The sequence below is a fragment of the Saccostrea cucullata genome, unplaced genomic scaffold (genome assembly GCF_032062105.1).
Source record: "Saccostrea cucullata isolate Sc308-1 unplaced genomic scaffold, CSIRO_AGI_Scuc_v1 ctg507, whole genome shotgun sequence".
Taxonomy (NCBI): Eukaryota; Metazoa; Mollusca; class Bivalvia; order Ostreida; family Ostreidae; genus Saccostrea; species Saccostrea cuccullata.
In genome coordinates this window covers 24,428-96,516 of record NW_026930525.1, presented here as the reverse complement: position 1 = coordinate 96,516, position 72,089 = coordinate 24,428, and the positions used below count along the sequence as shown (strand labels likewise).

The window sequence follows — 72,089 nt, the reverse complement described above, 5'->3', positions numbered from 1 at the left end:
TGTTGATTATAAATGTGAATGAAGCCATGGTAGAACGAATTTTTCCCGGAATGTATTATATACGTTTCGATTTTCAAAACAATTAGACCGCTAAAATGTTGTTTATGACTTAGTTACACCATATGATCAAATTAAAGAAAAACCTTGTAAAGCTTGAATGCAATTGAGCAAATATTCATTGAGTTTAGAATAAATTCCGGGGAAAATTTGTCCCGTCGTTCCCGCTTTACAATTAGTGAAGGCCCAAGCTGACGTCGAGTAAAAAAATTATTGTCAATTTGTGAATTTATTTCCGAATATCTCGAGAAGTATAAGGAATTACGGAATGAACTTTGGTAGAAATTATATTTGAATAGATATGGATAGAAAGTAAAATTGTAAAGCATTTGATTTAAAAGAATTTTATTGGCGAAAGTAGGTACCCCATGAAAAGAGTTCTATACCTTTATTTTTTTTTTACACACACAATTTTTTTTAAGCGATCCAAAGGCCTGTGTTACACACTAAATTAAAAGAATGATTCTAAAGGGTCAAGACACGCTGATTGTGTCGTCTTTCATTCCCTATGCTTAATATTCTAATAATTTGTTATTTTAAGGTAACTTGCACGAACATAAAGAGTTTTCAAGGGTTTAAGACATTTTTGTAGTCCTCTTTTCGATGTTTGCTTGTCATGATGTCGCATTGTAATCAATGTCCGTCACAGAGATGTAATTTACATGTATTAGTTAGGACAAGATAAATGAAGACGAATGAAAATGTCGATGACTTCCGATGGAACACACTTCGTCTGTCAAGAGTTTATTAACCCCTTAAATTCTAACTCAAGTAAAATGGATTGATTTGTTTTAACAGATGTGAATTATCATCTATGTCAATATAACGATATAACCTATTCAAACGGATATAATTTTACTCTCCGACAAGGGAGAAAAGTTTCCGTCACGCATTTACCTAATGTTTAATGCTTAACAAACGAGAATTTTAATGTTAAAATTTGTTTTAAAAAAAATATTCAATAAAATAAAGTGAAAATGAGTAACCAAAGACCATATATACTAGGATAACGTTATCTTTCTTTCATAAATAATTCGTTTAGTTAAAATCAAGAGATAAATAATGTTTCTACTTAAATATTCTTTCAAAACAGAGATAAATAAAGATAATCTACACTGCCCGCATCTAATATTGTATCGAGTCCTATGGGGCACAAAACCTATAGATCTACTACTTTTTTTTTAAGTCCACACTCTGTTGACTGGACGAGGATCCTTAGCAGAGTGAAAATTGAACGTGTTGCCATTATGTCGATTTAATTAGAATCGATCGTTATTACAGTATTCAGGTAGAGTCAGTTTTGTATGCAAATGATAATAAGCATTTCATAAATTTAACAAAAAGTGACATTTGTGAAAAAAGAAAGTCTGCTATCACTCGAATATGGTGTTTTTGTCTCTTACCTTTTTTGCTACTCAAGATGATCAATGTTTAAAGTGCTTAGACACAGATTTGATGTTAATATTTTTTTAATCATAACATATGCTTTAATGGCGTTTCACATAGAAATATTTTTTTAAACTTTTTTCATCTTGAATTTATTTAAATTACGATTTTCGGGACGCATTTAATCGACACATCTATGCACTTTCAAGAAAATAAACTTTATCCTTAATAGGTAAAACAGTTAAAATTTCATGTATTAATTAAAAATATTTAACTATTATTCAGAAATTAAAGAGTAGAAATGTTATAAAAGCAAAACCAACTCAACAATTTTGTCAGTCCGTGCTCAGTGATGTGTGCAGAGTTAAAAAATTGAACACACCCTTGAAACATGCGAGTTGCTGAGTTGGTTTTTGCTTTCTCGCATTCACGGCGGGTCTGTCTGTTTGTCCGTCTATCAACTTTTCATATTTTGGACTACTTCTCCTGAACCAGCGGGCCGATTCTCCTGAACCATCAGGCCGATTTCAACTAATCTTACCACAAAGCATCTCTGTAAAGGTGGTTCATTTTTGTCCAAATCAAAGACACTGCCCTCATTCAAGGGGAGATAATTAGAAAATAGTGAAAATATGGTGGAATGTTTTAAAAATTTTCTCCTCAAGAACCACTGTACCAAAAAAGTTGAAACTTGTGTGGAAACTTCCTCAGGTAGTGTAAATTCAAACGTTCAAATCATGGACCCCGAGGTTAGGATAGAGGCACAAAAGATAAGGATATGGAGATAACGAACAGCATTCAATATCAAAGTCCTTAAAACAATACAAAATAGAAGCAGAGCAAACACGGACCTCCAAAACATCACAGGTGGGATCAGATGCCTTGGAGGACTGAGCATCCCTTGCCGACCGGTCACATTCACCGTGTGCTCCTTGTCATGATCGAGAAATAACGAAAAAATCCGTCGTCAATGCAGTGTATAAATAATGGACTAATAATTAGTATGAAAAACGTCACTCAGCATTTGACTCAATGATAAATTGTATTTGCTGATAGAAAAGTTGAAATTATCACGTTTATCATAGAGCTTGGTTGTTAGATTACCATATTCATGTAAAATATCCAAGTATGAAATAGATGTGTCAGACTCTGTGGTATCTTTTATTTCAAGCTCACCAGGATATATCGTATCGACGACTGCTTTCGGTACGATCTAGCTATTTTTGACAGAATTATGCTCCTTCGACTTGGAAAAATTTCATTTATTTGCAGTTTCCGTTCATTTTCTTGGCAGAGGTTGCATAAACTGAAGTGAAATTTAGTATACAGATTTATCAAATAAATATCAAGGTCAAGTTCTGTTTTGGGTACGATCAAGCCGTTTTTGAGTTATGTCCCTTGTACATGGAAAAATTCCAATTATTTGCAGTTTAACTTCATTTTCTTGGCAGAGCTGCACATCTGAAATGAAATTTGATATACAGAATCTAGGTCAAGTTCTGTTTTGGGTACGATCGTGCCATTTTAGACAGAGGTATGTTCTTTTGACTTAGAAAAGTTGCAATTTTAGGGGAGGGGGGAATGAGTGTTTTACAAACATGTGTTGTTTGTACAAAGGTATTTTTACAAACATCTGTTGTTTGTACAAAGGTATTATTCCAACTAGCTCCTTTTGATTCTCTCTCAATAAGTGACTCAGGAAAATTCAAGTTTCTATATCAAAATTAATGAAAAGTAATCAATTTGATTAGCACCTGCTTCTGCCACCTTTAACGCAGGAGTGTCTATGAAAGACTTGTTAGAGACAGCAATGGACACCTTCGACCATTTTCAAGTTTAATTCTCTCAACTCCCTTGCAATTGAAGTGCAGTATTGACGAGCCGTCATCTCATCAAAAGAGAATATTAAAAAAACAAAACAAATTTTAATGCATTTTGAAACGTTTTACGCACTTTGAAAAGGTAAAATAGCGATGAACCACACAAGCGCTTTTAGAATAACAAAATAAACACGTTTTTGGCACTGTGCAAACTATGTAAAAAAAATATATAAACGATTATGCGTTTTAAATAGTATTTATTCTCTACAATTTAAATATGACAGAAAATACATTTTAAATATGACAGAAAAAATATATCCATATCAAGTGTGTGTGAATTTCCTTAAGATGCATTGATGAACGTCGATGGAACGTCGACATCAAAATTGTCATGAATTAATGTACTTAAATTGAGGAAAGTACGTCTTTATTCTAGTCCCTAACGAGAGACACGTAGTAACTATCAACTGGTTGCCTGACTCGGCACCCATCATTCTCTCCACTTATAGAAACCCTACAATTATCTCTGGAGTCTAATCAAGATTTCTTTTTAATGACAATTCCTTAAATCTTCTTCATCTCTTTGAAGCTTCAAATGAAGAAAAACTACTTAAAGATGATCAGAGGTTTTTGTAAAGTGTAGTCATTCACAATGACTTTTATGTATATATATATCAATTATTATAACGGACCTGTTTCAGTCGTTTTTTAGACTCAACGTAAAGGACAATGAGAGTGTACATGTATATATTTCTAGGTGTCAAAGACAGTTTTACGTGTGCATCAAAATAAGGATGCTATAGAAGAATATGTCCGAGAAGTGATGTTAATCAGAAGTCGGTACTTGTACTTAGAACCTCCACACAGAACTCTTAGAAAAATATTAAAGCATAAAATCATATTAAAATTAATATCATAAAACATACGACTTTTAAAATTCTTACAATCATTTTAAAACAACTTTTGATTAAGACCGAAAACTTGTGTTGATTGCAAATGAATGGGCATCTAAGACAACGATTTTTTTTTTAAAGTAATCGGTGTATTTGCTTATCTTCATATAAATGACAATATTAAGACAAAGCATATTTTGGTAAAGTAATCTTTAAGGATTACAAAGAAGGGTCCAATATTTAAAATTTGAGTGTCCCAAGGAGTGCATGTGTCGCCTGCTTTTAGCTACGTCAAAGATGACAATCATGTTACATGTACGTGTTGGGATTTTGCTGGAGATACATGTTAAATGATTTGAAAAGCTTCGTTTAAACGTAAACATTTAAATTTTGTAACAATCACTTTGCTTTCAATTATAATTTGTCATATTATTAAATGTTCACAGTTTTTTTTTTCCAACCAAATAGTTATGCTAAGATTATTAAATTGCTGTGTTATCGAAGTTTTTTCCCCGTTACCTAATGATGGTGACAAAGAGCACACGAAGTAAGTGACCGGTCGGTAAGGATGATTTCTCCTTTATGGCACCCGATCCCACCAGATTTCAGAGCTTATTGCTGACGGTGATCACAATTTGAATTGTTCAAATGACCTTTCGAAAATAAACATGTTTTGCCTTTGTGTATTTCACACGCTTTGATGTTGTCTTATTTACTAATAATTTTGATGATCACATCATATACAAGGTGGGTGTGACAACTGTGAAAAAATTACCCATTATTTAGCTTACCAATTAAAATGCATCAGATTGTTTGAAAAGCTTAAATTAGGAATATTAATACAGTAACTGTTGTTAAAACTTTCTTTTTTTTCCCCCACCTAAACATTTCCTTTTCGGATTAACTTAAAATGCTTATGAACTAAACGCTTGTCTGAATCTTCAGTTAATAACCTTTATAGTATACATGGACAAACACGTGCTAGTACCATTTGAAATCAAGATTCCTATTTTCATGTTGCTTTCCATTATATCATATGTTATAATCGTTACAACTTATAGCTTGAACAATGCGCAACATATTTTATATAAGTAAATCACTTGTTAAAAAATATAGTTTCTGAGCAAGTGATTGAGATTTTTCCAGTAGAAAATTCCAGTGGGCGTCGGGAAAGAATGATTTTTTCGGGAAGCATGCATGAATGTATTAGCGGGAATAAATTTTTTCCGAAGTCGTGTAGTGGGTCCAACACCACCTTAAACAATCATTTAAATCCTTTCTCGTGTGGTGTCCGGGATCGAGGATATTTACTCCCCAAACTCCATGTTCTTAAGTATGCCTACCTCTTGATCCATGGTAACGGTGATGTTTCTAGGTGTGTGTTTTTCTCCAGTTCACGATTGGTTTATAAAATGACCATGGTTTGTTATCTTAACTTACATAAATGTATTTCCCTCACAGGTGTGCCCCCTCCCCCCCAAAAAATGCATTGTAGATATTTTTTTTTCATCATCTCTAATCCCTGTGTTAGTACGTGTATGTTTGATTTTTAGTGGACATATCCAGGATTGATCTTTTTTGTTTTTTTTTAAGTCTGTCTTGTATATAAAACCATTTGGCATGTAGTCTTCTCAAACATATTCATAAAACCTTTCTGTACTACTTTTAACATGCTAATTCAGAGAATCTTTTGTCTCCCGCTTAGGAAGACAAGAGGCCCACGGGCCTTATAGGTCACCTGAGTAACATGTAACAACTTTCCAACAACTGAATTTGGTTTGACTATTTTAAACCAAAAGTCTTGAAATTCACAATTTTGAAAGAGGCACCATTGTTTATCATGACTATACACTTAGCATGCTTATTTTGGTTACTTAATATCCAAAGGCAGCTTAGAGTAACAGAGAGAAAATGCATTTCCACTTTACAACCACCAGTTGCGCACACCAACCCAGAGGAACCACTGACCCTGGGGCCACATACCACAGTATTTCAAAATTTTGGAAATTTTATAAATTTCATTTCATCAGAAATGAGTGATTAATATCACAGAGCAGATTTCAAAGTATTACTTTATTTTCAACTAACCCCCCCCCCCTCTTCCCCGTCACAGTACCCCTACTGCAGGGGCCCTGAAATTAACCATTTTGGAACAGGCACCCTTCTTCATCATAAATATTCACTTAGATCATTGGCATTATACCAGGGAGCAAAGGAAAAGATTTCCACAGAATTCATGCGTTTTCACAATATAATAACCATTATAGAGCCCCAACCTAACACCAGAACCCCTGACCTAGGGGTCATGAAATTCATAAATTGGAAAGAAGCATCCGTCCTCATCATAACTATGTACATAGTTCTTTGGTTTTTTACCTAGGAGCAAAGGAGAAGATTTTTAAAGAATTTATGCATTTTCACTATATAATCAACAGATCCCCTCCCTAACACCAGAACCCCTGACCCTGAGGCCATGTAATTCACAATATTAGAAGAAGCAGACTATTTCAGTATAACCATGTACTTGGTTAGTTTATTTCATACCCAGGAGAAGTGAAGAAGATTTTTTTTAAAGAATTAATGTATTTTCACTATATAAACGATTAAAGAGCCCCGCCCTAACACCAGAACCCCTCACCCATGGGCTATGAAATTCACAATTTTAGAAGAGGCATTCTCGGTAATCATAATTATGTACTTTGTTTGTTTGTATAGTACCCAGGAGTAGATCGAGAAGAAGATTTTCAAGGAATTAATGCATTTTCACTATATAACCAATAGAGACCCGCCCTAGCACCAGAACCCCTGACCCAGGGGCCATGAAATTCACAAATTGGGAAGAAAAATCCTTCTTTATCATAAATGTGTACATAGTTCTTTGGTTAGTTATCCAAACGCAGAGAAGATTTTTAAAGAATTTATGCATTTTCACTACATAATCAATAGAGCCCCGCCCTAACACCAGAACCCCTGACCCTGGAGCCATGAAATTCACAATTTTGGAAGAGGCACTCTTATTCAACATAACTATGTACTTGGTTAGCTTATTTAATGCCCAGGAGCAGAGAAGAAGATTTTCAAAGTAATAATGCATTTTCACTATACAGTCTATTTAGCCCTGCCCTAGCACTAGAACCCCTGACCCTGGGGCCATGAATTTCACAATTTTGGTACAGGACTCAGTGCTGATTACAATCATGCCAACAGTTTGACTGCTTGTTGTCCAGGAGTATAGAAGTAAATTTTTAAAGATTGCACTAATTTTGAGATTTTGGCCCCACCCCTCAGGCTGCAGGGGATCAGGGACCATGAAATTCACAATTTTTGTTCCCCTTCACCCATAGATGCTTTGTGTAAAAATTGGTTGAAATTGGTCGAGCGGTTTCAGAGAAGAAGCTGAAAATGTTCAAATGTTAACGCACGGTGCACGACGGACGACGCACGACGACGGACAACAACAGATAGCAATAGGTTTACTCAGGTGACCTAAAAAGGCGGTTATCGGAGGGGGCACTTTGAGAAGGGTGGGGGGATAAGGAGTTGTGGTGTAAAATTTAATTGCAAAAGCTCAAAAGACTTCAGATAAGACTTGGAGACGAAAGTTTGTACGTATTTACGACCTTGACCTTTTGACTTCAAAATAATTAAGGATCTTCCAAAGGGTATACGGAGTTTTGGTATAAAATGTCATTACAAATAAAAGAATTGAGGCTTCTCGAGATAATGCGCGGAACCAAAAGTTTGAAACAGACTTTCTTTTTATTTATGACCTTTGGACCTAAAAAACAATAAGGATCTTTTTTAGGCTTTATGGAGTTGTGTAAAATTTCATTTTAAACGCGTTAAGTCTCGAAACGAAAGTGTTTCAGACAGACAGAACAACAGACCAAACGGACGAAAAAACAGATCCCGAAATGAATATTAAAACAATATACCATAGATTCAGCGCGGGACAAGAAGTTTTGAGCACCATATTATAAATAACAATCAGTCAAAAACATATTTTATTGTGTCAGCACTAATAAAAGGAGTTCTGTAGATTGCGTCAGTTGCGAGACTTACCACTGCTGAAGAAAGAGTCCCATGCAGTAATTAAAAGTCCCATAATTATGGTTCATTATCTGAATGTTCGATTGATTTTCCAAAGAAATACATTATTATATTGAAGTATGACAAAGTCCAGTATATCATGCAACCCATAATATGAATAAACTTAAGGCACCTAGCTTTTAACTTGAACATTATAAAGGGAATTATAGCCATTAATCCCAGAGAGTATTTTTCTCTTTTCAGAGATTGTTGAACCTCCCAATCGCAATAAGGAGAAAGAATAGAAAGAGGTTCAACAGTTTCTTTATATGTTATAACTGTTGTGATAATCTTTGAGTGAAATATGTGGAGATAAGGAACAGTATTCACGCTTAAAAGACCATTAAACATAAATATTAGGTCAACAAACACGGACCTCTAAAATATCAGAGGTGGGGTCACAGATATCATAGAGGAGTGAGCATCCCCTACCGACCAGTCAAACTCGCTGTGTGCTCATTACCATGATCGGGAAGTAACGGAAAATAATGGCTAAACAATTCAGTATAAAAAAAACGTCAGACAGCATTTGACTTTATAATAGATTGAATTTGCTGACAATGTCATTTTATTGACAATAGACCTTACGAAATTATGACTTTATACGAGACTGATGTTCTGGTTTCTTCAACTTGTTTGTCAATAGCTTATCTTTGCAATTTTCGAAGTTTGCTCAGTTGAAAAACACACCGAATGTAAATATGTGTCTTTAAATTGTTAATTTAATCCTTGGAAAAAATTTCAGTCGATCCCCATGAAGTGTTGGTGTTGGGGGGCCTGTCTGGCTTTAAACAACTTTTCCACAGTTCAGTTGTTGTTCTTTTTAACCTTTTTTCAGGTAAATCCTGAACATGAACACAATTAAGAATTAAATTATATGATATATCTTGTCTATTTTCATTTTTGAATGAATGATGCTGTATTTAGTTTATATTATACTAACTGTTTCATCTAGGAGAGAGCGAGTTCTCTCAACATCATAAGTCCGAGTCCCACTGTTATTATTTTCAATTTCAGTCTTCAGATCATCCAAATCAATAGGCTGAAGAATAAAGTCTTCATACAAAAGGAAATTTATGCTGTCTAATTCTCAAACTTGACACCAGAGTTCCCAAAAGCCATGCTTAAGCAGGAGACGGTTTACAAACGGTAAGAAGTTCCAGTATTCATACGCCAGATAGACTTATATAAGGCTTTTTATCTCATACGTGTGGGTGATACAAGCCGTTGGATAAACTTATGCTTTATCAACGGGTAGATGCTTTATCAATAGCACTTCCGGTTTTGACACGATCCCTCGGCTCGCTTCAAGATTTTTTCTTATTGAAACTTTTATTTGTGAAAATTATTGCCCTTAAAAAATGAATGATAAAGGGCAATAATATCATTAAAAGCAAGAAAAAGACTCGTATATGTCAAATAACTGTCTTATTTTTTCAAGGAACCTGTATTGGCTACTTGAAGACAGATGTTCCCCCCCTTTAAATCGTTTTCGGAGAAGGTAAAGACTAGCAGTTAAGTTGTTGTTATAAGATTCCTTTATCATCTTCAATAATGCTTTCTTGTATAATATTACGTATGCCTACCTAGTACATGTAATGTAGGTGTAACTTACCATGGATCAACAATGAATCTAATGTTACAAGTAGGTCGGCGCGCCTAGCCTTGCCTATAGCAAGTTTTGTACTGCCACCGAACAAAGAGTTCATTTTCACGATCCCATGGTCCTTACAACTTTCAGTCAGAAGTTCGGTCAATGTAAAGCTCCAGCAAATGTCACATAATGTTTTCAAAGACGCAGATAGGAAAAATTTGAACTTTTGAACACGATCAACTTTCTTTCGAGGCATGTAAACAATCAACGGTGCTACGTCATCTAATTTTATCCTGCAACTACCCCTTGCATTGACCTAATAAAGGTAACCTAATAAACCAAAGCTTTATCCGGTCACTTTAATAAAGCCTCGTGTATGTATTCCGACGTTCCAAAAGCATTGTGACGTCATGTATATTGCAATGTTTACGCTATGGCGTCATAGTTTCAACTGCAGAGATGTGCTTAAATCTGTCGGAATTAGCTTGTTTTGGACGTTCAGATGTAAAATCTTGTTGCAGGATAAACAAAATACATGATAACTGTCTTGAAATATAAGCGATATTTGGGCTCGGGTCGAAAACGTAAGAGGGCTCGGCAAGCCTCGCCCTCTATCACGTTTTCTTACCCTCGCCCAAATATCGCTGATATTTCAAGACAGTAACCATGTATTTTATATATACGTCATCAATTTGAATTGGCAATCATTCATGTAGTTTTGCAGGGGAAGTCTCAAAGTTTTGTTAAAACGAGAGTCGTATGAGATAAATAGAAAATCTATAATTGTGTGATTTGATATTGGCTTTATCCAACGAGTTGAAATGGTGTATACTCGCTCGGCAAGCCTCGCGAATATATACACCATTTCAACTCGTTGGATAAAGCCAAAATCAAATCACACAATATAGATATCCTCTATGTATTAAAGGTATTTGGACACAGATTTGAAGTTAATTTTTTCTGTATAATATCACGACTTATATATTTTAATACCATTTCACACAAAAATTAATTAGAAATCTTATTTCATTAAAAAGATATTAAAACTTTAAATTTCTTGGCGGGTTTGATTGACACATCCTTGCACTTTCACAAATTTTAACTTTATTCTTAGGGAAAATGGCAACCTTGTTGTGTATTATTGGGAAATATTAAAACTTAAATCCAGAAAAATAGTTTTATTCGGAGTGGAAATGTTAGAAAGCAAAACTCCTCCACAAGTATCGTCATTCCGTTGTGTACAGAGTTTAGCAAATCGAACACACTCGTGTTATGTACACAGTTTTTGTAAACAAGGCAAGAGCGTGTTATTGTTTGGTGTTTACGATTCACTGGTTGCGTTTAATTGCCAAAGTCTGCTCACCACAACTGCTTGGACTGACAATACATAGTGTGTTTGTTTTGCTGTCGAACATGTCTACTCTTAATTTTCTGGATTATAGTATTAATATTTTTCATTAATACACAACAAGATTGCCATTTTTCCTAAGGATTAAGAATAAAGTTAAAATTTGTGAAAGTGCAAGGACGTGTCAATCAAACCCGCCAAAAAAAAATATAAATTTTAATAACTTATAAATGAAATAAGATTTTTAATTAATTTTTGTGTGAAATGCTATTAAAATATATAAGTCGTAATATTATAGAGAAAAAATTAACTTCAAATCTGTGTCCAAGTACCTTTAAAGCCAAAGTAAATGAAAATATATAAAAATGAATAATAAATTTCCAAACAGGTCTTACTTATTTACCTCGTCAAAATTAAAAATGTAATTATGACGTTTATGTGACGTCATATTACAACGGAACGCTTGTGTTTTTAAAATGGCAGAGTACAAAGACACCGAAATAGTGACGGAATTGGACGATGTCAAGGAAACGCTCCATGTTCCTTTGGAATCATCCTATAGCCGCAATAATGTAGCCCTTTCCGATTTATTTTTAATCTGATGTTTTTAGCTGGAGAGGGCTACAATGCGACAAGATCTTCGTAATGGTGCAATTTTTTTTAATGCGGGCGACTGCAGGCAAAATAAATAGTTTTTACATTCAACTTACTTCGTATAAGACTAAATCTTTATTCACTATCAACAACGTAGCCCTTTAAACACGAAAATCAGGTAGAATAAATCTGCGTGTTTACCAGTCGCTCCAATCAGCAGCCATGACAGTTCACGCGTGACGTACTGAGACTTGCGCGTGAAATTTAGAATAACTAAATAAAGCAAATGTCGGATGTTTATAAATAATTGTGATGAATAATATCAGTAAAAATCGATATAAATAAAACCAGTCCATGTGATATTTTTTCGAAGATCCCCTCATATAGATCCTAAATTCGCATTGGCTGTCCCAAATAAAATAAAAATATGGCGGATAAATTCAAGTTGTGATGTTGACATACACGAAAAATATCCGATATTTGAATCGTGTTTAGCTCTACTGGTCAGAGACCAGAAGAGCTTATGCAATACTGTAGTAATGCGTCCGGCGTCTGTCCGTCTGTCTGTCTGTCTGTAAACAATTTTTCAAAATGCTACTCCTCCTACAGTTTTGGTCTGATTTCAATATAACTTGGCACACAAGTACACTACACTAAGATACATATTAATTCTGTGTATCGGTTTTTGATTTCGATAAACAGTGTTGCCGTTGTAACTGAAAATAGAAATTTCTGTGAAATTCCTTTGAAATGCTACTCCTCCTACAGTTTTGGTTTGATTTCAATATAACTTGGCACACAAGTTGAATACTCTAAGATACATAATTCTGTATATCGGTTTTTGATTTCGATGAACGTTGTTGGCGTGGTTACTAAAAATAGAAATTTCTGTGAAATCCTTTCAAAATGCTACTCCTCCTACAGTTTTGGTCTGATTTCAATATAACTTGCATGGCACACAAGTTGAATACTCTAAGATACATAATTCTGTATATCGGTTTTTGATTTCGATGAACGTTGTTGGCGTGGTTACTAAAAATAGAAATTTCTGTGAAATCCTTTCAAAATGCTACTCCTCCTACAGTTTTGGTCTGATTTCAATATAACTTGGCACACAAGTAGACTGCACTAAGATACATAATTCTGTGTATCGGTTTTTGATTTCGATGAACGTTGTTGGCGTGGTTACTAAAAATAGAAATTTCTGTGAAATTGTTTCAAAATGCTACTCCTCCTACAGTTTTGGTCTGATTTCAATATAACTTGGCGGACAAGTAGACTACACTAAGAACATAAAAGACTTTATCAAGGATCTTTATTCTATTTATTGCTGTTGTTAAGTTTCAATTCCCAACTGCTTAAGTACTTTTCCTTTGCTATAAGTACAAACCAGAAGAGCTCCATTTTCGACAGAGACTTCTGGTTATTTATATCGTGTATATTTTTAGAGCGATTTATGTTTTAAATAACTATAATACTTTTTGGGCCTTCATGTAAGAAATGTTAATAAAATAGCCATTTACTGACAATTTGAACCGAAATCTGTGCAAAAGTGAATCGGTTCCGCAGTTGCACCATTACGGAGATCCTAAGGAGTTGTAGCCCCCCCCCCCCCCAAAAAAAAAGAAGGCTACATTATTGCAGCTAGCATCATCCACACCCATGAAAAGGAAACCAGCATGGTCTAATTTTGAGCAATCAATACTCATTGAAAAAGGTTAAATCAATGAAGAGAAAATCTGGAAAATTCAAGGGAGCCGGGAGGGTTAAATAAGGACGAGAGTACGCATGGGAAGAGGTTGATAAAGCTGTAAATGAGAATGTTTTTTAAATTATTTAAATGTAAGTTTCTCTTTAATTACTCGAGTAAATTTTATTTCCTTTTGTCTCGGCAAATTATGAACCAGAATGAGTTGAAATAAAATCGCTTCAACTTCCAAATTATGCAGGTACCAAATTAAGAAAGAAATTATTATTTATAAAAACGTAATATTGTAAAAACATTTCTTTATTTTGACTTTGTGTATCTGTTGAAAGAAATGGACAAATGTTTTTGTGTATAGAAACTATCCAGTTGATGGTTTGAGTGCTAATTAATTCCTTTTCATCTACCTCTGCTTGTAAATGGCTATTCTTTTTTTTTAGTTTTCATGGTATCTGAAATTTTTTGATGCACTTTTCACACTTTTTTTCTCAATCGTATATTGTGGTGGTGAATTCAGCTCACGTAAGAGAAGGTATTTGCGCCCCGCTCTCCCTAGCAATCCAGAATCTTATACAAAAAGTAATACAAAATTTATTTTGACCCCCTTTCTTCCCCCTTTTCGGAAAACATACACCCCTCACGAAAAAAGAAGGAGCATGCATTTGAAGTAAAGTACAGCTTGTCCAAGAAAAAAAAACTCATTGGTAACGTTTTTTTTTTTTTTAAAAATACGAACTTTGAAAAATTAACAAAATAAAGAAGTCCTGATAATGAATTATCGTTCTTGACATCGAATCCTAGTGGCAGTTGAAAGGTCTACATTATTAAATTGTGTTATGCTTACAGCTGGTTTAGTCTTGGATTATACATGTATGTAGAGCAAGTCCTACTGGGCATCAGAATGATCACGAGAAAATAATTGAACAATTTGATTAGGAATCCTATACATAGACGTGTACGATACTACCTTGGTTTCAGAGAGACAGGAGATTGGATCTAGATTTCATCCTAAGTAATTGTTCTCATTAATACAAAGCAACATAATGCAACAAAACGATACGTTCTTTGACTGATTTTTAAGATCATATTTACGTATGACGTGAATTAAGATAAGCAGTGCTTTGACCCAAATGTAAAGTAACACATAGCAGAAGCCATTGTGTAAGAGTAAAACTTGCCTAATGTATATATTTTTAACCAAAGAAATATACATATATACATTCTGAGAAAAACAAATCTTTTATCTGTGTAAGAGAGACTCTTGTCTTTATTTTACAAATTATTTATTTTAAAAAATGTAACAAAATAGAGAGTTTCCAAAATGGATTTCACATTTAATTTAACGTATATTGGATAACATTAATTTTGTGATTTCTAACGGCAAATATTGACTTGATTGTTAACAGTTCCTTAATATTGTAGACCCCCAAACACACTCTACCAGGAATGATATACACAAGGAATTTACTATCGATTGCAAAATAACGAACGTGATTTATATATATATTATTTAAGATAAATGATTTTATGACAGATAGACGAATGAGAGTTAATGCCCCATCGCGTTTGCAAAAGCAGGAAGGGAAAGTCTTCATAAAAAAATCATGGTACATTTAATTCTGAACACATCTCTAAAGCTAATATTGATATGGAAGCAGATTCCTTCTACTTACATTATGTCTTCCTTATGAATAACCCTTCGATACGCATTCATAATTGAACCGATTTTATATTCCATGCAAAGAAGCATAATCCTTTTGAAATTTCTAATTAAAAAGAACCTGCTGTCGCCTTTAATTCAATAGTTTCAGCAAACATGTCCCGACCTGGCTGTAAGGCAGTATTAATGCGAGAGAATTTTATTATTTTGCAGGAAAATGCACTGTAAAATGCAGATTTACAGTAGTGTTGTAAATATTTTGATATTGTGCTATTGTATGAACATTTTTAGTCGAGATATGTATAATGAAACTCGCTGTATATTAACGACGTTTTATAAATTTTCAAAACATGAAATTCTTGTTGAATCATATTTTGTCAGTAGCCTGTCTTGATTTAAGAATTGGTAAAAAATCGCCCATTCTCTGTAAAATATCGAAATATGACTTAAGGGGGCGGATTGGGGTTTTCATTGCGCATCATAGTAAAATACAGCGTATACATGTATGTATTTACTGTTTTATAGCAACTTTTTCGCTTTATTCATAAAATTAAACAAAATTAGGAAATTACAAGTTTAAAAATGTAATCACAATTTTATATAACTGATTTTTTAACCGATTTTGCAATTGATAGGTAAGTCGACGTCGTAACATGTGTTTTTGACGTTATGATAAACTGAGGCTCTTGAAGAAATGGGTAATAAAAATGTAATTAAAGAAAAAAGTACAAACATACGCTCTTGAAATTTACAACAGAGAAATTTGAGATTATCTCCGTTATTTTTATTATGTTATCTCCGTTATTTTTATTGTTTTCATATAAATCTTTCGTGCCCGTCATATTTTGCAGTACTCTATATAAACAAGAAAATTCGTTAAATTTTTGATATTTTGAGATGCCACCTCTATAACAAGAAGGTAGAATTTGTGTTTCTTACATATAATGTACAGTATTGTATTACTTATCACATATCATAGTTTGAACAAAAAGTCTATTGTAGTATTTGTATAATTTGCTTTAAAGTGCTAAAAACTGGCATTTTCCTATATAATCCTATAGTAAATGTACCTATGTTTTGAAACGGTCTCTTAAAAATACCTGGACGGTAGATCTCCCCCAACCTTGGCATGTACACTGAAGTTAATGCAAGTTATTATATAGTATAACAAGAGGCCCAGGGGCCACATCGCTCACCTGAGCAAATCGGCTTGGAAAAAGCACAAATCAGAGTAGAACTGAAAAGTTTACTGAAAGGGGGGAGGGGTGCTTGAATTTTGATACGACTTGAGATTGCCTTCATATTAATACAGCATATAACTGCTGTTCTTGATAAAAATATTTTTAAAAACATTTTCTTCCTATATATAACGTCATAATAATTTGATTTTGATTCCCCATTGTTTCCCTCCTTACCCCAAAGTTTCATGATTTGAATAAATCTTCGATACATGATTTTACATGTCAATATGACTAAGCATAGCTTTTCTTTTGAAATTTCTTTTTTTATTAAAACTTTGATCCACCATTGTGGCCCCACCCTACCCTTGGGGATTATGATTTGAACAAATTTATTCTACACTACCTAAAAATGCTTGCATATAGATACAGTATCACTAATCATGGCATTGCTATTCTTAAGAATTTTATATATTTTAATGTAATAAAATGCCCACCCAATCCCTGGGGGTAAACCAAACTAGCAATTTACCTGAGGAGTTTCCATATAAATATCACTAATCATGGCTTTGAAGTACTGGATATATATTCATATGTAAAACTTTGATCAGCTGTATATTACCCCGTTTTTGAATAAATTTTCAAAACATGAAATTCTTTCACATGAGTTTTCTTTCCTGGCCCAGTGGTTCATGAATTAAAAATTTTTAAAGATTTTTCCTAGAAATTTCCTATCTAAATCTTTGATCAGCCATTGTGGCCCCACCCTACCCCTGGGGGTCATGATATGAACAAATTAGAATCTACACTACCTAGTAAAATTCAGCGTATATGTATTCCTAGCCCAGTGGTTCTTAAAGAAGATTTTTAAAGATTTTTCCTATATAAATTAAAACAAAATTGTGGAAATTACCCCCGGGGGTCATGTTTAAAAATTTAATCACAATTTTATATAACATGATTTTTTTTCCTGGCCCAGTTTCAATTGATTTTTAAAGATTTTTTCTATATACTCCTATGTAAAACTATGTTTTTGGCCCCACCCTTATGATTTGAATAAATTTGAATCTACACTTACAGATTTAATGAGTTTCATCTTTCCTGAAAAGTGTTCTTGAGAAGAAAAAAGTAAAAACATTCTTCTATATACTAAAATATGTAAAACTTTGATTGGCCATTGTGGCCCCATCCCCGGGGGTTATTTTTTGAATCTACACTACCTGTTTTCATGTAAATCTTTTGTGTCCAGTGGTTCTTGATTTTTAAAGATTTTCCCTATATACTCCTATGAAAAGCTTTAATTTTTGGCATTGTGGCCCCCTCTAACAAGGGGGCCATGATTTTGTGTTTCTTCAATATACACAACTGAGGATGCTTCCATATGAGTTTCACTTTTTTGGCAGTAGTTTGAACAAATTTTTTTAAGCCATTAATTTTTCACTATTTGTATAATTTGCTTTAAAGTGCTAAAAATTGGCATTTTCCTATATAATCCTATAGTAAATTTACCTATATTTTGAAACGGTCACCTGGACGTTAGATCTCCCCCAACCTTGGCATGTACACTGAAGTTAATGCAAGTTATATATAGTATAAAAATGAAAAGTTTCGCTATTGTAGTTTTCATACAACAAAACCCCAGTGGGCCCCTTTAAATGTTGGAGTCTCTTCGGTGCCTTTTGTTTTGGTCGAGTTAACCGATACATATGAAGGCAGGTAACTTTTTCGTGCCTGGGAAGTAGCAATTTTGCCCGGTTATACAGATGAAAACTGATTGCACCTAACCGTGACTAAATGAACAGCTTCCATGTAGGAAGCTCCGATAAAACGCCAAATAAAGAATATGGCGGAAGATTTCTTTTTACAAATTGTGTTCACCTAAAAGGAACAAGTGAGTTAATATTGTTCATATTTTTCAATACCTATCTCTAAGTAAACCTCAGTTCTGCAATTGTTCATAAACTTTTAATACTAGATTTAGCATTAGCCCTTAGAAATAATGCGCTTACAAACCACCTTCACGAAGATGATGGATGGATAAACTGTGCTTATTTGTTACATTACAAATTTTGTAAATCAATTTTGTAGTGTTCATTTTTTAACATTACGTCATTAAAATTATGCGCTGTTGTAATAGGAAAAAAGCCACACGTTGCAAAGTTAACAAGTTTATTGACATCGACTACTTCCGGAACTGCTGACCGGAGTGTAAGACTGATGGCGACAATTCATAGCTAAAAGTAAAGATTTACGAAAATTTTTACTACAACATGCAAACAATATGAATTTGATAGAAAAGTTCGTGTAGTAAACAAATTGTAATACGGCATGAATTAAAATAATTTGCTCTGAAACCTTCAGAGAATCTGGTCCAAATGAAATATATGTTCGCAGAGCATGACTAGGCACACTTAAAATAACAAAGGTCAGAGAGAGAATATACAGCATTTTGGCCACACGTACTTGTGGTATAGACTTGGCTCTGTTATTGTTACTATTCTTCTGATTAAGACAGCGTTTCTTTTTTAGTTGCACAGACTTGATAACGGAGAGTGAAATAGCAATGAGCATGAACATGATTAAAACCAAAGGTATAATAAATGTTATGGCTGTATCTGCATTGACAAAAAGGACGACCAGTTTGGTGAACTTGCTGCCAATTTCACACATTTTGACCAGTCTCTCACCAAAACTGTGAACATTGACGGTCGTTGTCACAATGAACACGGAATAGAAACTCAAAGCGAATCCCAGCAACGACGTGGTTGTAATCACAGCACGGCGAACAGTGCACATCGAGGTTATCCGAGTTGGATGACAAATAGTAATGTAGTTTTCAACCGTTATGCAAACCACAAACCAGATCGACAAAAAGGTACAAATGTAACTCCAATAAACTTGAAACTGGCACATCCCTTCTTCGTGATTGAATCGAAAACCGAGCACCTCCAGCCAGACAAACAAAAGAGAAATCAAAACGCCATTATCTGCCGTGAGGACGGCAATGACGTACACTGTGGAAGATATGCGTCGAAGTTCTTTGACGAGAAATGCACAGGCTGACAAGGTGTTTCCGATAAGGCCGGAGAAAACGATAACAGGGAGAACGTAAACTTGGAGAAAGCGATAGATGGACTGAGTATTGTTCATCGTCCCTCGTGGGAAGCAGTTGGAGGCATTGCAGCTATAATTCGGCTCTGTTTCATTCTCTAGAAATGTCTCATTGTCCATTGCTGTGTGCCACTCCATCTGAAAATAAAATGTTGAAATGTGTTTTAATTCTGTTAATATTCTCACAACAAGACCTCGAGAAGAGGTCTTTGAGTGCACCATGGTGCACTGAGTAGAACCTAGCCCATACTTTGTTCTGATGAGTCTAGGAATCGCTGCAAAGCTCAAACTTACTTATTAATCGAAATTGATCTCGAATAAAGATTGCAGAAAAAATTCTTATCTTTGAATTTTATTCACTTCTTCGTGCATTTAAATTACTCAACTAATTACTTATTCCAACAGCTGTGTTTAAAGGATTAATAAATTGAAATGAGTTTGCAAGCTGGTACTTGGCAATAAGAGACATTAGTTGAATTAATCCATAATATGCAATCTTCTTTTTTTATTTATACAAGCGGGTTTTTTTTCTCAGCACACTTTTCACATGTTAGGTGTAGTTCGACGTATAATGCCCATATTTCTATCAATTTTTACATTTAAGAATTGTTCAATATTTAATTAGAAGATTCTTTGTTCAACAACCACTATGTTTCGTAAAGGAAAGTTTTCGTGTATATTACAATTAATTCGGTAATCCCTTAAGGGCTTTATATCAAAAATAAAACTTGCAATTTAAGCAACGGTATTCAAAACCAAACATATTAATACAACGCAGAAAATCACGAAGTAAAACGTCACTAATAATCTGCATTCTTTGGAATTTTAGTAACAATAAATTACATCATATAATATATTGATTGTATTTAGAAATGAAGATAAATATTCTTTAGAATTACTATCATCTATTATAAGTTATATTATTTGATTTTCAGTTATATTATTTGATTTTAAAAAAAATCGAGCACGAGGTACAAATATACATCGAAATGATTTCTTTCAAAATTCATCTATAACTTCATTTTAAAAAAAAGATTAAGAATAAGTGCTGAAATGGGCGAAGATAATAAAACTTGGTGGAACTAAAAAAAAATAAATATATGTCAGTAAACAGGTCTCAGAACAAATTAATGTATTATAAATATGTTTACCGATCTAAAAACAAATAAATATTTCTTTCTTTTAAAAAACCGGTTCTCAAGAACATTGAATTAAATGTCACTACATATAATAAATTCAACGTTTAACATTAGTTGTTTTCGCTTTCATTTTTGAAAATGCAAAGAACTAAATATACATTAATGTATCTTGGTGATTTATATTTTATGCAAAAATTAAAAGTTGAAACTCAATGAAAAACTTACTTAAACTATTATTTCTTGTAAGAAAAAAAACCATAATGAATAAAGACCTACCATCAGCTCAGCACAGAGACATAGCTTGGAATGAGTAGAAGTGGAAAGATCGATTTATATATTCCGCGAAATTAACAGCCGTAGGCTGATTAGTTATTATCACCGCAATAAATACCTGCTAATATAGACCTCGCTCAGTTACCTCAAATATGCCAAACGGATCACATCATATGTTCTACATATTAAGATATAAATAGTTTTACTGATTACACTTAGTTTTATTCCATTGAAAAAAAGATAAAAATATACATTTCTATACATTGGAAATCCAATCGAATTATACACGTAAAAGTCTATGTGATAAAAGCAGTTGTAGGATTGGAGTCTGTGTGATAAAAGCAGTTGTAGGATTGGAGCTGAGGTGTGTATGGGTATTTGCATAAAACTAATTATTTTTACTAAATTGATTGCAGAGAAATAACGGAAACTGAACCTGCAACTGTTGCCAGCGAATTGAAACGGATGTCAACTGCAGGACTGCCAAATGAAATTTACATGTGAAATTAAGGTATTGGGGCATCGCAAATGTTTAAAAACCATTTTCATAACAAGAATGGGGGTAAACCTACTTCAGTACATGACTCGCGTGGCGCAGTAGTTAGAGCGTCGACTGCTCTAAGTTCGCCAAGTAAGGAGTTGGTCTTTCTGTCGCGGGTTCGAATCCCACTGTGGGACGTGGAGACCGGTCTTCGGAAGTGACCGTATCAAGTGAGGTCCCGTATCGCAGTATAACAAAATTTGCAGCTCTCCATTGGCAAGTGGTGGCTTCTCCATATAAGTGACTAATTCTCGAGAGGGACGTTCAACAACATTCAATCAGATAAATTTGGCCCTTGGTAAATTATAACAACAAGTTATATATACATGTTTTGTGTTTGTGTGTGCGTTTTTTAAAATTATTATTTTATACATATATTTCTGAAAGAAGTAAAAACATTTTTTTTATTTTTCGATTCTCGTATATATTATACAAGGAAGTTACAAAATAGGCTGAAAGAGGCAGGTCAAAAAGCGCGCAAACCGTACGTACAAAGGAATGTCATTAATGCGCGGCCGTCGTGATACTCGCTCGTCAACTTTCACATTTTTTGTTAAAGACAACTCATAAATACTCATAGATCGCCAAAATTTACACATATTCACTGGAGAAATGTGCCATTGACTGAAAAGTGTAGTAGATTCACTCTTTTTCGAGCAGATGGAACGAGGCGGGTGTATAGGCGCAACGATGAACATTTCTTCATTATGGAATGAGATTCATTAGAGAAAAGGTTCATATCATCGCTTGGGGTGGAACGGCTTTAGTGTATGGACGCGACAGCTCTCTTTAACGTTATTGTGACGTCATCCGAACATAATACGGCACCAGCGCAGTCTTTTCTATGGCGGAAAAATGCTCGTCCACACTTGTCTAGTCTCGTTTTCCCCAGACTCTCGCTCTCGAGACTTTGCCCGAGCGAGAGTCTGGTCTGATTCCTATTTAATTTTTGTAACCAGTAGAGGTCGCTAAACCGGCTAACAAGATGGCGATTCCAATGAAAATACATATGAGAATTTACTTTTTAAACAAAGATATGTGCGTTTTTTGTTCCTTGTAAAGCAGACAGAGGTATTTCATTATAAAACCAGGTAAAAGTAAAGGCGCAGCCTCTGACTTTTTAAAGAATACAGATCTTAGATTCGAAGAGAATGCGTCAGCCAATGAAAATCCATACCGATTTCTCGGTTAGCCTCGATTTGAAATTACAAAAATTAAATAGGAATCAGACCAGACTCTCGCTCGGGCAAAGTCTCGAGAGCGAGAGTCTGGGGAAAACGAGACTAACACTTGTCTACTTGTTTTTTTCCATTCACGATATTAAAAAGTCAAGATATTTCCCGAACGCAGATATATCGTCATTTACGAAAAACAATTGCTGATTGGTCGAACGATTTAGATCCACTCCAATCAGAACTTGAGAAAGAAATCCCAATTTTTTTTCATCACCGTAGGCAAGGGGTCTTATGAGGATAGGAGCGTATCAAATACTCTTGGTTAGCGAAGATGGAAATGCACTAAATTAAACTCACGCTAACTTGTTCAAAAACCAATTTTCGCAAAATATCGTACAAGCTAAATATATAACATTTTCACCGAGTATTTAAATCTGGCTTCGAGGTCTTTAAAAATATATAAGCTTTATAATATCATGAAGGGAATTTTAATTTTGCAAGTTTACATTTAGGCCCTACCTTTTTCCTACCTGATAAGAAGTGTTTAGAATTCGCACAAATAACAGGTATTCAATCTGTTTATAAGTGAAAGAAAAAGTGAGCAAGCTCATATACCCCACGCTCTCAAAAAGTCTTAGTGCGAAAATTCCCGGAAATATGAAGGAATAAGAATTTCCTGGTAATATGCACATATACACAATGTGTCCTTAATGTCTGCAAAGTTTGACAAAATTGTGTGCAGCGGTTTATTACATATAGGAGTTGTGCTGACAAACTGTTCATGTTTATTTTCAAGATATTGCCAAAAATCCAAGTTGAAAAAAGCCGAAATTCCCGGAAAAAATAAAGGAATCAGAATTTCCTGGTAATATGCAAATCTACACATTGTGTCCTAAATAACTGCAAAGTTTGACAAAATTGTGTGCAGCGGTTTATGAGGAGTTGCGCTGACAAACTGTTTATATCTATATTCAAGACATTGTCAAAAATCTAAGTTGAAAAAAAAAACCAAATTCCCAAAAATATGAAGGAATAAAAATTTCCTGGTAATATGCACATCTACACAATGTGTCCCAAATATCTGCAAAGTTTGATGAAATTGTGTTTAGCGGTTTATGAGGAGTTGCGCTGACAAACTATTTATCTTTATATTCAAGACATTGCCAAAAATCAGTGACGAAATTCCCGGAAAAATTAAGGAATCAGAATTTCCTGGTAATATGCACATCTACACATTGTGTCCTAAATATCTGCAAAGTTTGACGAAAATTCTGTGCAGCGGTTTATGAGGAGTTGCGCTAACAAAACAACAGGACTGACTGACACACTGACTGACGGACGGGTCAAAAGCATTACACCTCACGCAACTTGTTGCGTGGGGTATAAAAATACATACAAATTCATTTAGAGTGCGATGATTTACACAAATACGCTAAATAAATAATTATTAATACCTCCACTCATATGTTCAAACTTGTCAGTCAACAGTTATCCTTAACGTTCAACTTTTATTCATTTCTCAACAACACATACAGAAACTTCTTGAAGCACAAAGCTGTATTGAAAAGAAATAAACGACTTTGATATTCGAATGTGACAAAGTATCATATTAAAAGAAGTAGACAAGTCATGCAAGTTTTAATTAAGATAAAGTCTGTGAATGATCTAGATTGATTAAATAAGTTCATTTCCGCTCATAAAAGGTTGTTTAAAACTTCAGTCCAAAAAATCAAATGTGTATCCGTTTACGCCGGGGAAATCAAGATAAATTGGAAAAAAGTGTAATCATAAAAATCTATGTACATAACAAAAGATCAACATTTGTATAATAATTATTATAATACATGAAATCCGACTAATGACATTACACGAGCCAAGATCTTGTCGCATCTAGAATTATTATGTAGATTAAGGTATTCCAATCCACAGGTTCTGAAAATCAGTCATTGACTAATTGAAAATGCTCACATAAATGTCTCTGAATTCTCAAAGTAACGTGTTTTTACCTACGATAATACTTCAAACTTCACCTTTAAAGTTAATCATTTTATATAGGGAAAATTAGTAAATCCCTAATAAATTTTCAGGAAATGCGAATAAAAACACCAACTATGCATTGTCCAGTTCAAAACTGATCAACAAACACATTTTACAAATTAAAAAAATTCATATCATGTTAATAAACATTGGTATCTATGATAAGATTAAAATGAACCTAAATTTCTTCAAATATGTAATTCTAAAATACTTTTATGGGGTAAAAATTTCAACTTTTGATAGGACCTTTCAGAGAACTTCATAGAACCTTGAAACACATTGAGAGATATACAATGAATATTGTTGCATGAAAAGATTTAATTTTCAAGCTTCATTTTTAGACTTTTTGAATTAATTTAAAAAGTAAAGAGTTATCCTTCCTGGCTGAGGATCGGAGTCCCTTAACAGTGTTTGTAGAGAGCCGGTTTAGTCCTTTAGGGTATATTCGGGTAATTCCGGACAGCGGGTAATTCCGGACAGAAATAAAATGCCTCTGTTTTATGTTATCGTCAATGAAGATCGTCTTATTTTATCTGAATTGTGTGTATCATTTTGAAAAATAAAACCTTTATTCTTTTCTATCATGTTCATTTATAATCAAAGGGAATTCCCGATTATTTAGCATGACGTCAATAAAATGACCTTTGCACTTTCTGTTTTGTTGTTGTTGTCGATTTGCGGGAAAATTCAACTTGCCTACACCAGAGACCAGAGTGAAAAAACTACGAAACACGTAAGTATTAAATGAAACTATTTTACTAACTGTAATAATTTAGTTCTAAAGAAGTTAAACATCGAAAAAATTTATGTGATATTATATTTTTATGCCAAATTTTAACTTGAAATGAAAAAAATAAATTGTCCGGATTTACCCTACCAAAAAAATTAAGTGAGGGTAATTGCGGACATAGTTAAATTGTGTTCTTTTAGCATTTCTATGTGATTTATTTTCATCTAGGCCTACATTAGCCTAAATCTATAAGATTACGAAATTCTAAACTAGACATATTTGAATGAGTTGTTTACATAATATCATACATATTAAATTAATTTCAGGAATGTTTTATGCTATATGCTACAGAGACTCATGCAGAGTCAGGCACTGGGGAAAAAGGGTCGCTGCAGAACTGTAGCTCTCCGGAAAAAAAATCAGCCTATTGACAGACCGGAGTATGTTTTTTTTTCGTATAGCTACAGTTCTGCTGCTAGGGAAAAGGTGTGAGGGGGCTCTTAAACTAAATTTCTCGGGCACAGATAAAGAATTTTAAAAGCTTTCATAATAATCAACTCGTGTGTGCGCAGGGGTGGGTTGGTGATGTTCGTTACAGTTATCTACAATCTATTAAAAAAAATGAAATACTGATTATTAAAAAAAAATAATAATAATAAAACAGGGGCCAAAATGCGAGTTGGGCGAAGAGTAAATCAAATCCATAGTAACATGACGGGACAGTCATAAAGTGGAAGAGCTCAAATATATTTAATACTCTGTTCTCTCCCCCCCCCCCCCATTTTCCCCTATAAAGCAGCTTTTTTTAAGAGTGAATGATGATAATATATTATTTTTTTTTTACAATTTCAACGTACAAAATAAGGTGCCCATAATACGCTCTAAATATTTATTTAAAAATTATACTTATGAAATACTCAAATCTACACATAGTGACACGCATACACATGATAAATTCTTCCTACATTTTATCCATTTCAGTTTTTTACATTTCCGCAGAGATGCCAATTTTAGTCATCCACAACTTATGGGCCGTCGGAATGCACCACTGGGGACCTAAAGAATTGGCAGTGGGTGCAGGGTATAAGCTCCAACATGAAGAAAACAATCCATATGATTGTAATGCAACGGCAATATTAGACGGGCCAAATATGAAGGCATATTTAAAACGGACAGATGCCAAAATAGTATCGTCTTTGTTTACTATTGTACCAGGGTCAAAATGGTTATTAAAACCTAAAGAGGTCCCAGTAGTACTGAATCAACGTGTTGGTCCACAACAGCGATGTTCGATAGGCTGCAGGATTTTGGACGATTCTGTACTTCAACGAGTTGTCCACCAACTTAATTCTTCAAATATCATTTATGAGATCAAATATTAAAAGTAAATGACTGTGTGACATTTTTTATTTAATTGAATAAAATTCCGAGAATGCTTTTTTTTCTTCATTCAATCGAAAATATATAAGGAATGAAGCTTATTCCTTATTATTTAGTGTAGACAAAGAGAAATTTTTTTTGAAAAGGCTTAAAATTTAACACATTTTCAAAGTTATGTCAAGAGGAGTAATATGTTTTTGACGTATTAATTCATTGTAACGTACATGTAGGCAAGTTATGTTACACAGAATGGGGGGATGCACAAACGTGTCGGTAAGTTGGATAACAACTTTTCTAACAAATTTTCGCCTCCAGCATTCGAGCTCAGGCACCCACCCCACTTTTTTCCTCTGCCTTACTTATTCTATAGGAAATGTTAGTTGAAAGTATAGTTGCCCCCCCCCCCCCCCCCCCTGTTAGTGATGTGCGAAAAAATGTAGTAAAATAGTACAAAAATGGGTACTGAAAGTAGTTGACACCCCCCCCCCCCCACCCAAATAGGATTTTCGACTTAGGGCAATCCCCCCCCCTTTTTTCACTTGACAACTTTTTCAGGTAATTAAATTTTTTTTTTTTTTCCCCCCCCCCCCCCCTTTCAAATACGATGTTACGTGCCTGGATCTGAAAATCAATCTGAATTTAACCACATTTTCTCGGCTATTTAAGATGAAAATAAATCACATAGTACTCATTTTACATATCATTCAATAGAACATAAGGTTAAATATTCTTACAGAACATGCCAAAAGCATACAAGCAACGGAAAAGAGAACCTTACAGCTATGAGAGTATGCAGAATGCAGTGTCCTCTGTAATGAAAGGCACTTATTCAATTAGAAAGGCTGCCGAAATGTTTAATGTAAATAAATCAACCCTACATGACATGATTAAAAAAAGTATAAGAATCCTGGTCAGCCTGGTAGAAAAACAGCGATCCCACCAGAAGTTGAACATCAGATAGCAAATGCTTTGAAGGAAGCATCTAAACAGGGCATGGGCATTTCAAGGCGGCAATTACTGCGCCGGGTAGGCAGTTTATGCAAAAAAATGAAAATCGAGGTAGATCAATTTAAGCAACAAACCCCCGGGAAGGACTGGTTTGTTGGTTTTATGAAGTGACATCCAACACTGTCAATTCGCAAACCAGAGAAGTTAGCGACAACAAGAGCAAGGATGACAAACCCGGCAATAGTCTCAAAATATTTCGATGATCTTGGGCAAATTTTGAAAAATCTTGGCTTGTTATCAAAACCCACGTGCATATGGAATTGCGATGAAACTGGAAAAAGTTTTGAGCACACACCAGTAAAAGTCATTGCGGAAAAGGGATCTAAGGCTGTGGTAGGGAGGACATCGTCATGCAGAACAAATATAACGCTCATGGCATGCGTGAATGCTGCTGGGGGTAAGATGTCTCCATTGTTTATTGTCAAAGGCAAGACATCCAGATCCTTGCATGGATTTAACACCCTTGCTGCCCCACAAGGAACACGCTGGCACTACCAAGCCAATGGCTGGATGAACGACGACATTGGCGAAAAATGGTTTGAGGACGTATTCCTTATGGAGTGTGGCAAAAAGAAAGGCCCCAGCTCCTGATTTTGGATGGCCACTCCTCCCACGAGAGTCTTTCCATCATTGAGTTGGCCATCCAGAATGATATCCACATTCTGAGCCTCCCTCCTCATACTACACATGCTCTTCAACCTCTTGATCGCTGTGTATTTGGTCCACTTAACAGCGCCTACAACAATGAATGCTCAAACTTCCTTAACCAAAACCCACTTAACAACATCAACAAATGGTCATTTCCGGGTATTTTGGCAGTTGCATGGGAAACAGCTGTCTCCAAAACAAATATCCAAGCTGGTTTCCAATCATGTGGCATATTTCCGTTCAATCCATCAGCTGTTGCTCCTGAGCTGTTGAAGCCTTCCATTCCTTCAAATAAGCCCAAACCACTTCTGTCTTCCGCAGATGAAATATCAGCAACTACCACTCTTTCTGAGCATTCTGAGGTATCCTCTGGTCCCCCCTCGGTTTCTGGTCCTTCTGTATCTTCTTCTAGTGGTCCAGTATCTTTCACTATTGTCTCTTCAGGAGTTGGTTCATCCTTATTGCCCACAGTCACCCCATCTACACGACAGGATCTTTCCATTAATGAGGCCCCTGAAATCAATGAAAGTCAAGATACTATAAGTCTTGTTACACCTGTTGACAATATGACAACTCCTCCCTTGGCAGATGACCCAGAAATGCTACTTGCATTGATAAATGATGGCAATGTAGAAGTATTCACCCCAGACGAAGAGGGCACAGTTGAAATTCATCAGTCTGGTATTTGGGATTCCGCCATATCAGACATCTTTCTCCCACTTCAGTCTGTTGAACCAAATAAACCAGCTGATACTAAACCGAGATCAAAGTCTTCATCTCACAGACTCTTGACCTCGGAAGAAATTCTTCTGGAAAAACAGATGATGAGGCAGAAGAAGGAGAATGCTAACCTGAAAAAACAAAAGAGAAAGGAAAAGCTTGATTTAAAGAAAAAAAAATGAAATCCTTCATACATTTAATCTGATGACAAAATTTTGATTGACAAATTGTTTATTGTTTCTGTTTAGCATGATATTTATTTCATTGTTGATGACGAGTATTTTATACTTAACAAAGCACCACTACAAGAATGAATACCTTAAGTTTCTGTATTTTTATATGTTGACAATTTCTGAAAACGAGTCACCAGAAAGTTCCTGTTAACTGGCTAATTTAAATAAATACTGTTAACTGACTAAATAAATAAATACCCTTTTTGGCATGAAGTTCCCTGCTGTACGATAATTTCTATTTCTCATGTCTCATTTTAAAGGTGTTGATTATTTAATATTTACATTTCCAATGTCTTTGTCTGAGGTAAAATTACCAATTGTAAATGTAATTGATTTCCTCATGAATGTTTTGGCGCGGTTCCAAAAAAAAACCACGTGCAGGGCGGGACAACATAGAGAAAGCAGGATTGGAGCACATGGATTGGCGGAATCAAATTTTCATGTAAATATAAGGAATAACTGCAGATTTTTCGAATTCATGAAGATGATTCAATTTGGCTTGTGTGACAATTTTATTGCATAAACGCCTTCGGCGTTTTTGCAAATTATCACACAAGCCAATCCATTTATCACTTCATGAATTTTTTTTAAAAATAACACAGTTACAAAGAATTAATTTATAGCTACTATTTGTATACGTTATAAACTGGATTGTATTTACGCTTCTAAACCGCGAAGCGGTTATGTGTGTGTGTAATGCTCCAACCCATGCAGTTTATACCATATAAATTATAGGTATTTTAAAATTCATTGCTTATAATTTAATTTTCATTCATTTCATGTTAGGAAAAAAGCTGATTTTCTAACAAGATGACTTCAATTTGTACACATATTTGATTGTCGTCCGCGGTTGATACGTTTTTGACGGAAGTCAATTGTGACGTAAAACCCATGGCCATTTATTATACCGGCCGCCAGGAGGCGGTCGGTTATAATGATAAAAAAGTTTTAAGTCGCCGTGCGTTTTTTAGAACAATTTGAATAAAAAATATTTAACATTCATGTAATCGAATATTAAGAAAGAATGTCTGAATGTAAATTAAAAACGCATAATAATCATCAAACTAAAATTTTATGAATAATGGGTTAAATGTTTTATCCAATATGGTTGAAAACTTATGTAACTGAAGTGCGGAGAAATAAGCACATATGTTTAGTCTAAAGCAAGGACCGCGTTATATGATTGCCTAAACAAATTTTACTTTCTCTATTTCAATTTGTTGTATATATAATTTAAAATGACGTGTAAATATAAATATACAATGTACTTTTAATACGGAAAATTTTCAAAATCATGACTAATCTTAATTAATTAACAGACGGAATATGAGGAGATTTTTCTCCAACAGACAAGGATAAAGCGCGTTTTACAACATGCCAAGCCTTTTCCCGCCACATCTCACACCAAAACAAGATAGAGAAGAAATGTAGTGGCATTGTGTTTAGAATAAAAGAATTTGCAAAAAATCCTCTGAGCGAGCGAAAAGCCCCATTAGTTGTTACGTTTTATTTAATGTTAAACTATCTCTAGTTAGATAAGTTTAAACGTTAGTTTTAATGGTTAAGTGTTAAAACTACAAAAATCAAACTTCCGCCAGAGTTTTAATAGTACCAATTAAACTTACTGGGTGCGGGGACGCAGAGGACTAAGAGAAGTTGCTTAAATACATTGTACATGTAGCAATGTACATGTGTTATGTACTGAAGAAAATCCTGGGATTTGTTATTCAAATGTTTAATGTACATTTTGGATATATATATTAATTAACAGATAAATATAAGAATTCAGTTTCTAATTTATTATATGAAAGAATTAATTAATTGGTTTGACCTTTTTGACACTTGCGTCAATATGTTCTCTTGGTTAATATATAAAAGTATTTTTTTTATCTAATCAATAACAGCGTTACAATAGAATTAATTTATCAGCAACTAGTTGAAACGTTATTTTTAAAAGGTGTCTTCTACTTAATCCCAAGATCGTATGTGTGTGTGTATTCCTTTACTCTGAGTTTCTGATTAAATTATAGTATTTTAAAGTTCCTACATTAACTTACCATTAATGCTTTTCAGTTACGATGATTTTAGCGTTCTCTTTTCCTTTTGTCGATATATGACTTCTTCTCCGCTGTTTACAGCTGTACAACTGGTCATCAATGCGACTGATTAAATATCCAATGGCCATTCCATTATACCAGGGGGTTGTCAGGTCATTCCATTAATTGATGCAAAAAAAGGCATTTATTATTATTTTTTTTTTACCTAACAACGCGTGCTTCAACAAACAGATGTAACTATATACGTAAGTTGCAACTTTCAAAGGACTATTGTTGTGTTTTTTTTAGTTTAAACAGAATGAAAATGTTTAAATGAAAGGCATCGATTAAAGTTTTATTGCAGTATGGTTAAATTATGATCGCAGTTTCCCGGTAGATGTTTATTAAGAAATGTACTTATGACTTCGAAATGTACCTCAGCGATTTCAATGTCAACCAAATATAAAAGCACGCTTTTTTAAAAAAGAAATTCAGAGTAATATCGATGTCAACTTGTCGAATTGATATTTAAAATTTATAAATAATCCATCGTAAAAAAACTTATTTTGTACATCTTCTGTCTCATTCTTGGCTTCTTCTTTGTTGAATATTCGTTCATTGTGTTTAGAATAAAAGAATTTGCAAAAATAGATATTCTGACGCGAAAAAACGAATTATTGGTCTTTTTCTGTACTTTTAGCCTAAATTAGTAATTCCTATAAAGCCACAGTACACCACATAAATAAAGTAATACACAAAAAAAATCGTGAATTTTCATACACATCCATATGTGCGTGTTTGTAAACGGGAAAACATATCAATCAGGGTCGGATTATTTATGTTATTCTCATATGATAATATATAGTTTTATTCTTTTAAAGGACAGATTATTTATTGTCAAATGCAAACTCCCCTCTCATCAAAAACAAATGGTCGTCCTCAAAGATTCTGAAGTCCAAAAGTAACAAACGAGATGTAAGATACTTAGAAATTTAATAATTAAATCTCTTTGAATATAACTGTATTAACAACTGAGATGCTTTATATATTAGTGCTGAGGATCTTTGAAATCTTACAAATAATCTAATTACTTACTGTATGCTATTATTTGGCATTGCACGTTTACGCCGCCATACAAGATTGGCCTGTCCGGATTTACCCGCACTTGTCCGGATTTACCCCACTCTGCCAATACGTTTTATTTTGCTAATATTTGAATAAGACCTGGAGGAAAACAATCTAAAACATCAATTTATCGAGGGTTATGTATGGAATTCACACATCGATTCAAAACTGGGTTACCCATCAATCAGTTTCGCGCTGCTATTCCCACCGAACAACGCTTACGTGAGTTTTGTCCGGAATTACCCGAATATACCCTACTTAACACTGATCTGCGAAGACCATGTATCGAAAAGAGAATTCTTATTCAAAAAGGTTTGTAATAGATTTACCAAAAATAATTGTATCATTTTATCATCCCTACTTGATCTTTATAATAGTTTAATCACTTATGTTTTCCTTGTGCATTTAAATGCCAAGAACATGAATATTCTTTCCATAAAACTCATAATTTGAACAATTTAAAAAATATTTTTTTAGAAAGTGTGCAAAGTCGGAAAGACTATGTTACACACCTTTTCAGCAATAGAAAAATGAGTTATTCTACATGAAGTGAATAAAACTTCAAATAACCACAACTACAAATTAACCAGTTACTATCTTCCGGTTAAACCATTTGGAAATGGATAACTGAGTTTTCGAACAACACTACGGTGCATTCACAACACAGCCGTTGGAATAACGCGCGTTCATGCTTTAAAACTATACCACGTCGCGCTGTATTACGACGTGTTTTGTGTATGCATGACGTTCTATATAAAGATGCGTTAGCATGAAGGCGTATTGTGAGCATTATGTCGTCGAATTGTTACCAATGCACAACTGCAAATGGCCCTATCGTTATTATACAATTATAGCCTTTTGATGAGGTAAATTCCTAGATATATAGACCTTAGAGAAAGTACTTCGTGCTCAGTCGATATGATTTTTCCTATTAATTGTGACGTAAAACTTGCTTCACAGAAGAACGTTTGCAATTTAAGAAACACCCAGTTTGTTACACTTTGAATACTTGATCATGTGATCTAGTTCGAACCAATCCGGTAGAGAAAAATAATAATTCGGCTCATACATTCACCTCTGTCGTTGGCTCGCGTATATCACATTGGTTAACACAAAAAAATAGTTCGTTTGTTTTAATTCAATTTCTTTGCTTATATGTATGAGTTTTAATATGGATATTTACTAAATCAATCCAGAACTATTGATTTAATTTAAAACAATCCTGCAAAAATCACGCTTTAGACGTTATATCAAAAATCTTGACGTAGCCCATTGCAGAGGTGTCGGAGAGAGGAACGAACGACAACTTTGCATGGGAGATTGGTAAGGTACACGTTTCAAGCCCGAGTAACCCAAGCATCAGATTACAGCCCATATTATATTTTCAAAATTGTAAAGAATACCTAGCTTTTCTAATCTACCTTCACGGATCTTTCCGGCAAGCTCGGAAAACTGCAACAACCTCGGATATGTTTCCCGAGCTTGCCGGAAAGAACCGAGAAGATGTGATTTTAAAAAACAGTGACACACTTGGAATGATTTTAACTGGGGTCACATTCATTTTGGTTCTACGGATCTTTTATGTTTACCTCGAAATTGAAATTACAGTACAATAGAGAAAAGTTTTATATGCCATTGCCGAAGCTAAGTTTCACCATTCTAAATTGTGACCACCACCCTCTCTCCTTCAAAACGCAACCCCCCAGTGCACCAATGTATGATTTCTAATAATAATTTTAAAATTGTTTCAGCAAAGTTTTCTTCTTCAGCCTGTAATTATTATTCTACAACGCTTTTCTTCTTCAGTCTGTATTTTAATGCTACAGCACTGTCTCACCAATCTTTTTAAAAGCCTAAGATTAAAATTTAATTCTGCTTATAACTTTCTAATTTAAATTATATTGAAACTGGTTTTGGTCATTTTAAACGAGATGCGGTAAGATATTTTTACGCTGGCAATTTTAAAAAAAATCTATAATTTTGCAGAATTTTACAATCAACTCAAGTTTTTGGTATTTGTTGTAACTTCTTTCGTATAACAGGCCCCTGTAATTTATAATGGGGTGATTGTATAATAAGTGAAAACGTGAAATAAAGGCAGACTGCATAAACCATGATCACTCCAGTAAATTATTAATCGTTACATGTGGTCAAGAAGGGGAGATTGTTGTACATGGTCAGATACTAGTCATTTAATTTGACAATTGCAATCTAAATGTTTCTTATTTATTCTGTAGTCTGTTATAGGTCATTGAAACAAAATAACTGATTATGTCATACATTATTATTCGACAGGTAATTATTATATTATAGACATAAACTGTTAGCGGGTAACGTGTTTCCCTTTCAGTAAGTACAATGGAATTCTCACAATACCAATGCTTCATTCATAAACATATGCTTTGATTGTAATAATAGAATAACAACCAAAGAGATATTAATAAACTGGTAAACTGGTGAGTATACAAATGAGTTTCAATTAATTAATCAAATCAAAAGCAAATGTGTGACACACATTCAAGGTTTCATATAGAAGAAAGCATCCATCTTCACAGTTGTCAATGTCAGTGTAAGAGCGTGGGTGAATTCTAATTTCAATGGCCTGTAGTCGACCGTCATTACTAATGGAAGTTTGGATTAGCTTAGTCCATAATTAAAAATTAATGTGTGGCCTCAAGGATTATTGTTTGGTGTTAGTAAAATTGAAAGAAATGATTGGGTTCTTTTTTTAGTTTGCCGAACAGCTTCCCTTGTTTGTCCCAGATTATTCTGTATAAGACAGCTGCATTCATGTGTATTTTTGAGTTATAAAGGAATATGACTGAATTTAAACTACAAGCTTTAAATCCATGTATTTCTTTCAATGCATTCTTACTTACTAGAATAAAAAAAGGTTAAACTTGTTGCATATTCATAACCACCACCTTCCCAAGTTTAATGTAAGTTGCAAAAAGAATATTTAATGTACCTGAAGTACAATTAATAGACAACAATACGGTCACATAGTCTCTGACTAAATTATTCTTTACTTTGAGCCCCTTACATATTTTGCATCTAGTATGTCGGATGTTGTTTGAAGCATCTCGGCAATTAATCATAAACTGAATATATATGGTTTTATTGTCATTACTGACATCGACAGAAATACTTAACATCATTTTATGATTTATATTATTCAATTCTTTCTCGAAAAAAGTGGCGTGGACACATTTTATAATGTGTACATACTTGTGTCTTTTTGATGCTGTATTTCCACGTTTGGTATTTCCGGGAGACCGTGTGAAGCCCTGATCACAGAGTTGTATTGTTTGTATTTTTATGGGTTCAATCCCTCTTGACCTTTTTCGTGCAATCAATATTCAACACGGCTCACATTTATCTCAAATATTTCAATTCGCATCGCAAGATGAAGTTTTCCATTCTCAAAACATGTACTCAATGTCCCCTTTAATTGGCTACAGACAAGTAAGAGATGTGAAAGCATCACCGTATGTTCAAAGTGGTGATGTTTATTTACAGTTATCGTTTGTCAAACAACAGCGGTTTGTATTTTGAAAGAAACGTTTCTCCCAGAAACCGTTCTGTTGCTGCAAATTAAGCTTAGTGTTGTCCATCATCAGTAAAGAAAATATAATTTAAGAAAACTCCACGTAAAAAAAAATAAACAAGATTTATTGAAAAGCAGAATAGAAATGTCTTGAGATAACAAAGGTGATATACATATTGTTTACATTGTAGAAAAGATGAAGTTGGTTCATGTTAAAATCTTGCGAAAGTGAAAGCCTTTAAACGCTTCTAATATACAAAAACAGCACTGTTATTTTTAATACATGTACAATGTATTAACAACATTAAGCCTTTGAAACTCTTCCTATGCATAATTTTCCATGGAAAAAAAAATGCATACAAAGATAATATATTTCACCTTCTTTGAAGTAATTGATCAGTATTTCTAGACAATAGAGGAAGGATAGGAAAGTATGGACCAAGTAGCAGTCTGGCTATAAATACCTATAGCTACATGTAAAGATGAATTTTATATCGAGTTTACTTCAGAAAGGAATCAAGCGGATGAAAGAAAAGCTTCTTTTTTTTTTTTAAATCTCCTTTCAACTATATAATGCCGCCCCACAATTAATACAATACCTACATGTAAAGATCATTTTATATTTAGCTTTCTTAAGAAAGGAATCAATCGGACGAGAGGAAAGCTTAAAAATTAAAAAATATCTTCCTTCAACTATTATGCCGCCTGCTGATAGACAGTGCAGATGACGTGAATATATTAAGAACAATTAGAGCATTATTTACTAAAATCACGTTATTATATTTAATATGGGTCATATTCTATTCAACTAGCGAAAAAAAATCATATTATTCAAATGTTTATGCCAGGCGATGGATTAAATGTGAAAAAGAAGCAAGATAGTGACTCTTAACGACATTCGATCCTAATATTTAAAGTCTTAAACTTTTTGTGCAAAGTATATTTTTAGTTTCTACATACATAGCTTAATTAAAATTCAAATCAAAAAATGGGGGTCAATATGCTTCTTTTGGCGCTACAGTACATTTAATATGACCTTATTGCACTGAAATATGTGGCTTAATTAAAAATTACATCTTTGACGTTTTCCTTGCAATATTTTTAGCAAAATGAACTCTAATTCTGTTTAAAAAAAGACACTTTAAAATTGTGACTGAGAAAATGTTTCACATTGTTTCGCATGATCAATTATTTGACCTTTCTGCACTAATAAAATGTGATTTTTCTGGCATTGAAAATTTAATAAGCAAGAAAATTATTTTAAAGTCTTAAAATTTTTCTGATTTTAAGCAAATAGGTCAAAGTTATCTTGAATATTTAGAAAAGAACATCAAAAGTGGGGTATATGATGTAAATTTTCAGATATTACTGAAAAAGTGTCAATTTTACGTTAAAATTGGCTCAATTTTTTCCTGGATTTTCAGAACATATTTACTATATTTGTCACACTTTGTTGATAGAATTCATAAGAAAAAATTTAATAGATATTTCAGAACCAGCATAACACATTCCACTGCAAAAAAAAACAGCTTTGTGTGCAACCAGCATGGAAAAATAGGAATTCAAAATTAACAGTATTGTTATAGTTCAAAAGGGAAAAACTGATCGTTTTCGAAAAAAAAAATATAGTCCTTAGTTTAATTCTGCTTGAATGGAATTTAATGGCGTTTTTTTCAATGAATATAGTTCAATATACATTGTAGAATTCAGATTTAATGTTGGAACTTAAAAATGATGCAGAATTTTAAAAATAATGGACATGACCAAAATCCACTCAAAAGCTCAGGATCGGACGTCCTTAATAAGAGTGAACAAATTAAATAAAGTAAGGTGGATGTTGAAATCTCGTGTTAAACAGCTGTAGGGCAGTATGGAAATCCATCCGTCAGTCTCTCCTCTCGTGATTCTAAAGTGACTATAGATTGAGATAAATTACATTTTCAGCATGTTGTGGTCCAAGCTGACAAAGCAGTTAACAACCAAGTCTTACTATTACAACTGCAATTTATATCCATAATTCCCTCTTAAAAGAAATTCTTCAGAACCATATGTCGGCTTAAATTGTTGTTTATTTTCAACCAACCTGCTAATTGAATTGATTGATTGATTGATTGTATATTGTTTAACGTCTCTCTCGAGAATTTTTCACTCATATGCTAATTGAATTGAATTTGAATTACCAGACATACACTGGATTCCTTCATTTCATAAAAACCCTTACAAAGACAAAAAGCCGGTTCGAGTTACATTTTTACAAATCCTCTTTCTTGACTCCAAATAAAAATATTAACAGCAGTAAAGGTAAAGGACAAATTCAAGATGTCATTATTTTGGGTTGCTTTGGCAAGCTAAGAAAAAAAACCCACAAAATATATTGACATCACAGGATTTATAAACACCTTCTTCATGTGTTTTAATTTTTGTATGGACAGGATAAACTGACCCTTAAAATTGTATATTCCGGAATTGTCTTTGTCTATCATGTTGTTTGATTGTTAGGTCATAATTGCATACTTCGATATTATACACAGTATTATGATAAAAAATCATGAAACAATAATTTTGGAGCAGAGCAAACGCAAACTCCTAAAACATCAGAGTTGGGATCAGGTGCCATGAAGTAGTGAGCATACACTGCCAACCGGTCACACCCGGGAAATATCGCAAAATACAGTATGTAAATAACAGCCTGACAATTAGTATGAAAACCGTCAGTCGGCATTTAACAATGATGGACTGTATTTGCTGACAAGATCATTGAATCGATCATAGAACTTAGGAAATGGTGATTTCAAAGGAGACTAATGGTATTGTTGTTTCATCAACTTGTTTGTCAATAACTTACCTCGCTTAGAAATTGTTCATACCTAGTGCATGCTGGTGCGTATCGAATCAACTGAAATATATGGAGACCAAAAATAGTTTTCTTGCTCAAAAGTCAACTAAACAATGTAAAATTGGAACAGCTAGAGCAAACACCGGCCTTTAAACCAGAAGTCTCTGATGAGACTGTAGGTCTACTGGTCTGTATGTATAACAAAGGAAAAGTAGCACTTGGATTTGAAACTTTGCAACAGGCAGCAATAAATAGAATTATGTATCTTAGGGTAGTCTAATTGTGTGCCAAATTATATTGAAATCAGACCAAAACTGTAGGAGGAGTAGCGTTTTTAAGAAATTTCACAGAAATTTCTATTTTTATTCACCATGGCAACACCGCTCACCGAAATCGTACACTGATGCATTAAATTATGGATCTTAAGGTAGTCTACTTGTGTGCCAAGTAATATTGAAATCAGACCAAACCTGTAGGAGGAGTAGTGTTTTTTAGAAAGTTCACAGAATTGTCGATTTTTAGTAACCATGGCAACACCAATCATTGAAATAAAAACCCCATGCACTAAAATATATTTTTTGTAGTATAATTTTTAGCTCTACTGGTCAGAGACCAGAAGAGCTTATGCGATAGTAATGCGTCCGTCGTCCGTCCGTCTGTCTGTCTGTCCGTCCGTCCGTCCGTCTGTCTGTCTGTCCGTCCGTCCGTCTGTCTGTCTGTAAACAATTTTTCAAAATGCTACTCCTCCTACAGTTTTGGTCTGATTTCAATATAACTTGGCACACAGGTAGACTACACTAAGATACATAATTCTGTATATCCGTTTTTGATTTCGATGAACGGTGTTGACGTGGTTACTAAAAATAGAAATTTCTGTGAAATTCTTTCAAAATGCTACTCCTCCTACAGTTTTGGTCTAATTTCAATATAACTTGGCACACAAGTAGACTACACTAAGATACATAATTCTGTATATCGGTTTTTGATTTCGATGAACGGTGTTGACGTGGTTACTAAAAATAGAAATATCTGTGAAATTCTTTCAAAATGCTACTCCTCCTACAGTTTTGGTCTAATTTCAATATAACTTGGCACACAAGTAGACTACACTAAGGTACATAATTCTGTATATCGGTTTTTGATTTCGATGCACGGTGTTGACGTGGTTACTAAAAATAGAAATTTCTGTGAAATTCTTTCAAAATGCTACTTCTCCTACAGTTTTGGTCTGATTTGAATATAACTTGGCACACTAGTAGACTACACTAAAATACATAATTCTGTATATCGGTTTTTGATTTCGATGAATGGTGTTATCATGGTTACTAAAAATAGAAATTTCTGTGAAATTCTTTCAAAATGCTACTTCTCCTACAGTTTTGGTCTGATTTCAATATAACTTGGCACACAAGTAGACTACTACACTAAGGTGCATAATTCCGTATATCGGTTTTTGATTTCGATGAACTGTGTTGCTGTTGTTACTAAAAATAGAAATTTCTGTGAAATTCTTTCAAAATGCTACACCTCCAACAGTTTTGGTCTTATATCAATATAACTTGGCACACAAGTAGACTACACTAAGGTACATAATTCTGTATATCAGTTTTCACTTCAATGAATGGTGTTGCCATGGTTACTAAAAATAGAAATGTCTGTTAAATAGTCTCAAAATGTTACCCCAAATACAGTTTTAGGCTGATTAAAATATGATGTGGCATGCAAGTAGACTACACTAAGAACATAAAGAGACTTAATCAAGATCATTATTCTATTTATTGCTGTTGAAAAGTTTCAATTTCCAACTGCTGGTTTTCTCTTCCTTGGCTATAAGTACAAACCAGTAGAGCTTCAGTCTCGAAAGAGACTTCTGGTTTAATGCCGTTTCGGGGGAGGGGTTGATTAGTAGCACTAGTCAATGACACATTGCATTGCTAGTCGAGGACATTATTCCTCCTTCAATTTTTTCAAGAACAGATTATTTATTTCCAAAATCTGCCAGGCCGGCCTCAGAATTCAATAATCGTCCCCTAATTTAAATTTTAATATTTTTAATGCGGAGTCTGTTTTATTTGTCAGTCACAATGAGTGCAAGGTGTGAAATTACGAATTCTTTCAATGTTCACTTAAGGATAAATGTTAATTAAAATATTTTAAATTATGCACAATCCCTGGAAAATTTGAATGCCATCTAGCTTTCTCCTTCATTCATGGTAACGTTGGGGTAACATTGTAAGAAGTGCGTGTTATTAGCAGTTAGCAGTTAGTAATAATTTTGCTTTGTATCATAATTATTTTCATTATCTGCCTATTGTCACTGTTCATACATAATATGTTATTTTGCTTGTCATCTCTATAGCTAATGGAAGTCTTCTCAATAGAAGATCATTGAAGCGTCTGAGATTAACTATTTCAAAACGGTGTGTCGTGTGGATAATTGAATTGAAAATTCTCATTTGATAGCTTTCCTCTGACAGGCTTGCTTTTAACTTTCATGAAATCAAGTTAGGATGAATTTTCAAACAAGCTTTTTCCTGGATAGTACTATTGAAAAATAAGTTTAATAGCTTTCTATTTTCATCATATTCATTACTGTAAGTCTGTAACCCCGATTCTATGAGGTTACTGTGGTTAAACCAGACACATTGTAACCGAGGTCCCGTGTCGCAGTAGTTGTTGGCATCAAAAAGGTTCCTCACTGCTCAATGGCGACGAGTATAGGTCAAAATTTGTAGCTCTCTACCGGCAAGTTTGTAGCTCTCTAACGGCAAGTGGTGGCTTCTCCATATGAGTGAAAACGTTAAAACAACATACAACCATAAACCAGATAACCCCCCCCCCCCAAACAATCACCCGAATGAGTCAATTACTAAAATACTTTTAATGTGAAATCACTAATTTTCTTGGGTATTTAATTTTCGTTGTTTCGATGCATCAAGAGACAAATAAATTCATGAAATGTAAAATGTTATATGCATAACTACTCAACAATTTATCCAAGAAATCTATCCCCACGAACCAAGAATTTTCCTCAAACCAATTTTGACACCACGAAAATATGTGATTCTACAGTAAACCACTTACACATTAAGTTAAAGTGCTACAGAACAGAAACATCAAGTTATCAAAAAAACAAACAAAAGACTTTAGTCTTTAATATAATACTTTAAAATAGACTTAATAAACATGTTTAGAAAGATGCCTAGAAAGAGGTTCAAAAGAAGATGTGAAGGCGAAATAGCAGTGCACATACATGTACATTCATGTACTCACCAACCGCAATAAATATTTTATGAATACATGTAAGCATATTGACCCCCCCCCCCCCAAATTTTCATCAGCACAGTTAAAAACCACAGTGCTTTTAAGAAATCTGGCATCTATCTACATCTGATACCAAATCTTATAAATTTTGGCCTTCCTTATCTACAGTCTGGAACCTAATGTTTTCTGCATTCTCAGTAAATGCTTACTTTCTGGATGCAGTCATTGTCTTGGGCGAAGGAAATGTCCCGGGCCTCCTCTTTACTGTTGCAGTCTTGAATTTCCTTTCTCAACACTAACATTAGGATGCCGCCGTCTGTTAGATTATGCCCTGTTTCTTTTTCAGCGTCAATGTTTCTATATTTCATACCAGTCATATTTGTGGCTAATTGACGCATCTGTTGCACAAGCTGGAGTAGGTGGAGTAGGGAAACATCATCATCTTTATTTCAACGGCTTATTTGAGAAAGTGGCAGCTCATCATCATCTTTATCAAACCGTTTTTGGTGAATTCACACATATCTGCAACATACGTGACGGATTCCCATGACGTCTTCACCATATGTAGGGCTTGTCGTAAGTCCACAGTTTGTTCCTTGTTCCTGTCAGCGCAGACTTATGTCATCTACATGTAGGTTTCGGTGTTGTGTCGGTATAGTACGCAGCTTTCTGGGTTGTAGTGAAGGATATGGAGATAACGAACAGTATTCAAAATCAAAGTCCATAAAAGAAATGTAGGTATTTCCAAAAACAACGCGGGCGATTCATTTCACAAATGGTTTCACCTTCGCGGTTTCATTGCCGTTGTCTTCTAAGGCAACTGGCATCCTACTTCGCTGACTTTTTGCTAGAATGTTTTGTTTGTTGTTGAACGCCCCTCTCAAAAATTTTTCACTCTTATGGAGAAGGTTGCTGACATGGGACAGTTGCACGTCGCACGTTCAAATCCCTTGTGGGACGTTAAAACCGGTCCTTCCGATGAGGTCGAATGAACCAAGGTCCCACATCACAGTAAATGCTGGCACAATAAGATCCCTCACTGCTCAATAACCCGGGTGTCGAGCAAAGGTCAAAATTTGATGCCCTTCACCAGTATATGGTGACGTCTCTATATGAGTGAAAAATTTCAAATATGGCGTAAAACAACATTTAATCAATCAACTATATCCCTTGGATATCGCACTTTGGATATTTTTTAAATATATTCCGATACTTGACGTTACAATGATTTTTAGTTTTTACATAAAAATTGATGACTAAATTTTGGTATGGATTCATTAATGAACATAAATGAATTAATGAAAAAATCATTAATGAAAAAAATATTAATATATTATCTTCCACAATTTGTGGCTGAGTATCATTTTTATCATACTCGTATGTTTCATCTCGCAAAGGAAAAGAAAAACAAGCTCCGTGTCGTTGAATCAAAACCATATCCAACTACAAATAATGGAAAATTGGGGTTTTTTTCTCTAATTTCTCAGATATTAGACTAAGTGCTTTCATTTGACTGTACGCGGAAAAACAAACGCCTCTCATAATGAAAAATATCATTATGTCAGGAATCGCTATCATAAAATCATTCAAGCAACATTACGATCACCAATAATGTCCACTCACAAGTGTTTCGAGTATATTATTCCCTGGTTCGATATACATTTTTCACGCAATGACTTTACCGAATGATTCATTATTAAAGTGGGCATGTTTTTGAAGTAACTTTTCGTGATTATCATTTTCTCTATTATAAACTATATTTTTTCATTATGGGATTACCTGACAGTCAATATATACGTGTTCAATGAATTTTAAATATTTTTTGGATATTGAAACAATTCATCTGCGTGAAAAGATCGATTTTTTTTTAAATTTTATCGTTAAAACGAATATAAATAGGTTTAATTGGACGTGCACTCGAGTGAGATAAGAACAAATGTTCTTGTGAAAATATTCATTTAGTGGTCACAAAAGAAAATATAGAAGGGTGGTCAAACTAGATGGTATGGGCTTATGTCAGGTTACGCATGCGCGAGAATCCTGTGCATCAAGGCTCAGTTTAGGGGAAGGTGTGAGGAGAAAAATCATGTTATTTGCAAGGAAAGAAAAATCCCGTTACCTTTCCATCACTTATGATGCAGACATATGTGAGTTCACCAAAAACCAGTTTGATAATAAAAGATGATGAACTGTCTCTTTCTCAACTAATGGTATTAAGAATATCAATGACCTTAGATCTCCATTATACTCAGTTATTTACATCAATTCGACAGCTGCATAACGATATTTAGAGACACACCCGTAAAATCTTTTTCTGCAGTTATGTTTCTGAAGCAAAGCTAGAGGTTCACGACGATACTTTTTACTTGGCGCCGAGGTATAAGGAGCGTAAGGACGTTAACCGAGGCTCTTACTTGTAGGATTGTAGTAAAGTATACATTGGCATTATATATTGTAGTAAAGTATATATTGGCATTATATATGTGTGTAAACTTAAAGCACAGATATCCTTTCTTTCAAGGGTTGTTGCTAAAACGCGGAACGGAACAGAAAACGGATTATAAATGTCAAGCAAATAACCTTGATTCGATATAAATCAGACATAAAAAGCATTATTCATGATATAACAGTCATATATAATGAAAAATTATCGTAAAATATGATATATTCATGAATCATACTCCCCTCAGAACTTGCACATGTACATGCGATGGTCAATGAAATACATATTGTGATAGATGTACTAACTAGACTGAAGTCCTGAGTATCAATGTCAAACGTTTCGTTCAAATATTTTTTTAAGAATGCTCATTTATACACAAAAAATCTTGTTCTTAAATAGGTTGAAGGAAAAAAGACTACTAGTAAGTATACATACGTGTATCAGTAAAGAAAAAAGAACTAGTTTTGACATTCAGATTATGCATGCGTTGGCGAATCCAGTAATCTTGAAAAGGAGGGCAGCTAAGGTCGGAGTAGGTGCCCTCAGTCACACAAGAAATTGATTTATTAATTGAGAAATTTAAATATGAATTCACAGCTGAAAAATAAGAAAACATTTCTTGCAAAGGAATTCAATAGGATGTTTATTTTTTCCCCCTTTAACTGCAACTTTTAAGACCTGAGCGGAAAAACAAACTCAAAATGCTTTACGGTCGGGGTCATACCCCCCCTTTCCAAAAAATCACACTTTAAATTCATTGGATGTAAAGATGATACATTAATTTTACTACAGTTAAGATTTACAACCCCATCTCTCCAAGGATTTAATTGACAGGACGCGACTCTATTTTGTATAAAATTTAACAACCAGTTTTACAATCGAAGTGTTTATCCGGGCTTGCCGGAATGGGGTGCTCTAATAGTAATCTTAAGATTTTTTTTACTTTTTATTTTTCTTATCAATTACCATTATTCATTTACATACCAAATATTGCCCCCCCCCCCTCAACTGTTTACCAAATATAACCTTTTTACTATAGAAATGTTCATTAAAACTCCCAACACTTTCTGTCTGTTAAATTAATGTAGTAAGTTGGTGTAAAAAGTACTACTAAAAGAAATTGGAGTTGGAATTTATCCTCAATTTTCTCCGCCCCCCCTTTCAAAAGCGATGCTACGTCACTACTATGTCAGCGGTTTTCGTAAGAGACTTAACATTACTAGATCAATTTGTATTTATTAAGGAGTGATTAAATATGCATAACATACATCGTTTCTCAGAAAATTTATGTATTTTAAATGATTTTATATTTTCCGTTTCCGTTCCGTTTTCCGTTCCGCGTTTTAGCAACACCCTCTTTCAAGAACTAAATTTCTATAAACTGTCCAAAATTTTAAAATCTGACCACATTTGGAGTATTTCTTATCTATGAAGGCCAAGGCTACAGTATAAACGCCAGACCCTGTTTCCCAATGGTGTCCGCACGCAAAAGAGTGGGTCTGCGTACAATGAAATAGGCTACCAAGCTTTCAACTCTCTCGTTTAAAGTAAGCACTTGCAAATTTATGGCCCATAATATGCAAAACAAAAAAGGAAAACAAAACAATAGGCCCATGGGCCTTATAAGTCACCTGAGAACCATGCAACAACTTTCAAATGCTAGAATTTGGTTCAAGTTTTAAGGTAGATGCTATGGCATTCACAATTTTGAAAGAGGCTGGCACCATTGCTAATCATAACTATGAGCTTAGCAATAATATTGCTTAGTTTGGTTACTTCAAGGAGCTGGGTGGTCATGGTCATTTTTAGACTAGACTATCTCCTTCAGAAGAAGAGCTCCATATAAAGATATACAAAAATAATCCAATTTTAAAACTAATATCTATGATTTTTTTTCTTTGTCAAATGATAGTTGACAACTAAAGATTTCATATTTAAAATTTAAGTTATATCTGGTGGTTAATTTGTTGTTAATTTGTTGACCCCAAGCCTCCTTAATACCCACAGGCAGGGTAGGGGAACAAAAAATGCATATCAACTAATCAGTAATATTCAGCAATAATCAGAAGTGCTCCTACCACACTTGAACCCCTGACCCTAGGTCCACACATTGCACAATTTTCGAAAAATGTTTGATACCCTGGAGCAGATTTCAAACAATTCATATCAGTATATAAGTAGAGTCAACCCCCCCATGGTATCCCTGATCCAGGGGCCTGGAAATTCACAATTCTGGTAGAAGAACCCTTGCACATCATAACTATATAGGTAATTCATCTGCTTATTACCCAGGAGCAAAGAAGAAGATTTTCAAGAATTAATGTATTTTCACTATATAATCATTATGAGCCCCACCCTAACACCAGAACCCCTGACCCTGGGGTCATGAAATTCAAAATTTTGGTAGAGACATTCTTGCTCATCATAATTATGAACTTTGTTAGTTTATTTAAAACCTAGGAGAACAGAAAAAAGATTTTCAAAGAATTTATGCATTTTCACTATACAACCAATAGAGCCCCGCCCCAATACCAGAACCCCTGACCCTGGGGTCCTAAAATTCACAATTTTAGAAGAGGCACTCTTGCTCATCATGACTATGTTCTTAGTTATTTTAATTAATACCCAGAAGCAAAGAAGAATATTTCCAAAGAATTAATGCATTTTCACTATATATTCAATAGAGCCCCGCCCTAACACCGGAACCCCTGATCCTGGGGCCCTAAAATTCACAATTTTAGAAGAGGATTTCTTGCTCATTATAACTATGTACTCAGTTAGTTTATTTAATACCCAGAAGCAGGGAGAATTAATGCATTTTCACTATATAATCAATGGAGCCCCACCCTAACTCCAGAACCCCTGACCCTGTTGTCATAAAATTCACAATTTTGGTCGAGGCACTCTTGCTCATCATAACTATGTACTTAGTTAGTTTATTTGATATCCAGGAGTAGAGAAGAAGATTTTCAAAGAATTAATGCATTTTCACTATATAATCAATAGAGCCCCTCCCTAGCACTAGAACCCCTGACCCTGGGGCTATGAATTTCACAATTTTGGTAGAGGACTCAATGCTGATAACAATCATGCCAACACTTTGACTGCTTGATGTCCAGGAGTAAAGAAGAAGATTTTTAAAGATTGCATTTTTAGTGGTTTTGGCCCCATCCCCCAGGCCCGAGGAGGGGCAGGGACATTAAATTCAGAATTTTTGTTCCTCTTCACCCATAGATGTTATATGCCAATATTGATTGAAATTGGTTCAGTGGTTTCAGAGAAGAAGCTGAAAATGTTCAAATGTTGACGCACGACGGACGATGACGGACGAAAACGGATAGTACTAGGTCACCTGAGTGACCTAAAGACATCAGATCATAAGAAATGTTGACTACGGATTACTCTGTTATCTGACTTTTAAACATTACAATTATCAACCAGAAAATCGGTTTCGTGTTGGGATTGTAGATGTAGCCTAACGATAAAACCAGAGACTACCGAGTATTCCATTCTGAGGTCTGGTTAAAAAAAACTTGCAAATGGAAACTTATTTATCCCATCCACGGTCTTGTTTTGTATCGAGGTAATTTTCGAGGAATAAATGAGGTGTTTACAATAAAGAGGCTCGACCAGAGACGTCTTAAAGGGGCATGGACACAGTTTCAACTGAAATTTTTAGACCAATTTTAATGCTTACAATTCCTAACTAAGGCATCATCTAATGATCAGCAAAAAAATTTGAACATCATTTATTGATTAACAAACGAAAGACAGAATTTAAGTTCTTCAAAATGTAAACAGGGCTCGTGTCTTGTTTTTTTGTTTACATATAGAAAATATCTTATTTATAACAAAATGAAATTCAGCAAATCACTAGTAACTGTCTAATTGTATTCAGTATTAACTTCTTCATTGAAATTATCTGCTTTGAACGAACATATATTTGTATATTTAATCTACACCCCTGTCAACGCGCAATCGGCAACGCAGATCAAAACATTGAAGAAGAAAGTATTGTAAATTTAGATAGTTTTGTATGTGATGTAGTGTAACCAGCTGAAAATAAAATTAGAAAACATTTAATTTAGATAATCATCTACAGTTTAGGATTTACCGAGAGTAAAGTTGTTTCACATTTTCTGTGCAAATGCTACCGATCAAATCGACAATGTTCAAAATATCAAATTTTCATGCTTTGAAATAGTTTATTGTTGTTATTACCTATGAACATTTGCTGCTTTTGTTATGTAACGGTTCTTGGAAGTATGAACTAAATGATTTTAAAATTAAAACTACATACATTATCTTAAAACAAATTTTAACTGGAAAATTTGACAACCGCGAGGCGATCGTCAACGCCATGTATCTTTTTACGAAGTGATCGTACAACATAGAAATAGCGATCGTACAACACACGAAATAAGAATAGCACAAATCAGAGAATCTTGTTGTCAAAAAGTTTATTTTGATATACAATAGATATAGGCAATCAGTCATTGTTATATACCTATTTAACTCTTAAAATTGTCCTACATTAATATAGAAAATTGAAATTAACTACGTAGATTAAAGATACAATTGAAAAAGAGTTTGATCAAAGATGTAAAGTAGAAATTTTACCTCAATTTTCATAACAGTGTCACCCCCCCCAAAAAAAACCCCTAAATATCTTAGATGGTTTATCATGCAAAGTGTAAGTAAAGGAACATTTTCTAAATTCAAAATTCAATTTCGGAATGTGTTGTGTGGGATGGAGGGAGGGGGTGTTATGATTCAAGTTCTTGAACAACCAAATTTTATCCAAAAATTATACTGTAATACATAATGCTGTTATATTAACACGTGCGTGTACAACACATTTTTACTGAAAACATTTACTGAAAATATTCGGTAAAATTGCTAGGTATGCAAATTCCTTTGATCGTTATTTTTATAGTATTAATACATATCTTTTTTATTTTCTGGAAAAAATTCAGTTTTTGATATGTATGCCAACTCCTGTAATTGAACTGCCATTTCATAGACCATAAAACCTTTTTTTCTATATTGCTAAAATTCGGTCCTATAACACTCTATAGGTATCTGTTTAAAACAATATGCAAATAATATAAAGTTCTAAGGTTGAGTTTTAAGTTTTGTTCTCTTAAAATACGGACATTATTCAACACGTCAGTTAAATTCGCTCTTTCCCTCTCGAAAATCAAATGCTCGGTATCTCGTTCTATTTCGACAGACTTTCCACTCATTCCACATGGTTATCTATTACTTTATTTCATTAAAAGTATTTTATAAATTTCAAGTTCACGATCGCATGTTTATCGTATTTTCTTTGTTGTACGATCGCATATAGAGTCGTTGCCGATCGCCAAAACGTTTGGCATGTGTTCACTTCAAACCGTTGTTTCAACGCTTTCTATTTGATGAAGAACTTCAAATCGGATTTAAAATTTATGATTTACCTATTTACAATGCAAATGTGCCTTTTGGACTGTCGGGTATACATAATAAGGTAAGAAATACCACTTAAACGAGTTTCATGTGTCACGTTAGGGCAGTCATGTTCAAAGAAAACTTAACTTTATCATAATATATGGTGATTTTTAATGGTAGAGGACTCTTATGGTGTTAAACATGTCTAGTAGCATTTAAAAAGTCAGAAATGTTGAAGGAAAATTGCGAGAAAATAGGACAAAACAATGTTTAATTTAACCTCATCTTCCTCATGTAGTCGAATTTAACTAGCGTTGCCGATCGCATCAGCGTTGCCGATCGCGCGTTGACAGGGGTGATCTATGCAAACAAAACATGACACGGACCCTATTTACATAACAAAGGTTTAGAGCTCTAAATCTGTCTTGTATCTCGACAACTGAAGTTCAAATTTTTGTTGATCATTAGAAAGAACTTAGTTAAATATTTATAAAAATGGAAAAACAAATTTGAAAAATTTTAGCTGAAACTGTGTCTATCCCCCTTTAAAACGAATAAATTGACAAAACGTCTCTTGAAGCGAACAATGTCATTTTAAAGTAGGTTAATGATTGATATATTAACAAAATACGAGTTTAAAGCGGGGGTGCCTGAAATTGAGTTAGATACCTGGTGGTTAACATAATGAAAGAAAAAGTGAGCAAGCTCACATACCCCACGCTCCCCCAAAACTCGAAGTGCTGAATTTGTCAGGAAAAATAAAGGAATCCCAATTTCCTGGTAATATGCACATCTACACATTGTGTGCAAAACTGCAAAGTTTGACGAAATTCTGTGCTGCGGTTTATGAGGAGTTGCGCTGACAAACTGTTCATATGGCCAAACATCTAAGTTGAAAAGTGCGGAAATTCCCGGAAAAAAGTCTGCAAAGTTTGACCAAATTCTGTGCAGCGGTTATTGAGGAGTTGCACGGACAAACTGTTCATCTGTATATTCAAGATATGGCCAGAAATCTAAGTGTGTAAGTGCGGAAATTCTCGGAAAAATAAAGGAATCGGAATTTCCTGGTAATATACACATCTACACATTTATGTCCTAAATACTAGTATCTGGAAAATTTGACGAAATTCTGTGCAGCGGTTTATGAGGAGTTGCGCTGACAAAAAAAGGACTGACTGACTGACGGGTCAAAAACATACCGCCCGCAACTTGTTGCATGGGGTATAACTAAGGGTTGTCTCGTATACACAAATGTCTTTGGAAAATGCAGAGAATACGTAGAACGAGAAAATCTTATCTCATTAAACTCGGAAAATTCAGATTTACAACCACCATATTAACAGTGTAAACGTTTCTCACTTTGACACTTTCCGAATATATCAGCCTTTATCGCATATTTCAAGAAGTTTAATTTGAAAAAAAAAATACATGTATTGTTATCTTACGACAATTAATAAAACTGCTGATAGAGCACGTGCACGCTAATTAGTTTCACAAGTGCATTTTAGAAGTAAGAGAAAATCGGAAGGAGAATTTTTACAAAGTTGGGACACAGAGAAGAGGAAAGGTTAATAGTCTACCTACATAAAATATTGGTTGTTAAGGCCATCTTTAAAATAATTTTTGCTTGCCCTGTCCAGACTCCTGCCGAAAAATTATTGGGTCGGAGTTGAAACCCTTTCTGATACAGAAATAACCGAAACCTCACAGTGTCCCTTAACATTGTTGGCAGGTAGGTGGAAATTTTTTTTTCCAGAAAATTTCAACATATTTGGTTAAGAGGGATAAAACGAAAAAAATGTTTCCTGGAATGGAAAAAAGTTTTGAGTCGGACAATTTTAGTTAGTCATTCAGGAGTAGGCCATCAAACAATTTTTAAAGATGGTTTAAACCATAATATTTTACAAGAAAACAAAATCATGTTTGTCAATTAAAGTAGTAAAATGTCAAGTATTCGTTTTTGAAAGAACATCACTCTGAATATTCACGAGTTTTTCGTTTGTAATCAATTTTTTTTATTACAACCGAGGCACAAAACATTAGGATAAGTGGACATATTATGTTATTTAACCATAAAACAGAGACCTGGACGATAATTTTCATAGATAAAAAATGCATTAGACTCGCGGACATACATGTAATAGTAACTTTATATATATTATAAGCTATATGACAACGGGACGACTTAGTCAATCTTTTCAATTAATGGAGTAATATTCCATTATCACGTGCATATGGTGTTCATATCTCCCAATGGAGTTCGCACGCAAAAGAGTGGGTCTGTGTACAACGAAATAGGCTACCAAGCTTTCAACAGTCTGTTTAAAGCGTGTAAAGTAAGCACTTGGAAATCTATGACCAGTATGCAAAACAAAAAAGGAAACAAAAGACATCAGATCATAAGAAATGTTGACTACGGATTACTCTGTTACCTGACCAATACAGACGGCGGCATGGAATAGTTAAGACACCCGAATAAGAACATCCCTTATCCGCAACTTTCCCTACACTGTAAACTTTATTGTGATGTTCGCAGAATCTTCATTGCCGAGTGCCATTGTAAAGCCGCAAGTTTATTCACCCATCTCATATCCGCAACTCTTCCCCTACCATGCAATGAAATTATTAATAAAATTTGAAAGAATTCTTATTTTGACAATGCCATTTTGATTTTTGACCCCTCCTTTTTAAAATTTAAATGGACACTCAGGTATTTTGAATTTCCAAAAGCAAAACATTGAAACTTTTATTCTCTATAGTATATTCCTAGACATAATCAGAGTATCTTATTTATTTACACGGGGCCATTCTGCACCTTCTATTTTATGTTCTGAAATGATACTCGTATTGACAAGGTAGTATCATGTAACGTGCTTAGTGTTCAAAGTAGCTCTAGTTTTATTTAATCATGCCAATGATCACTGTTTTCAGTATTCACACACATTAATTATACCCCCGCTCCGAAGGAGAGGGGGATATACTGCTTTAACCTTGTGTGTCTGTCCGTCCGTCTAGCTGTCTGTCTGCCCGTCACAAATTTTCGTCGCAGTTTTCTTAAGCTACTCATTGCTGATGCTTTACTTTCTAGCACCTTTTTTGCTAAAGCACTAATTATACCCCCGCTCCGAAGGAGAGGGGGATATACTGCTTTAACCTTGTGTGTCTGTCCGTCCGTCTAGCTGTCTGTCTGCCCGTCACAAATTTTCGTCGCAGTTTTCTTAAGCTACTCATTGCAGATGCTTTACTTTCTAGCACCTTTTTTGCTAAAGCACGCCATATGGAGGGATTCATGTTTGTTCAAATCCGATGTCGACTTCCTCTTTATCTGTATTTCTGTCCGTAACTGATGGTATGTATAGTAATATGATAGTGCATATTCACATCAGAGTGTGGGTTTTACTGATGAGCATCGGCTTACAGACTTTTTGATTCTACATTTTTTGAAGACAAGTGGTATACTATTTTTAATAATTATACAAAGTAAATTTAACATATATTGTTTCTTTACTTTTTTTAACGTTCCTCAATAGTTTTTCATTCACATCGAAAGGACATCACTTGCCGATACAGGGCTTCAAATAGTTTTCATGTGATGTATTGATTTGTTTCTTTGGCCGCAATATTGGAGGTCAAATTGGCGAATTTCCATCTTTCATCATCCAATTATAAGATGAACAGATGATTATCTGTTGTTCAACATCCCTCTCGCGAATTTTTCACTCATATGGAGACGCCACCACTTGCTGGTGGAGAGCTGCAAATTTTGTCTTAATCACTCATGACCATTGAGAAGTGAGGGATCTTTGCCAGCAGCTACTGCAAACTGGACCTCGGTTTATATATTATCTCATCCGAGGGGTCTCCAAGTCCCACAATGGGATTCGAACACGCAACGTATGGATCAACTTCTAACCTTCGCGACTCTAGAGCAGACGCTCTAACCACTGAGCCATGCGGGCGACTGAATGGATGAAATGTGCGATAAAAAAAACTTTACCATATTACAATTTTGAATCAAAGGAGGCTTTAATAACGTATATAAGTCCGAAAACTTCATATACAACCCGATGCCCAGTATAACGAGTTAAAATAACTTAAATAATGAAGGAATCTAAGCATATTGACCTCTAATATGGCGGCCAACGGGAAATAACTCTTGTTTAAGTTGCGTCTATCGAAAACTATCTATATACTCGTCGCATATGACCATTGAGCAGAGAGAACTTTTTCGTACTTGGTTTATAAGTTTTTCTACAAAGGACCTGTTTCCACGTCCCGAATTGGTAATTAAATATATTTTGTTTTACCACAGGCACTTGTTTAGAATACGGGAAACCCCCTACTGATTTTTACTACAAGGATTCAAATTCAATTTCAGACACCCCCGCTTAAGGCTCGTATTTTGTTCAAATATCAAAAACCTATTTTACAATGACATCGTTCGAGAGACTTTTTCTTGTCAATTGAATTGCTTCAAGACGTCTCTGGTCGAGCCTCTTTATTGCACACCCCTCAACAATTTGACAACAAATACACTCCGAGCATTGTTATGTATTTCAAGGTAGATTTTTCACAGACTGCCCATTGCTTTAAAATACACTGAAAACATTGCACCGAATTTGGAGCCAGGTTTTCTACTTAGCTCTACTGGTCAAAGACCAGGCCTTGGGGCCATGGAAAAAATGTGCGACTTAGATCAAAAGTGAGCTCTTCTAAGTTTAATGGCCCCCACGCCAGAAGAACTTGTGCGATAGTAAGGTGTCCGTCTGTTTGTCTTTTAACAATTTTCAGAATGCCACTCCTACAGTTTTTGTCTGATTTCGATAACACTTCAGTCACAAGTAGACTATACATTAAATAACATTATTCTCTATACGTTTTTGATTTTGATGAACAGTGTTGCCAGGTTACTAAAAATAAAAATTTCTTAGCATATTTTCCAAATGCTATTTCTCCGACAGTCTTGGCCCGATTTTAGTATAACTTGGCACATAAGTAAACTATACCAAGATACATAACTCTTTTATTGTCTTTGTTATTTTCAATTCGGTGAACGGTGTTGTTGTTACTAAAAATAGTGTAATGGTTAAGGGGCGTTTAAATAACCGCAGAGAAGACCCTAAATAATGAATAATGGAATGACCTGACTACCCTTGTAATAGACCAGTCCAAAGGTATATAAAGCGATGCTTTAGGGAAGTCGGACATTCAGAAGGTTACGGCAGAAGTAAGAAGACGATAAGAGAGAAAGTCATTAGAAGAAGTCGATGAGAGAGAAAGTCATTAGAAGAAGTAAAAGGGTAAGAATAGAATAGCACCAGTGGCAGGTAATCTAGGGAATTGATGTTAAGTTCTGGGTGTAGTAAATCTGCAGAAGATTGAGACACCCAGTTCTTTACTATCAAAAGGAACCTAGTGTAGAAACACGGGCGAAAAAAACACACCAACTCACCCCACGTCTCTAGATGATTTTGAAAAACATTGATAAAGTGTGATTTTCCCTCAGAGAGAGCGGCCCTACAATTATTAGTCCAATCATTAACTCAGAGTAAGAGAAAAAGCTATATACTGTACATATATCCCTTGTAGAACCCAATCATACACGTTACAACAGAATTTAAAAAATATTTTTTTTATAAACGCTACATATATATGTACTCCTCCAATAATGACCGATATCTTAGTCTGATTTCAATATAACTTGGCACACAAGTAGACTACTCTTAGATTCATAATTCTATACATCGGTTTTTGATTAGGATGAACGGTGTTGCAATGGTTACTAAAATTAGTACGGAAATTAGAAATTTCTCTAAAATATTTTCAAATGCTGCTCTTCCTTACTTAGAAGTAATTCCTGAAAATTCTACATACATTCCGCTCGTTTTATTGACCCCTCAACACCGGTATACCTTTCGAGAAAAATAAACACACCAATTCACCCCCTACCCCTCCCCCTCCTGATGATTTTGGGAAAAAATGAATTAGCACTGCAGTGCCTTTTCTTTTCTTTACTTTATTTTTAGGTCACCTGAGTAACTCGGGTGACCTATTGCTACAGTTGTATCTGTTTTTGTCCATCGTCGTCCGTCGTACGTCGTGTGTTAACATTTGAACATTTTCAGCTTCTTCTCTGAAACCACTGAACCAATTACAACCAAATTTGGTATACAGCATTTATGGGTAAAGGGGAACAAAAATTGTGAATTTTATGGTCCCCGCCCCCCTGGGGCCTGAGGTGTGGGGCCAAAACCACCAAAATTATTGTAATCTTTAAAAATCTTCTTCTTTACTCCTGGACATCAAGCAGGCAAACTGTTGGCATGAATGTAATGAGCATTGAGTCCTCCTCTACCAAAATTGTGAAATTCATGGCCCCAGGGTCAGGGGTTTTGTTCTAGGGCGGGGCTATATAGATTATATAGTGAAAATGCATTATTTCTTTGAAAATCTTCTTCTCTGCTCTTGGGTATTAAGTAAACTAACTAAGTACATAGTTATGTAGAGCAAGAGTGCCTCTTCCAAAATTGTGAATTTTATGGCCCCAGGGTCAGGGGTTCTGGTGTTAGGGTGGGGCTCTATTGATCATATAGTGAAAATGCATTTATTCTTTGAAAATCTTCTTCTCTGCTTCTGGGTATTAAATGAACTAACTAAACACATAGTTATGTTGAGCAAGAGTGCCTCTATCAAAATTGTGAATTTTATGGCCCCAGGGTCAGGGGTTATGGTGTTAGGGTGGGGCTCTATTGATCATATAGTGAAAATGCATTTATTCTTTGAAAATCTTCTCTGCTCCTGGGTATTAAATGAACTAACTAAACACATAGTTATGTTGAGCAAGAGTGCCTCTTCCAAAATTGTGAATTTTATGACCCCAGGGTCAGGGGTTCTGGTGTAAGGGCGTGGCTCTATTGATCATATTGTGAAAATGCATTTATTCTTTGAAAATCTTCTTCTCTGCTTCTGGGTATTAAATGAACTAACTAAACACATAGTTATGTTGAGCAAGAGTGCCACTTCCAAAATTGTGAATTTTATGGCCCCAGGGTTAGGGGTTATGGTGTTAGGGTGGGGCTGTATTGATCATATTGTGAAAATGCATTTATTCTTTGAAAATCTTCTTCTCTGCTTCTGGGTATTAAATGAACTAACTAAACACTTAGTTATGTTGAGCAAGAGTGCCACTTCCAAAATTGTGAATTTTATGGCCCCAGGGTCAGGGGTTATGGTGTTAGGGCGGGGCTCTATTGATCATAGTGAAAATGCATTTATACTTTGAAAATCTTCTTCTCTGCTTCTGGGTATTAAATGAACTAACTAAACACATAGTTATGTTGAGCAAGAGTGCCTCTTCCAAAATTGTGAATTTTATGGCCCCAGGGTCAGGGGTTCTGGTACTAGGGCGGAGCTCTGTTGATTATATAGTGAAAATGCATTAATTCTTTGAAAATCTTTTCCTTTGCTCCTGGGTTTTATGCCAATGATCCAAGTATATATATTTATGATGAAGAAAGGTGCATGTAGCAAAATGGTTATTTTTTATGCCCCCTGGTCGGGGGGGGGGGGGGGAGGGGGGTTCATAGTCTGAAAATAAATTAATGCTTCGAAATCAGCTCTTTAGTATTAATCAACCATTTTATGATAAAATTTGCAAAATTTTGAAATATGTGGCCCCAGGGTCAGTGGTTCCTTTGGGATGAGGTTATAAAGTGGAAGTGCATTTTATCTTTGTTACTCTGATCTACATCTGGGTATTAGGTAAGTAGAGTAAGCATGCTAAGTTTATCATTATGATGAGCAATGGTGCCTCTTTCAAAATTGTGAATTTCATGGCTTCTGGGTTAAAACACGAACCAATTTTAATTGTTTGAAAGTTGTTGCACGATACTCAGGTGACCTATAAGGCCCGTGGGCCTCTTGTTAGCTCTACTGGTCAGGGACCAGAAGAGCTTTTGCGATGGTAAGCAGTTTTCAAAACGCTATTCCTCCTACAGTTTTTGGTCTGATTTCCATATAACTTGGCACACAAGTCGACCACACTAGGATACATAATTAAGGTGAACGGTGTTGCCATTGTCACTAAAAATAGAAATTTCTTTGAAATTCTTGTAAAACGCTACTCCTCCTACAGTTTTCGTCTGATTTCAATATAACTTGGCACACAAGTAGACTACATTTAGATGCATAATTTTATTTATTGCAGCCTTTGCGAAGTTTCAAATCAAAGTGCTACTTTTCCTTTGTTATACGTATAGACCAGTAGAGCTACAGTCTCATCAGATACTTCTGGTTAACTCGACAAGATTAGTGTATCTTCTTTAACGCCCCTCTTGAGAATTTTAGTAGTGCCCTTGTTTGAAAATGAGTCGTGCCTTATACTATGTATATTCAAAAAGATTTTTTTTTAATTTAGGCCCTATATCCTCTTGGCTAATTGAGCGTCTGAACAAGTTTTTCCTACAAACACCCGTTTCTTTAGCCTCCTCGTAGATTTTTTAGAAGCATTTTGAATATTATATATATCCTTTCGATGCTGAAGAAGATATTGGAATTTTCATTTTCACCCTTGGGGCCACGTGGGAATTAAAAAATCGTTTTTCCTTTATATTTTTGTCAGCAGCCAACACATATTTTTGAATACATTCATGTAAATGTGCAATGAGGATTTTTACTTTCACATTAGGGACAGTGTCCATTCGATAAAGGTTGATAGAAAGTTTGCGAAATTTTATCATAGGGGCCAAAACATGGCTGAAAGATTGCCGACTTGGCGTTAAACAATATTCAATCAATCAGTCATAGGGGCCAAAACGTGGTTTTCGTTCTACTGGTCAAAGACGGTATAAGTCCTACAATTTGTGATCTATTGTCGCAAACCACGGCCAAAATGAACGATCCTCTCCATTCTGTAGGAGGAAGCTATGTGCGGACTCTGGACCGTGGCTTGAGACGATGTTTTGGTCTGATTTCAATGTAACTTGGCACACAAGTAGACAACACTAAGATACAATGTACATATTTTTAGGTCACCTGAGTCGCTCAGGTGACCTATTGCTATCCATTTTTGTCCGTCGGCGTTTGTTAACATTTGAACATTTTTCAATTTCCTCTCTGAAACCGCCTTACCAATTTCAACCAATTTTGGCATATACCATCTATGCGTGAATGGGAACAAAAAATGAATTTGTGGGTCCCTGTCCCCCCGAGGGGTGGGGCTAAAACCACCAAAATTAATACAATCTTTGTAAAAATCTTCTTTACAACTGGACATCAAGTAGTCAAACTATTAGCATGATTGTAATGAGCAGTGAGACCTCTACCAAACTTCTGAACATTTATGGCCCCAGGGTCAGGGGTTCTGGTTTTAGGGCGGGGCTATATAGATCATATAGTAAAAGTCCATTACTTCTTTGAAAATCTCTTTCTTTGCTCCTGGGTATTTATCACACTAACTCAGTACATAGGTTATGATAAACAAGAGTGCCTCTTCAAAAATTGTAAATTTCATGGCCCCAGGGTCAGGGGTTCTGATGTCAGGGCGGGGCTATATAGATCAGTGAAAGTGCATTATTTCTTTGAAAGTCTTCTTCTCTACTCCTGGGTAACTAAAAAAAACTAAGTGCATAGTTATAATGAGCAAGAGTGCCACTTCACAAATTGTGAATTTCATGGCCCCGGGGTCAGGGGTTCTTGCGTTAGGGTGGGACTCTTTTAATTATATAGTGAAAATGCATCACTTCTTTGAAAAATCTTCTCTAATCCTGGGTATTCAAAAAACTCACTAAATACATAGTTAAGATGAGCAATAACGCCTCTTCCAATATTGTGAAATTCATGGCCCTTGGGTCAAGGGTTCTGGTGGTGGTGGTGGGGGGGGGGGGGGGGGGGGGGGGGGGTGCTCTTTTGAATATATGTAGTGAAATTATAAAATACATTCTTCGAAAATTTTCTCGCTCCTGGGTTTTAAATAAACTAAGTATATAGTTATTATGAACAAGCATGCTTCTTCGAAAATTATGAATTTCATGGCCCCTTGGTCAGGGGTTCTGGTGTGGGGGGGTTCTATTGATTGTTTAGTGAAAATGCATCAATTCTTTGAAAATCTTTTCCTTTGCTTCTGGGTATTGTGCGAATGGTCGAAGTATATTTTTATGATGAAAAAAGGTGCCTCCTCCAAAATTATTAATTTCATCGCCCTCGGATCAGGGGTACTGGGGGAGGGGGGTTACATATTCTGAAATAAATTATTTCTTTGAAATCTGCTCTTTGGCATTAATCAATCATTTATGATGAGCGAAGTTGTCTTTTTGAAAATTTTGAAATATGTGGCCCCGGGGTTAGTGGTTCATGTAGGTTGGGGTGCACTACTGGTTGTAAAGTGAAATGCATTTTCACTTTGTTCTGTCATCTACCTCTTGGTATTAAGAATCCAAAATAAGCATGCTAAGTGTAAGATAAGAAATGGTGTCTCGTTCAAAATTGTGAATTTCATGGCCTCTGGTTTAAAACACGAACCAAATTCGATAATTGGAAAGTTGTCACATATTACTCAGGTGACCTTTAAGGCCCGTGAGCCTCTTTTTGATTAAAATGACCAGTGTTGCCATGGTTACAAAAAATGTGATATACATTGATATTGAAAAACACTTCTTCTACAGTTTGTTCTGATTTTAATTAACTGAGACAATAATTGTTTTTTCCATAATTCAATGAATAATATTACTAAAATCAAAGAAGATACCTTTATTGGGTGAGCAAGGCGAGCGAAGTTACTATAGGGCGACAAACGTGACGGTAAAAAATAAACCTTAATTTAGGTACTAGTAATTACATGTGTATATAAATCAAATTTTTCATTGGTATCCTATCTTAAAATATAGTACATGTACTTTATGTTAAATATTTTGCAAAAAGCTCACGAGGATTGTCACTATTTGCCTTTCAAATGGCAAGCATTTTTTAAAGAGCACAAAAGATAATTTTCTCACAGTATTTTTCGATATGAATGGGTCTTCACTCCATTGTTTGGAAGTTAATCTTAAAAGTTTGCGTAAAATAATACATTTTTGGTAAATAAAACCAAGGAGCGAAGACCAAACATGAATAAAAAATTCAAGACACAATATTTCCATCTTTCCAAGGAAAACTAAGTCAAGGGTCATATCACGAGCATAATATATAACTAGAGCCGAGCTCGTTGCAAAGCAGCGAGTAGGTCTTCCGTCCTGTTTGACCGAAAGTAACTTTTATTTAAAAAAAAAAAGAGAGAGAAATGACGTCTCTAATGATTTTAATCATCCAAATCTATGTTGAAAATTGCAAAAGTAAGCCATTTTTTGCTACTTCCTGTTCGACCGGAAGTGACGTCGACGGACGAAAAATTAAGTTTAAGGCTTCCAGTGACAAATATTTCCCCTAAACGTGTCAAGAACGGCAAAATTATGCATTTTCTGACTACTTTCGGTTTGGCCGGAAGTGACGTCACAGGGCGTATCTTGATGATCTCAATAAATTTTACTAGAGATTTTGAACAACTTTGCTTCTTTGATGTACAACAAATTCGCAATACTTTTTGATGTATCTGGAAAAAAAATTCGGCCCCTCTAGATCCCTTAATTTAGGGGTCAGCCCTTTTTCCGATATATCAATTGAAAGATCTTGTATTTTTGCACAAATTTTGTTCTATATGTTTTTACAAAATACTTTTAATTTAGAAGATAGCAAGGAAAATATGTGTAAATTTTCGCTCTTTTAGGCGTTCTAATTTTTGACCCCTATATAACGCCATTTTGAATACAGAAATCGAAAAACAAACCGGTGTGCACAACTTCAGTCCTTTTGTTATCTAAAATCAGTAGAATTTCTGCTCTAGCTTTTGTGGTCTCTAAGCCTTTGTCTGGAAATGAAAGCCTATAAATTTTCGTTTAAAGGGGAATAACTCAAAAGCGGAAGGAAAATTTTTGAAATGTTAGACAACATTCTGATAGAGTTTATTAATGTCTATAACGTCGAAAATTTGAGCAAAATCCGTTGAGAAATGAGTGAGATATGAGGCCTCAAAGTTGGCGTCTAGGAAAAGGGAAAAAAAAAAAGAATAATCTTAATCATCAGAATCAGTAGGTCTTCCGTTGGAAAGGCAAGACCTTAAATAGCAGCCTTTATCTAGAGACGTAGAGCGTAGTGTTAGCGTGTTAGTCTCGAAGCAAAATGATACTCAGGATTTTTAGCTCTACTGGTCAGAGACCAGTAATGTGTCTGTCGTCCGTCCGCCTGTCCGCAAACAATTTTTCAAAATGCTACTCCTCCTACAATTTTGGCCCGATTTCAATATAACTTGGCATACAAGTGGACTATACTAAGATACATAATTCTTTTTATCGGTTTTTGATTTCGAGGACTGGTGTTGCCGTGGTTACCCAAAGTAGAAAATTCTGTGATTTTTTTTCAAAATGCTATAACATACAAAATTCTGTGTATCGGTGTTTGGTGAGCGGCGTTGCCGTGGTTACTATATATAGAAATTTCTGTAAAATATTTTCAAAACGCTACTTCTTCTACAGTTTTGGTTTGATTTCAATATAACTGTTGCTGTGGATTCTTAAAATATAAATTCAATTCTGTGAAATACTTTCAAAATGCTATACTAGTATTTCCTACAGTTTGGTCCGAGGCACACAAGTAGACTACACTAACATGATCAAGATACATAATTCTGTGTGTATCAGTTTTTAGATATCGATGAAGTAGACTACACTAAGATACATAATTTAGTTCACCGATTTCTAATTTCGATGAACGGTGTTGCCGTGGTTACTAAAAATGTGAATTTCTGTGAAATACTTTCAGTTTAAAATACTTTTAGTCTCATTTCAATATAAATTTGCACACAAGTACACTACAATAAAGATACATAATTCTGTGTATCGGTTTTTGATATCGATGAACGGTGTTGCCATGGTTGCTAAAATTGAAATTTCTGTAGAATTTTATTAAAGCTACTCAAACATTTGTAGTGTTATTGCAATCTTTCCACAAAGAGAGACTTAATCAAGGATCAGAATTCCGTTTATTGCTGTTGTAAAGTTTCAAGTACCAACTGCTACTTTTCTCTTTCTCTTCCTTTGTTATAAACACAAACCAGTAGAGCTACAGTTTCGACATAGACTTCTGGTTATTGCTAGTTTTGAATCCAACGATAACGATTATTATTTTTCTGAGAACATATATTTTTTCCTTTGAAAAGTTTTGATTATCATAATTTCATAAATTTCAATAAGAATTTTTCTATAAATAATTAATTCAAACATTTAATGTAATGTTTATGAATATATCATGCTATAGGCATTCTACACGTTTAGTTTCACCATTTTCTTTTTGTAAAAAAGCGACTCCTCGTATAATTTGATTTTGATTGTAATTAATCATGCCACAGAGAGACTAAACCAAGGATCATTTTTTTTTATTTATTGCTATTCGAAGTTTCATGTCCAAGTGCTACTTTTCTTTCTTTGCTATAAATCCAAAAAAATAGAGCAACAGTCTCATCAGAGACTTCTGAATTGTAAAAATATCAAGACAGCTATTTATTTAATTAACTGTACAAAATGAGAAACGCTATTTTATCATGTTTATCGCCCACTAAACATGAATTGTATACTAAAACTTTCGTTATTATCAGAGAATGTGCTGCGGAAAGAGGTGCGCCGAGTTCCAGTCTTTCATAATAACACCGATAGACAATTTCATTTAGCCGAGAACAATGTTTTACACAGAAAGTATACCATTGTGATAACACTCTGTATAAAATTATCGACATGCAGATTAGCTTGACATCCTGTATGAATTGTTCTGATTTATTCCGATTTGAAAAGAGATAATAAAAACAATCAATAGCCTCCATGTAATACTTTACCTCCAAGCTGTGTTACAAAGCACAGTTGGTGGATTTCACAAAATTAAATCGATTATCTGCAGTGTTTATTACTTTTTTTCGAATTGCAACTGAATTAAGCACAACAAAATATTCAAAATACGTTTGTCAGTTTTCTTGTTGAAATCAATTAAAAACACCTTTCAAATACGTTGAAATCAATTAAAAACACCTTTCAAATACGTAATGATTTTTTTTTTGTAATTGACTAATACTTCAATGCATGCACGCTTAATCTAAAATGCTTATTGTACATACTGGTTAGAAACAATTGAAATTCTAATACTATTTAAGACAGACAACACCGGAGTTTAAAAACCTGTTTTAATTTATTGATTTCACAAATTACCCCTACATAAATGAAAATAGATTTATAAATATTACTTATATGTACATGTTCTAGCTTTAAATAGTAAATATTGATAACTTACCCTTGCGTCTTCTTACAAGTTCCAGAACTGTTCACTTAGTGTGGGATGAATAGCGGGAAAAACTGATTTCCATATAGCTGCTGATGACACAACAGAACTCCCGTGATTCTTAACCACGCTATACTTAAGAAGCAAGCGCATTCGCTTTACAATAACGGTATATTCATTGGCGGTCCCAAATTAGCCTACTTTTTTCGAAAACCAGAGAAAGAATATTTTGCGTGCCAAGGGCGTTCTAATCCTTGACACAGGACACCATTTAACGTCCCATCCGACGGACATAAAATTTAAAACCAGAAGTTTCTCATGAGACTGTAGCTCTACTGGTCTGTACGTATAACAAAGGAAAAGTATCACTTGAATTTGAATCTTTGCAACAGGCAGCAATAAATAGAATTACATGTATCTTAGAGTAGTCTACTTCACAGGTGCTTGAGGACAGGACCCCCCCCCTTCAATATAGACCCCTGGGCTTTTTCGATTTTTTTCTCATAAAAAATCTTTCATTGCCATATTTGTGATAATATCGTCTATACCAGCAAATCGAAAAATTACCTAAAACAAACGTTCTATTAAATCTACCCTACATTCTCTATATAAAAATCAACAAGGTTGCCAACTCCGTAGAAAGCTTATTGAACGAAAGTAATAAGGAGAGGACTAATTCACGATGTTCCCCATATACCCAAATATTCGTGTAAAATATCAACAATAGATATATTCTTGTTTTCTGTTTGAATTCTTCATCAAAATTTTATTTTCAAACGTTTTGTAGATTTACACAAATATTTAATGAAAAGAAGATATTTTTATAAATTGCATTTTTAAAAGGGCATAAATCTCACATGCAAATCAGGTATTTGAAAAACAATTAGAGACATTTCATTTGCATCAGCGGTTTAGAATTCTATTCTCCCAATACATTTGAAAGACATTTTTAAAAATGTATATCAACCAAATTTCTTCAAAAGTTTACTTCAAAACAGTGTCTCAGACTTTCTGCAGAACTGTGTATTTTGGTAAAAAGTCGTCTCCTCGTCACTTCCGTTCACTAAGCAAAAACGCTGACTGTAGCCTGACATCCTTTCGAACACTTGGTCATAACGACTGCTAAAGTGCCTTAACCTTCATGAAAGTTGGTAGTTAATGAAAAGAATATTCAATCTACAATATGAGTTGTTAATTTTAAGTCTTTGATCAGATTTATGAGACGATTCAACCGAAGTTCTCGACAGTGCCTCTCGGTTTGTAGACGAAGTTGGCAACCTTGTTAATTTATATATAGTGAGGGTAGATGTAAATGTAAGTTTAAGCAAATTTTTCTGAATTTATATATATAATTTATGTGAAACAAGCTAATTCAGAGAATTCGTGTCCCCCGTTTAGGGAAAAAGTCGGCTCCCCCTCACTGAATTTGTAGAATTATTAAATGTATACATGTATACTGAAGCAAATAAAATACATGTATGTCAATATGCATATAAAGATTTGATTGCTTATTCTTTATTATGTGTATAGAAGTTTTGTTTATATGGAATATTTATCACACTGTAATGATGATTTTATAACCTCATAAATTTTTCATTTCACATACTGAATACTATCATTTAGTTAAAAAAAAAAAAAGTATTTAAAAAAAAAAAAGAAAGGATCGACCGAGAATCGATCCCGGGACCTCTCACATTTGAAGCGAGAGACATTTTTTTTTATTGATAATCATCATTATTTACATTTCATTTGTTTAACTGAAGCGAGAGACATAACCACTAGACCACGGAATCGCTTTATAAGATGTGAAGTATATGCAGAACTGAAGTCACATACATGTATATATTCATGTTTTCATGTTCGGTATTCTCAAAATTTTACACAATCCATGGTGTTTGATTTATTTAGCCTTTAATAAACAGTTCTAATAGATGTAATAAGAACATAAAGTCCGCCGAGAACCTGTTTTATACGCAATAACTTTCCTCATGCCCCTGCGCTAAAAATAGCGACAAGTAACACTATAAATACTAATAAAACAAACGGGGCGGGGTACTTTGAGAGGGGCGAGAGACGTCCTAGGAAGTTTTGGTATAAAATTACATTGCATAAGCTCAAAATCTTCTTGAAATATCGCCCGGAAATGATAGTGTTACACACAGACAGAATGTATAAATTTACGACCTTGAACTTTGACCTTTTGACCTCAAAATCAATAGGGGTCTTCATTAGGCCACAGGGAGTTGTTATGTAAAATTTGATTGCAATAGCTCAAATGGTTCTAGAGATATCGTGTGGAAACGAAAGTGTTTTAACAGACAGAATTTGCTTATTTATGACCTTGACCTTTGACCTTTTGACCTCAAAATCAATAGGGGTCTTCTTAAGTGCATAGGGAGTTGCTATGCTAAATTTCATTGCAAAAGCTCAAAGGGTTCTCGAGATATCGTGTAGAAACGAAAGCGTTACAGACAGACAGAAAGACGGACGGACGGACAAACCCAAATTAATATCCCCCACTTTTCAAGCGGGGGACAAAAAGTCGAACAGGCCCGGGGTCTATATTGGGGGGGGGGGGGGTCCGGTCCTCAAGCACCTGTGGTCTACTTGTGTGTCAAATTATATTGAAATCAGACCAAAATTGTAGGAGAAGTAGCGTTTTAAAGGAATGTCACAGAAATTTCCATTTTTAGTTACCATGGCAACACCTTTTATCGAAATCAAAAAACGATACACAGAATTGTGAATCTTTGTGTAGTCTACTTGTGTGCCCAGTTATATTGTTATCAGGCCAATCTGTAGGAAGAGTAGCGTTTTGAAAAATTGTTTACAGACAGACGGACGGAGGACTGACACCTTACTATTGCTTAAGCTCTTCTAACCTCTGTCCAGTAGAGCTAAACAAGAGGTCCATGGGCCTTACAGGTCACCCGAGCATCATGCAACAACTTTCCAATGATTGAATCTGGTTCATGTTGAAAGAGGAGCTACTGCTAATCATATCTATACACTTGGCAGTTACTTAGTTTTGTTTATATACCCATAAGCAGGGTTGGGGAACTAAAATTGCATTTCAACTAATCAGTAATATTCAGCAATAATCAGTAGTGCCAATACCACACCCTGACCCTTGGTTCACACATTTCACAATTTTGGAAAAGGCAACTTTGCTTATCAAAAATGTTTGATTAATATTATACCAAGGAGCAGATTTCAGATAATTAATCTTCCGTATACAAGTAGAGTAACCCCCCCCCCCCCCGCCGCCGCCCTCTACCCCTGACCTAGGGCCCTTCAAATTCACAACTCTGAAATAAGGGCCCTTGCTCATCAAAACCATATAGGTAGTTCATCTGATGAATACCAAGGAGCAGAGCAGATTTTCAAAGATTTAATGTATTTTCACTACATAATCAATAGAGCCCCACCCTAACACCAGGACCCCTATACTTAGGGCCATAATATTCAGAATTTTGAAAGAGGCATTTTTCCTCATAATGATTATGTTCTTAGCTACTTTATTTAATACCCAGGAGCAAAGACGAAGATTTTCAAGGAATTAATGTATTTTCACTATATAATCAATAGAGCCCCCATCCTTAGACCAGAACCCCCGACCCTGGGGCCATAAAATTCACAATTTTGGAAGAGGCATTTTCTTCCTCATCATAACTATATACTTAGTTAGTTTGTTTAATACCCAGGAGCAGAGAAGAGAAGAAGACATTTAAGGAAATGATGCATTATCACTATATATAATCAATTGAGCCCCGTCCTAGCACTAGAACCCCTTACCCTGGGGCCATGAATTTCACAATTTTGGTAGAGGACTCGATGTTCATTACATTCATGCTAACACTTTGACTGCTTGATGTCCAGGAGTAAAGAAGACTTTTAAAGATTGCATAATTTTTAGTGGTTTTGCCCCCCAGGCCCCAGGGTGGCAGGAACCATGAAATTCACAGATACTTTATGCCAAATTTGGTGGAAATTGGTTGAGTGGTTTCAGAGGAGAAGCTGAAAATGTTCAAATGTTAGCACACGACGCACACCGCACGACGCCGGACGAAAACAGATAGCAATACATGTAGTCAGGTGACCTAAAAACAGGAAGACAATTAAATTTACAGTATCAAACGTATTTCTAATTAAAATACTGTTTGTAACATAAATCTTGATCTGACTGTAAAAAACAAGTATTGTAAAATTGTATTAATTGAAAAAAAAAACGAAAAAGGGGGATATGCATTGTTAGCAACATTATTGAAATATGTGCTTCTTTACAGGTACTTTCTAAAAGTATTTGATGTTTAGTCATTGCACAGTCGCAAGATATACTAGTATATTTAGGTTGGTGATCAAATGAGAACATTGGTTACCGTGCACTATAAGCAGTGTTCAGAACACGTGTAAATTAATGACGACAACTTTGTCAACACATTGTTTGTCAATGTAAACAACTCTATGGCTATCTTGGTACGGTTAACAGAAGTTCTATGGGGTCTGATTTAGTAAGCAAAAATGCAACCACGGGTTGCTGTGCAGTTTCTTTTTAATTATTTCCCTATAGAGAGTCCTACCCGTCGTAAAAGAAGGCCTGGAATGGTTTCAAACCACCCGTGACGATAACGTTGACGCGTAACAGAGCCACGTGCAGATCGGGTTAATCAGTCTGCCACCTATTTCAGCGCCACTTTACTACCACAATAACTGCTAATTAATATAGTAGGTTACTATAATCATTACATTCAACCTAAAACTGAAAGGACCCGATTGCGCGATTTGGATTAGTGAACTGGTCAACTTTGCCGTTGGTGTTCCTCTCACTGGGATTTGAAATACCCGAGCTGGTCACATTCATCTTACACTGACTAAGGGCTGCCTCGTTGAAAGGGTTGATTAAATGTCCCTATTTGAAGGATAAACACTCTGATGAACTCCATGCAAAGAAGAATCAAGTGACAGGTGCGCGAATGAGGCTTTGAAGAAAATGAGAATATTTTTATTTTCAATTTTGGGGCTATCGTTATATTAGCTATAATAACTCATGAATTAGAAGGCAAAATCAAATGGAATTATGGTTACATTTTCTTTTAAGATGATTTTAAACGTAAGATAGAAATACTGAAAAATACAAAAGGAAAAATAATATTTCACAAAATTTTAACCTGCATTTTTCTTTTCCTTTCAGTTTATATTTCTGATCTAATCACTGCTCTTGCTTTCTCCCATTATCATTACTTAAAATAAGGTAATTCTTAATTAAAATATTACATTGCGGCAATCTGTCTGATGTAAAATTAAAAAATGTGTTTGTATGTATGAAGTTTCGGGGGGTATTCGAATACGTAATTATAGTTTTTGTCGTGTCAGTCCTTCTGTCTGTTTGTTTGTCCGCAAAATCTATATCTTGCCCATAACTTTTGATTTAGTGGAGCTATGATTTTCATATTTCACATGTGTATTCCTTTTGACAAGACCTTTCTTTGGGTACCCAAAATTTGACCTTTTGACCTTGACCTTTGAGTTTGACCTACATTTACAAAACAATTGCAAACTTTTGCTTTTGCCGTATCTTTTAGACTTTTATACTTCATATATATCTTTGTGAAAAGACCTTTCATTGGATAGCAACAACTTTGAACTTGACCTTTGAGATTTCCGTACTTATGAAAAAAAATTTAACCTTGGCCATAACTTTTGAACGGCAAGGACTGGTGCTTTCATACTTCAAATATATATTCCTTGTGAGAAGACCTTTCATTGGATACCAAGAACTTTGACCCTTTGATCTTGGGGTTTGACCTACTTTTAAAAAGCAAACCTTGACCAATATTTTGAACGGGTATGAGCTAGTGCTTTCATAATTTACAATTTTAATCCTTGCGATAAAACCTTTTATTTGATATCAAGAACTTTAACTCTTTGACCTTGGAGTTTGACCTACTTTTAAATTTTTTTTAACTTTGGTCATAACTTTTGATAGGTTAGGGCTAGGGCTTCCATACTTCACATATGTATTTTTTGTGGAAAGTCCTTTCATTGGATACAAATACCTTACCTTTAAACCTTGATCTTTGAGATTTCCATACGTATGAAAAAACTTTAACCTTGGCCACAACTTTTGAACGCTAAGAGCTAGTGCTCTCATACTTCACATATGTAATCCTTGTGAGACGACCCTTTATTGAATACCAAGAACGTTGACCTTGGAATTTGACGTACTTTTAAAGCAGAAGTCTCTGTCGAGACTGGAGTTCTACTGGTTTGTACTTATAGCAAAGGAAGAGAAAAGTACTTAAGCAGTTGGGAATTGAAACTTTACAACAGCAATAAATAGAATAATGATCCTTGATTGAGTCTCTTTAAGTTCTTAGTGTAGTCTACTTGCATGCCAAATTACATTATAATCAGACTAAAACTGTATTTGGAGCAGCATTTTGAGAGTACTTGACAGAAATTTCTATTTTTAGTAACCAAGGCAATAGTGTTCATCGAAGTCAAAAACCGATATGCAGAATTGTGTATCTTAGTGTAGTCTACTTGTGTGCCAAGTTATATTGAAATCAGACCAAAACTGTAGGAAGAGTAGCATTTTGAAAGAATTTCACAAAAATTTCTATTTTTAGTAACCACGGCAACACCATCCATCAAAATGAAAAACTGATACACAGAATTATGTACTTTAGTGTAGTCTACTTGTGTACCAAGATATATTGAAATGAGACCAAAACTCAAGTAGACGTCGCATTTTGAAAGAATTTCACAGAGGTTTCTATTTTTAGTAACAACGGCAACTCAAAAACCGATATACAGAATTATGTTTCATAGGGTAGTTTACTTGTGTCACAGGTTGTGTGCCAAGTTGTATTGAAATCGGACCAAAACTGTAGAATTTCACAAAAATTTCTATTTTTAGTAACAACGACAACACCGTTCATCAAAATCAAAAACCGATAAACAGAATTATGTATCTTAGTGTAGTCTACTTGTGTGCCAAGTTATATTGAAATCAGACCAAAACTGTAGGAGATGTAGCATTATGAAAGAATTTCACAGAAATTTCAATTTTTAGTAACCACGGCAACACCGTTCATCAAAATCACAAAACGATATACAGAATTATGTAACTTAGTGTAGTCTACTTGTGTGCCAAGTTATATTGAAATCACACCAAAACTGTAGGAGGAGTAGCATTTAGAAAGAATTTCACAGAAATTTCTTTTTTTAGTAACCACGGCAACACCGTTCATCCAAATCAAAAACGGATACACAGAATCATGTATCTCAGTGTAGTCTACTTGTGTGCCAAGTTATATTGAAATCAGACCAAAACTGTAGGAGGAGTAGCATTTTGAAAAATTGTTTACAGACAGACAGATAGACGGACGCCGGACGCATTACTATCGCATAAGCTCTTCTGGTCTCTGGATCGAAAGATCGGGGGTGCATATTGTTTTTGTCCTGTTTGTCAGTTGTCAACTTGAACCTTCGGCATAACTTTACATTTTATATGCTTCATTAATTACCGTCTTCCTTGGAAGACGGTATTGTATAGTTGAAGTTTTTTACAGTCTTCGGACTATGCACTTCCTCTCTCTTGTGATTGGTAGAAATTGCATGATGAGAAAATTTTCAATTATTTCATTGGTTGAAATGCTGTTCAAGGCAAGGGAGATAACTTTCTGATGATCTAATTTTCGTACGACTTAACAATTTTGCAAGATTTCTAATCTT

At 34.7% G+C, this 72,089-nt stretch overlaps 1 protein-coding gene across 3 annotated transcripts; it reads right to left on the bottom strand.

Annotated features, from left to right (window-relative positions):
- Positions 1 to 18,480: 18,480 nt before the first annotated feature.
- On the bottom strand, positions 18,481 to 64,536 carry LOC134228889 (neuropeptides capa receptor-like). Of its 3 annotated transcripts, none has more exons than XM_062710586.1 (2): positions 64,365 to 64,536; positions 18,481 to 19,573 (listed from the first exon to the last, which is right to left on the bottom strand). In XM_062710586.1, exon 2 carries the CDS (start codon positions 19,571 to 19,573, stop codon positions 18,494 to 18,496), a length of 1,080 nt encoding a protein of 359 aa, XP_062566570.1. In that variant the 5' UTR covers positions 64,365 to 64,536; the 3' UTR covers positions 18,481 to 18,493. The 3 variants fall into 3 exon arrangements, with proteins under 3 accessions (XP_062566570.1, XP_062566567.1, XP_062566568.1); XM_062710583.1 differs by lacking the exon at positions 64,365 to 64,536 and adding an exon at positions 20,851 to 20,948; XM_062710584.1 differs by lacking the exon at positions 64,365 to 64,536 and adding an exon at positions 19,686 to 19,737.
- Positions 64,537 to 72,089: the final 7,553 nt, after the last annotated feature.